The sequence below is a fragment of the Crinia signifera genome, chromosome 12 (assembly GCF_055691185.1).
Source record: "Crinia signifera chromosome 12, ASM5569118v1, whole genome shotgun sequence".
NCBI classification, from domain to species: domain Eukaryota; kingdom Metazoa; phylum Chordata; class Amphibia; order Anura; family Myobatrachidae; genus Crinia; species Crinia signifera.
The window spans coordinates 90,799,431-90,871,519 of NC_139228.1; the positions used below are offsets into that span (position 1 = coordinate 90,799,431).

At 42.2% G+C, this 72,089-nt stretch overlaps 2 protein-coding genes, 1 long non-coding RNA gene and 1 pseudogene across 4 annotated transcripts; all 4 read left to right on the plus strand.

Moving 5' to 3' along the window:
* Positions 1 to 22,030: 22,030 nt before the first annotated feature.
* LOC146050814 (5S ribosomal RNA) lies at positions 22,031 to 22,149 on the plus strand (annotated as a pseudogene).
* Positions 22,150 to 28,027: 5,878 nt separating this feature from the next.
* Positions 28,028 to 29,774, plus strand: LOC146049591 (uncharacterized). Its single transcript, XM_083166112.1, has 6 exons — positions 28,028 to 28,256; positions 28,964 to 29,012; positions 29,125 to 29,215; positions 29,308 to 29,453; positions 29,545 to 29,646; positions 29,760 to 29,774. Exons 2-6 carry the CDS (start codon positions 29,007 to 29,009, stop codon positions 29,772 to 29,774), a joined length of 360 nt encoding a protein of 119 aa, XP_083022238.1. The 5' UTR covers positions 28,028 to 28,256; positions 28,964 to 29,006.
* Positions 29,441 to 45,622, plus strand: LOC146049940 (uncharacterized). 2 transcript variants are annotated; one of them, XM_083166640.1, is made up of 6 exons: positions 29,441 to 29,646; positions 29,760 to 30,242; positions 43,014 to 43,271; positions 43,827 to 43,898; positions 44,368 to 44,662; positions 45,167 to 45,622. In XM_083166640.1, exons 2-3 carry the CDS (start codon positions 29,783 to 29,785, stop codon positions 43,154 to 43,156), a joined length of 603 nt encoding a protein of 200 aa, XP_083022766.1. In that variant the 5' UTR covers positions 29,441 to 29,646; positions 29,760 to 29,782; the 3' UTR covers positions 43,157 to 43,271; positions 43,827 to 43,898; positions 44,368 to 44,662; positions 45,167 to 45,622. The 2 variants fall into 2 exon arrangements, with proteins under 2 accessions (XP_083022766.1, XP_083022765.1); XM_083166639.1 differs by lacking the exons at positions 43,014 to 43,271; positions 43,827 to 43,898; positions 44,368 to 44,662; positions 45,167 to 45,622 and having other exon boundaries at positions 29,760 to 31,466.
* Positions 45,623 to 45,720: 98 nt separating this feature from the next.
* On the plus strand, positions 45,721 to 53,665 carry LOC146049647 (uncharacterized). Its single transcript, XR_014466171.1, has 3 exons — positions 45,721 to 46,278; positions 49,876 to 50,214; positions 50,358 to 53,665. It is a non-coding gene; the product is annotated as an uncharacterized LOC146049647 (long non-coding RNA).
* The last annotated feature ends 18,424 nt before the right edge of the window (positions 53,666 to 72,089 follow it).

Below are 72,089 nucleotides of genomic sequence, written 5' to 3' on the forward strand. Positions count from 1 at the left end.
AGTGTGCAGAGGTTTGTCACATTACATTACAGCCACCAACCTGCTGCAAAACAACAAGGTCCTGTATGATTCTTTCGAACAATTGCTCAAAAGAACGAGGAACATTCAACGGATGATAAGCAAGCTCACGGGAGATTGTGGCAAAAAGGTAAGAGTCAAAAACTAATTTAAAAGGCAAACTTTTTTTAATCAGGTCTATAGATACTTTTTGCTCTCCTGACCAGGAAAAGGGCTGTGATTTTAATAACTGTGTGTGTGGGGGTAACTACCACAATGTATTGGTTGTCCTATATTATTGTATAATTATATGATAACTGGTGCATGTTTAATCATTTTGTATTTATTATTTACTGATTTGACATGCTCACTACCAATGTCAAAACCCCAGAAGACTGTCGTAAACTTCTGGTGGTGGCAAAACCTGGATTTGTTGACGCCATTCAAAGGGCGAAGGCAGATCAGGAGTTGAATGAAAAGGAGAGATTAATCATTCTCTATTATATCGGGTCTGTTGTCATTCTTAAGCACCTGTAACGACCTGGTGTCGTCCAAAATTTTACAGTAAGTAGTATTTTTTATAATCCCTGATCTCAGTTCCCTCCACACCCCAGCCAATCTCTAGAGTAGTAGAGTAACTATTTTTTGTTATCTGCAGGTGACTGAGTGGCTCCAAAGGATTCCTCACGAGTCACGTATTGGGGATAAATTGGTGACCACAGCTCTTGTTGGTGTGAAGACCCACAAAACATCAACACAGCAAGTTGCTTGCTTTCAACTTGGAGAGGATGAGGAAATGGTGAGTCTCAATTATTTAAAATATGTCTTGCTAGTGAAATTCATGCCAAAGATAAGATATATAGTTTCCACAAGGCCACTTTTTCAACTCTATCATTTCATTCAATCATTTAGCTTTAGTAATATTGTGTCCCATGACATCCAACTTCATCTTGTATTTCTTAAATATAATGCCTGTTGTTTTATATCCATTTTGTCTGCAAAGGTAACATTTATATCTCTTTCCTTTCAGTGGTTTGACACTTACTTCAAAAAAGTGTCAGGCCCACATTTTTTCGGACAAGCAATGAGGACAGTATATATTTTTTTTTTCATTTCAACGACTGGACAAAAAAAAATATATAATGTATCTAATGATGTCGTAAGATTTCATCAAAAGTAAGTGTAGATGACTTAAAGAACTATATTGATAACTTTTCCTTACGTGTATGAGCAAACCCTGAGGGATAAACCAAACTTTATTTATTTTTGCTAACTTTTTCATTGTTCTAATATATTGTATTTATTTTTCCTTTCTAGGTATGATCTGGAGCCGATCACAAGCCAAGAAGTTCGCCGTGTGATTGAAACATTCATTAACAGCAAAGTTTCCCATGGAGAGAAGAGTGTCATTTCCCATTATCTGGCCCACACACATGCAATGGCAGACAAGCATTATAGAATGAAAAATGTTGATGACCTTGTGATGGCGTCACAAATTGTCAGTAATTTGGGTTCTCTTCGTGTTTCCATAGATGCTGAAAGGACGTCAAGAGATGGTGAAGGGAGAAAGAGGCACCGGGAAGAGGTTGAAGAAGATCTACCACCACCACCTGTGAAGAGAACTAAAGAAGACATCTATTCAAGATTCAAGTCAGACAGAGATTGCCCTCCGCTCAAAGAGTGTCAGAAACAAGAACATGGTCGTTATTGCTATGACAAGTGGCGGAAGGAGCAGAATAAGATGCGTATGGATGATATAATTGGTAAGACATGCTACATTCTTATATCTCTAAGGCTAAGGGGAATCCCCAAATAAGTCATTTTATTGATTGCTTTAAATAATAATAAATAAAACCAAGAATTAGTTTGTTCATGAAATATATATATATATATATATATATATATATATATATATATATATATATATATATATATATATATATGCTTTACAGCAAGTCTAATTCATTTTTAAAACTTTTTTCTATAGGACAATTCCGTGCAAGGTATCTCCCCTTGTGACACTTGTTCTATGAATTTCCCACTTTGGGGACCCCAAATAGGTGTACACCAAGCACCACTTAATACCGCACAAGGTATCCGCCTACTGGTAGATTTTTCGCCTTTGCAATAGATACATTATATATTTTTATAAATAAATTAATTCCTATATTCTCCAACCTGTTTTCTCTTTCAATCATTTACACTGGCACCAGTAGGCACCTCTCAAACACCAATAGGGTAGCGCTCACTCCACCTACCACATATTCTATAGATTACCAGAAGGGACTGGGATACCCTTAAGAGTGAGCAGCACCTACGTTCTATTTAATATTCACGAGGTGAGCGCAGTACGCCTCCAACAACTGATATTTCTGTTTTCCCAAACTGCACTGCAGCAAACCAACCACGAAAGCCTTAACACATGGGCTTAGTCACGCTTACAACCAGCTGCATAGACAGGGCAAAAGACACATTCACAGCATTTGACAAAACATCAGCAGCTTTAGGTAAAGGACAAGATTTCCTACAACAGCTTACCAAATTAGAAATATTACTGAAACAGGAGACCAAGGTATGGTGGGACACATTCGCCCTCCAGTGGTACATAGACCAAGACACAACACCTAAAGGCTTATCCATCAAAAAAACAACAACTCACAATCAGGACAATCCAGAGTTCATGACCAAATGGAACAATGCTCTTAAAGAATGTTCCATGAGACTCATACAAATCATAGTAGATCAACGCGAACAGGACTTGGTCATCCTTGACAACAAAATTACAGACCTTTACAACAATTTAGAAACCTTTGGGGAGGAAGAGGGCTATAAAGAAATAGAAGTACTGACAAAACAAAGACTCCTAAAAGGGGAAGAACACATAATTGAGACTAAGAAACGAAAGTTTCTTAGAGACAAGTGGAGGTTGGCACCACAAAAAAAGACACCAAAAAGAACACAACGCCACACACAAAGAAACCCCAAAAAAAACACAAAACGCACAACATCACATAAAATAGGTAACACAACCAAAAACACAAAGAATAGCTTAACCAACATTCCAAGACCAAAAAACATATATAGGCATCCAAACACAAACCAAGAACTCACATACCAACAGTATATGACACAAACACGAGAGACAGACTTCCCTCATCAGACTCAGATTGCAGTACAGTAAGTTCAGACCAGATATGCTCAGAAAAGGACACCTCATCGTTCTCAATCTACGACAGAGGACGTAGATTTCACAGAGACAGCAAGGCAGTCCCTAGAAGCAGGGCATGTCACTTTCAGGACAGATCTTTCAGCACAAAAAGAAAACACAAACCAACAACAACAGGAAAAATGGGACATAGTTTTTTTAGACCTAGAGGCAGGCATCAGAGCCTGCCAAGCACATCCGAGCACACCCCTTGCACAAAAGAGAAAAGCAAGAAACGATTCAGAGGATGCAGGGGAGGCCAAAAAAAAACAAAACAGGACAACCAACAACAGGAAGAGAACTAGGCATATTCAACCTCAGCAGTGTCACCCTCTCAGACACCCACAAAGGTTTAACATTTGCCCTGACAAAGAAACTAAAACACATTTGAGACATACCTGGGCATAAGGGCTTTTACAAGGAAATTAACACTTAACAGATTCTTCGCACAAAACCCATTAGGAAAACCCACATCAGTACCAGACGGAGACTTGGGTGGCCTATGTCAACATCGGAGAGGGGGGTCAGGTGCCATCAGCGGCGTTTATAGGCCGGGACAGGATACAATGTTTCTATCCAGGGCAGCCGAGGTTGGGCCACCGGTGTGGAGACGTTAGGCACTACAGCCTGGATTGTCCCAAGCAAAAATGCGCTAAATGTAACAAACTGGGCCACGTTGCAAGCGAGTGTGACAAAATCATCTGTAACCTCTGTGGGGTGGTGGGGCACGCCTTTGGTGCTTGCCCGGAGGCCTTCCACAACACAGCCCTGGACAGAAAGATGGAGAGTGTGGCGGAAGGGGTAGAGAAGGGCGTAGCCGGTCTAGCGAGGGCGATAGTCGAAGAGGCGAGGGAGGAGCCTTTTGTGTTTGTGGGGAAGGGGAAAGGAAAGGGGAAGGGGAGTGCAGGGGGTAAAGAAGAATTACAGATTACCAACAGATTGTTTTGTCTTTTGAGTGAAGAGGAGGAGGAGGGGGACATTATTAGGAAGGAGAAAGGGGAGCTGGTATTGTGGCCAAAAAGACAGAGGAAAAGAAGGAGGAGGGAAGGTATGCCTTATGTCAAAGAGAAGGGGAAGGTTGGTAGGGCAGAAAATTATCCTTTTACTTTGGGGCATTTTCTGAGGGATGACTTTGTGAGTGCTGGTAGCACAGGTGTGACACTGGAGGAACTGGCCCCACAGCTGGATGGTGGAGCGGCTGATCTCGGGGGAAGATTGCTCCTCCGAAGATGAGCTTGTTTATATAAGCAACATAAGCGAGGAGGAGGAGGTCTCCTCTGGCATAAGAGTCAAGTGTTGGGGTTCGGTGGTGGATCTGGCAGATAGGCAGGCAAAGAAGAAGTGATCTGGTTCCCCACTCTCGTGACCTTGAAGGATGGCCCCCAGCCCATAAGATTGGCCACAATTACTGTGGCATTGATCTTGTCTGTACGTGCTCGGCAGTTAGCTTATGATTTTTTTTAATGCGTTAGATGTAGATTTTGTTTTTTTGCAGGAGACCAGATTGGGGTGGCTCGCAGATATCCACAAGGCAAAAGCTGAGTGGAGGCGCTGGCCGTCCTTCTGGTCCCTGGCTGCCGAGCCGTACGGAGGGTTATTAGACAAAGAACTGATTCTGCTTATACCAACTAATGTTCCCCATCTACTGTCCTTTCTCCACAAAATGAACAGGCCTAGATGGACGGTGATGGTGAGGAAGAGAATGCTGGAAGCTGGGATGTATCATAAGCATTCATTACTCACACCGCTGCTCCGTGGCTTCAGGGAATATTTGCCGACTACATTAGGAGTACACAACATTAACCAAGAGGTGATGTCTTATTTTATGTGTCTTTATGATATTTCCATGATAAAATAGCTGAGATGGGAAGTAATATCCCCCCTTTATGTATACACAGGTGGAGAATGTTGCACGCTTTCTTTACTTCATGAACCCAGATATTGTGTCCTTGGATTTTGTGTATGACATCTGCAAGACGCAGGAGTTTTTTACAAAATTGGGAGAACTTGGTTTCTGCAATCAAACCATGTTTAATTATCTAAAAAATCTAAGGAGGTTTGTTGTGTACAACACAACAGCCACAAATCTGGGATTATTAAACCCACCACTTCTCCAAGCCTGCACCCACTTTCTCCAGGTCACTGATGCTATTCAGAAAAAATAAGTAAAGGCGTATCAAAGGAAACGGTCATTAAAAGGTGAGGGCCATACACATGGCTGACACATGACAGTTACTGTGATCTTTCTGGTTTAGACATTACATCTATTCTTCTTACAATCATTTGTGAGTTTTCAATAGTCTTTCATCAATTTTTTCCATTTTTTATTATATGATCTGCAGGTACAAAACACTGACGACAGGATATTGCACCCAGCGGATTGCCGTCGCGTGCTGGAGGTTGCAAAAAAACATTTTCTGAAGAGCTTTGCTATGGCTGCTGTTGGTGACACAGTAGAGTATAAAGATAAACTTAATATATTATACTACCTGGAGGCTTTGCTTGTCCTGAAACACCTACAAAGACCTGGAGTTGTTTGCAGTATGACTAAGTACTATCTTTCATTAATATCTCATTATACTGACAGAGTATCAGTGATTGTTAACCCCTTCATGACAGAGCCAGTTTGTGCCTTCATGACAGAGCCCTTTTTTTCAAATCTGACATGTCTCACTTAAGTGGGGATAACTTTTTTTTGCTTTTACTTATCCCAGTGATTTTGAGATTGTTTTCTCGTGACACATTGTACTTCAAGTTAGTGGTAAATTTTGGTCGATACAGTCTGTGGTTTTTTGTGAAAAATACCAAAATATCGTGAAAAAATGGAAAATTTAGCAATTTGCAAAATGTTAAATTTTCTGCTTGTGAGACAAATAATCATACCACTCAAAATAGTTAATAACTAACAAAGACCATATGTCTACTTTATGTTTCCATCATTATTTCAACTTCCTTTTAATTTTTTTGGACACTAGGAGGCTTACAATATGAATAGCAAATTCTCAAATTTTCAAGAAAATTTCAAACACTGATTTTTTTAGGGACCAGTTCAGTTCTGATGTGACTTTGAGGGACTTGTATGTGAGACACCCCCATAAATGATGCCATTTCAAAAACTGCACCCCTCACAGTATTCAAAACAGCATTTTGGAAGTTTGTTAACCCTTTAGGTGTTTCACAGGAATTAAAACAAAGTGTAGGTGAAATTTCAAAATTTCTTTTTTTTTTGCAGAGTTTCAATTTTAATACATTTTTCTAACAAATACAATAGATTTTACTAGAGAAATGTGACTAAAAATTGATTCCCCCAATTCTTGTGTTTTCAAAAATATCCTATATGTGGCCCTAGTGTGCACGTTGACCAAACCACAGGCTTCATAATAGAAGGAGCACCTACTTGATTTTGGAGCCTCCTTTTTATGAGATTTTTTTTTAGGCACCATGTAGGTTTCTAGGCACCATAAGTGCTAAAAGTTAGGAACCTTCCCCACAAGTCACCCCATTTTGCAATCTACACCCCTCAGGGAATTCATCTAGGGGTATAGTGTACATTTCAAACCCCCAGGGGTTTCACCAATTTTGGTACAACTGGGATGTGAAAATGGAAAATTACATTTTTTTACACAAACATGCAGTTCTGGCTCAAAATTTTTCATTTTCACAAGGAATGAAGGAGACAAAGCACCCCAAAATCTGTGCCCCAATTTCTCCCGAGTACGGCAATGCCTCACATGTGACCAAAAAATACCAGTGGGGCGCATAGCAGGACTCAGAAGGGAAGGAGTGATTTTTGGATTTGGCAGCACAGATTTTGGTGGAATGAATGGTGGGTGCCATGTTGCATTAGCAAGACTCCCAAAGCACCAATACAGTGGAACCCCCCCACAAGTCACCACATTTTGCAAAGTACACCCCTCAGGGAATTCATCTAGGGGTATAGTGTATATTTCAAACCCCCAGGGGTTTCACCAATTTTGATACAACTGGGATGTGAAAATGGAAAATTACATTTTTTTACACAAACATGCAGTTATGGCTCAAAATTTTTCATTTTCACAAGGAATGAAGGAGACAAAGCACCCCAAAATCTGTGCCCCAATTTCTCCCGAGTACGGCAATGCCTCACATGTGACCAAAAAATACCAGTTGGGTGCATGGCAGGACTCAGAAGGGAAGGAGTGATTTTTGGATTTTGCAGCACAGATTTTGGTGGAATGAATGGTGGGTGCTATGTTGCACCAATACAGTGGAACCCCCCCACAAGTCACCCCATTTTGCAAAGTACACCCCTCAGGGAATTCATCTAGGGGTATAGTGTACATTTCAAACCCCCAGGGGTTTCACCAATTTTGGTACAACTGGGATGTGAAAATGGAAAATTAAATTTTTTTACACAAACATGCAGTTCTGGCTCAAAATTTTTCATTTTCACAAGGAATGAAGGAGACAAAGCACCCCAAAATCTGTGCCCCAATTTCTCCCGAGTACGGCAATGCCTCACATGTGACCAAAAAATACCAGTGGGGCGCATCGCAGGACTCAGAAGGGAAGGAGTGATTTTTGGATTTGGCAGCACAGATTTTGGTGGAATGAATGGTGGGTGCCATGTTGCATTAGCAAGACTCCCAAAGCACCAATACAGTGGAACCCCCCCACAAGTCACCCCATTTTGCAAAGTACACCCCTCAGGGAATTCATCTAGGGGTATAGTGTACATTTCAAACCCCCAGGGGTTTCACCAATTTTGGTACAACTGGGATGTGAAAATGGAAAATTAAATTTTTTTACACAAACATGCAGTTCTGGCTCAAAATTTTTCATTTTCACAAGGAATGAAGGAGACAAAGCACCCCAAAATCTGTGCCCCAATTTCTCCCGAGTACGGCAATGCCTCACATGTGACCAAAAAATACCAGTGGGGCGCATGGCAGGACTCAGAAGGGAAGGAGTGATTTTTGGATTTGGCAGCACAGATTTTGGTGGAATGAATGGTGGGTGCCATGTTGCATTAGCAAGACTCCCAAAGCACCAATACAGTGGAACCCCCCCACAAGTCACCCCATTTTGCAAAGTACACCCCTCAGGGAATTCATCTAGGGGTATAGTGTACATTTCAAACCCCCAGGGGTTTCACCAATTTTGGTACAACTGGGATGTGAAAATGGAAAATTAAATTTTTTTACACAAACATGCAGTTCTGGCTCAAAATTTTTCATTTTCACAAGGAATGAAGGAGACAAAGCACCCCAAAATCTGTGCCCCAATTTCTCCCGAGTACGGCAATGCCTCACATGTGACCAAAAAATACCAGTGGGGCGCATGGCAGGACTCAGAAGGGAAGGAGTGATTTTTGGATTTGGCAGCACAGATTTTGGTGGAATGAATGGTGGGTGCCATGTTGCATTAGCAAGACTCCCAAAGCACCAATACAGTGGAACCCCCCCACAAGTCACCCCATTTTGCAAAGTACACCCCTCAGGGAATTCATCTAGGGGTATAGTGTACATTTCAAACCCCCAGGGGTTTCACCAATTTTGATACAACTGGGCAGTGAAAATGAAAAATTACATTTTTTTACACAAAAATGCAGTTCTGGCTCAAAATTTTTCATTTTCACAAGGAATGAAGGAGACAAAGCACCCCAAAATCTGTGCCCCAATTTCTCCCGAGTACGGCAATGCCTCACATGTGACCAAAAAATACCAGTTGGGCGCATGGCAGGACTCAGAAGGGAAGGAGTGATTTTTGGATTTGGCAGCACAGATTTTGGTGGAATGAATGGTGGGTGCCATGTTGCATTAGCAAGACTCCCAAAGCACCAATAGAGTGGAACCCCCCCACAAGTCACCCCATTTTGCAAAGTACACCCCTCAGGGAATTCATCTAGGGGTATAGTGTACATTTCAAACCCCCAGGGGTTTCACCAATTTTGATACAACTGGGCAGTGAAAATGAAAAATTACATTTTTTTACACAAAAATGCAGTTCTGGCTCAAAATTTTTCATTTTCACAAGGAATGAAGGAGACAAAGCACCCCAAAATCTGTGCCCCAATTTCTCCCGAGTACGGCAATGCCTCACATGTGACCAAAAAATACCAGTTGGGCGCATGGCAGGACTCAGAAGGGAAGGAGTGATTTTTGGATTTGGCAGCACAGATTTTGGTGGAATGAATGGTGGGTGCCATGTTGCATTAGCAAGACTCCCAAAGCACCAATAGAGTGGAACCCCCCCACAAGTCACCCCATTTTGCAAAGTACACCCCTCAGGGAATTCATCTAGGGGTATAGTGTACATTTCAAACCCCCAGGGGTTTCACCAATTTTGATACAACTGGGCAGTGAAAATGAAAAATTACATTTTTTTACACAAAAATGCAGTTCTGGCTCAAAATTTTTCATTTTCACAAGGAATGAAGGAGACAAAGCACCCCAAAATCTGTGCCCCAATTTCTCCCGAGTACGGCAATGCCTCACATGTGACCAAAAAATACCAGTTGGGCGCATGGCAGGACTCAGAAGGGAAGGAGTGATTTTTGGATTTGGCAGCACAGATTTTAGTGGAATGAATGGTGGGTGCTATGTTGCATTACCAATACAGTGGAACCCCCCCACAAGTGACCCCATTTTGCAAACTACACCCCTCAGGGAATTCATCTAGGGGTATAGTGTACATTTCAAACCCCCAGGGGTTTCTCCAATTTTGGTACAACTGGGCTGTGAAAATGAAAAATTACATTTTTTTACACAAAAATGCAGTTCTGGCTCAAAATTTTTCATTTTCACAAGGAATGAAGGAGACAAAGCACCCCAAAATCTGTGCCCCAATTTCTCCCGAGTACGGCAATGCCTCACATGTGACCAAAAAATACCAGTTGGGTGCATGGCAGGACTCAGAAGGGAAGGAGTGATTTTTGGATTTGGCAGCACAGATTTTGGTGGAATGAATGGTGGGTGCTATGTTGCATTACCAATACAGTGGAACCCCCCCACAAGTGACCCCATTTTGCAAACTACACCCCTCAGGGAATTCATCTAGGGGTATAGTGTACATTTCAAACCCCCAGGGGTTTCACCAATTTTGGTACAACTGGGCTGTGACAATGAAAAATTACATTTTTTTACACAAAAATGCAGTTCTGGCTCAAAATTTTTCATTTTCACAAGGAATGAAGGAGACAAAGCACCCCAAAATCTGTGCCCCCATTTCTCCAGAGTACGGCAATGCCTCACATGTGACCAAAAAATACCAGTTGGGTGCATGGCAGGACTCAGAAGGGAAGGAGTGATTTTTGGATTTTGCAGCTCAGATTCTGGTGGAATGAATGGTGGGTGCTATGTGGCATTAGCAAGACCCCCGATGCACGGTGAAATGATGAACCTAGTAATCCATCGATGTGTGGTATATTTTGAAACACTCCTTTATACATAGGCCGGGTTTGTCGGGGCAAGTTTCACAGTGGAAAATAGTTTCCTTTCTTATTCCCTTTTTATAGCAAACTTTGCACCTTTTTTGTGTCCTGCCCTTTCTTGCAGTGGAGGGGATTTCGTTGGGAAAATGCTGCCCTGGTACAATACGGGGGCCAGTACTAGAAGTACTGGGGCCCTCTGCCTGCTGGTTCCCAAATATTAGGCCCTTTATGACTTCCTCTTGAAAGTGCATAAATGTCCCCCTCTGGCCGGTAGAACGGAATAGCACGTAAGCGTTATACAGTGCCATCTGGATGATATACACGGCCAGCTTCTTGTACCAGATATTTGTTTTCCGCAGGGCACTGTACGGCTTCAGTACCTGATCTGAAAGATCCACTCCGCCCATGTACTTATTGTAATCTAGGATACAATTTGGTTTTGAGGTGTGGGTACTGGTACCTCGTACAGGGATGGAGGTGGTACTGTCTCCATGAATTGTTGTCAGTATAAGGACATCCCTCTTGTCCTTATATTTGACCAACAACATATTTTCGGTGCATATTCCCCTGCTTTCACCCCTTCTCATTACTTGGGCAATGTGCGTTTTGGGGAGGCCTCTTTGGTTCTTGTGCACAGTACCGCAAGCTGCTGTACCTCTTGAACCAAGGGCCTTAAACAGGGGGATGCTGGTGTAAAAGTTATCCACATAGAGGTGATAACCCTTATCCAGGAAGGGGTGCACTAAATCCCAGACAATTTTGCCACTAACACCTACGAGGGAGGGGGGGCATTCTGGCGGTTCAATTCTTGAATCCTTCCCTTCATATACCCTAAACTTGTGGGTGTACCCTGTGGTGCTTTCACACAGCTTATACATTTTTATGCCATACCTTGCCCTCTTACTGGGAAGGTACTGGCGGAATTTAACCCTTCCTTTAAAATGTATAAGGGACTCGTCAATACAAAAAATTTTTTCAGGGATGTATAGCTCTGCAAATTTGGCACTGAAATGATCAATGACCGGCCTGACTTTGAATAGCCGGTCAAAGGTGGGATCATCTCTGGGTGGGCACTGTGCATTATCGGTGTAATGTATAAATTTATGGATTGCCTCAAAACGAGTCCGAGTCATGGCCATACGGTAAAATGGGGTGCTGTACAGAACATCTGTACTCCAATATTGCCTAATTTGTGGCTTTTTTACTATGCCCATATGAAACACCAGACCCCAAAACGTCATCATCTCTACTGCATCTACAGGGGTCCACCTAGCAAATGATGACGTGGGGTTTTGAGCAATAAACTGCTGGGCATATAAATTAGTTTGGTCCACCATTAAATTTATAAAATCATCAGAGAAAAATAATTTGAAAAAGTCAATTTCTCTGAGACCTGTGGAATCAAATTGGATTCCTGGCATGGCCAAAAACTCAGGAACCTGGGGCTCAAAATTGTCTGGTGGTGGGGTCCATACGAGATCAATTATTGGGGGGGGGTCTCAGCTGCTCTACGGGGGCGTCTTTGAGGGGGTCCCTCATCACCAGAGGAGGAAGAGGAGCTTAAGACGAATCCTTCAAATTCCCCGCTTGCCTCACTGGCTGTGTCAGAATCAGAGGCAAGCATGGCATATGCCTCCTCCACTGAATACATTCTTCTGGATGACTGGGATGACATTTGGGATGACATTTTTATTTTTGTGTTACTGGTAGTGAAATGTTTCAACACGTGTATAGTGTAGGGGGGGGTACAAACTTTATTTCAACCCGGGGGGTATGTAGTGTGTTGTGTGTATGTAGTGCAGAACAAAAAAAATACTTTATACAAAAAAAAAAAATGAAGGGGTTAAAAAAAAAAAAAATTGAAGGGGTTAAAAAAAAAAAAATTGAAGGGGTTAAAAAAAAAAAAAAAAAAGGTCCTGCGCCAAAAATTGAGCACAGATGTTGGTCAGTAACGTCTGTCACTGAACAGCGCTCAAAGGCAACAGGAATTTGATCAAAAAAAAAAAAATAGATCAACCCTGTGCCGAAAAAAGCTGATCAGTGATGTACGTCACTGATCAGCGCACAGTGGCCACAGGACACCCACAAAATCACAGTGTGTGTAAAAAAAAAATTAAAAAAAGACCACACAGCACCCACAAAAAAAAAAAAAAAAGGTGATCAGTGATGCGACACTGATTACCAGTGAGGGGCAGCAGGTGCACAACCTTTGGTGCAACTGGCAGCAACTGACAGGTATATATAAAAAAAAAAAAACTCTGCACCCCCAAAAAGTTGCTGATCACCTCAGATATAGTGATCAGCACAAAAGGCGGGGGTAGCAGACACAAAATATACACTCTCTATCACTCTCTGTCACTATCTCTCTCTATCTCTCTCTATCTCTCACTATCTATCACTATCTATCACTATCTATCACTATCTATCACTATCTATAACACTGCAGCAGCAGCACTGACAGTTATATGTATAAAAAAAAACCTGCACCCCCAAAAAGGGGGGGTAGCAGACACAAAATATACACTCTCTATCACTCTCTGTCACTATCTCTCTCTATCTCTCTATCTCTCACTATCTATCACTATCTATCACTATGACACTGCAGCAGCAGCACTGACAGTTATATATATAAAAAAAAAACCTGCACCCCCAAAGGGGGGTAGCAGACACAAATCTCTCTATCTCTTACTATCTATTACTATCTATCACTATCTCTCACTATCTATCACTATCTATCACTATGACACTGCAGCAGCAGCAGCGACAGTTATTTATATATAAAAAACCCCTGCACCCCCAAAAAGGGGGGGTAGCAGACACAAAATATAGCTCTCTCTGTCACTATCTCTCTATCTCTCTCTATCTCTCTCTCTCTATCTCTCTATCTCTCTATCACACTGCAGCAGCAGCAGGAAGTCTCAGGAAGTCAGATCCAGGAAGCGTCCAGCACGCTACAAGCAGTGATCAAGTGATCAGGTAAGGTATTTGCAAGGATCAGGTAAGTATGAGCAAGGATCAGGTCAGTATAACGGCAGATAGGCACGGTGACCGCTCTGCACGCTACTCCAGACCGGAATGGCGTCTGCAGCGCAGTCACCGGTAGTTTAAATGTCGCGCCTTGGCTGTGATTGGTCCGTGGGTCCCAGGGACCAATCACAGCCTTGGGGGCAGGTGGGGTGAGCGTGGGGTGAGGTGTCATCGTCACCGATGACCCCCTCATGCCCCCTGACGCCCGGCGGTGATTGACACCTGTGTTACCAAGCGTCTGATTCGCTGGTAACACAGGAAAACGCTGTGAATGGCTGTTCACACTGAACAGCCAATCACAGCGATCGCCGACGGGGGGGCGACATCGCAGCCCCCCCTGGGCATGCAGGGACATGTCTGCTGTCAGGGACAGCAGACATCGTCCCTCTGTCACTGCGTCTCGAGACGCAGTGACAGTTTAAAGTCATGACGTATATATACGTCATGTGTCGGGAAGTACATCCCGGCCATGACGTATATATACGTCAAATGTCGTGAAGGGGTTAATGATGATGTTATATTGTCATACTCAGGTGGACGAGTGGCATGAAAGGATTCCTTATCACTTTCAATCAGAGGAAACCTCAGAAAAGTTTTTTGTTATAGGAGTAAAGGAACACAAAACCGCTACCCATCAAGTGGCAGCAGTTGCCCTTACAGTAGAGGAAGAAGTGGTATGTTTTATATAGAAGTGATAGATTTATATGTAAGATCTAGATTTTAAAATTTACTGATTAACAATAGATATTTATTTTCCCCTAGTGGTTTGATAGGTATTATAAAACGATACATCCTTTGCTGGAAAAGGAAGGCGAGCCAAAGGAATATATTTTTATATCGATAACTGGAAAGAAGATTTACAATGTTTCAAATGACCTCAAACGTTTACATGCAAAGTAAGTGGCTTGCTGTATAATTATTAGATATTTACAATTAATACATGCTGTAACACACTCATTGCATAGTCAAGGCCTATCGGGCATCATTGTCTACACAAATATAAAGTTAGATTTCTCTTCTGTATTATCTGTGTACTGATGCCCCTATATCACTGCCAGTCCAGCATTATTTATGCTAGTAAACCTTTCTATATTATGTTCTTCACAGATATCAGTTGACCAATGTGAATAGCCAGATGGTTCGGCGGGCCTGTGAGACTCTGTCACTAATGGAGTACTCAGAAGCTGAGAAGGGTGTTTTCACCAAATACCTCGGGGACACGACCGTAACTGCAGATAAACCTTACGGAGAAAAGACGTTACAAAACATATGTTTTATATCCAGCCTGTGTTACAATATTGGAAAACGTGTAACATAGGAGGAGGAGAAACCGAGCACTTCCAGGTAACTTATTTGTGTTTTATTGCAACCATACCGTATCCAAGCCTGTGACTTTCTTCTCCATCTATTCTGAAGCCTCACTCACTATTTTTACATCATAGTCCTTAAACATCTCCATTCTGTTTCCAAACCGGGAAGGACTTCAAGGCTCTGTAGATGTACAGAGGGAAGCGGACTTCCAGAAGATGCTTCAAATGTTCCCTGTAAATGTCAGTACATGCAAACCAAGGAAAACAGCCCTCAGAGTCATCTCACCGTTACATTGGAATCATTGTGGCAAATGATGGGGAAAATGTGTGATCAGTAAGTATAGAACATGCAGGCCATTATCAGGTGTATAAGTGATCAGTGGCAACACTGATTTCCACATTTTCACTTTTGCATAATGTCCATTGTTTTTCTATATATTTATATATATGCATTGCTTGAGCTCTTATTATTTAGATGGTCGCTGATTGGTTGGCCATAGCAACATCCCATGTGAAATAGGACTCTCATCTTAGTAAATCCCCCCTTGTCTTAACCCTCTATATAAACTATTACAATTTCATGATTTGCTTGTTTCCTTGAACAGGAGCCTTCTCAGCTCGTAGACCATCAGTTCTAAAGTTAAAGAATTACATGGAAGAACAACAATGGCCGTATAAGGAGCCTGAGGCCGGACGTCTGATAGATGCATGGAAGCCTATACCAATCCATGAATGGAGAAACATCAAGCCTCTAAAGAGAAATATCCGCTTGTATAAGGAGCCTGAGGCCGGACGTCTGATAGATGCATGGAAGCCTATACCAATCAGTGAATGGAGAAACATCAAGCCTCTAAAGAGAAATTTCCGCTTGTATAAGTGGAAAGGACTCAAATCGTATAGAAAAAAAAGTGGTAGAACAAAAGTGATCGTCCTGAGAAATTTTTTGAAAGGCGAGGTTATCTGTGACTTCCACAGGACAAACATGACGGCAAATAAGGGAAGAAAACTTCAAAAATCTCCAGAGGCCTGTGGGGATTTATCTTTTACAAGGACTCTGAGGGCAAATCATGCTGCATCAATACATTATGTTCATGCCACAGTGAAACATTGTTACACAGAATGCGGACAAGCAGCGACACATATAATGCAATACCCACATACACGGGTACATTTGGTGTTCTCCTGCTGGCTGCAGAGGACATCTCTCCCAAACAGGAGATAATATATAGAAGAGAAGAGGATTGTAGCCTATGATGGGAAATCTGTGGTATGAGAGAAGACTGAACATTAAATTCCAAGGGAGGAGGAGAAGAAAGAAGTACTCTGGGTGGGGGCACCCTTTTATCACAGACAATGATAGTTGCTTATTTTTTAAAACATAGGTTTTTTATTTTGGAGATTATTAAAAACGGGGTATGGGTGGTAGGATTCCTTGTCACATAAATAAGCGCTCTTGCGAAGATATGAGTGGATAATATGGCTGGTAATAGCCTGGCAGCTAATTACACACTTATTGGTGTAATTTTGTGATCCTCATATATCCCCAATTGGTCATGCCAATAGACAGGTAAATTGTACTAGGGGATTGTAATCATAGGTCACACTGAGAGCACAGAGTGGTGGGGCAGCCCATAGCACGTTTGTAATGCAGTGTAGCTATCCCTATCTCACTGCTGTTTAACCTGCAGCAGATTGAAGTGTAGATCTGCTAGTGTGTATGGTACTCGTGGGGTGAGCGCAAAATTACTGCGTATAAGCGGGCTAGTACAGGTACAATTTATACCATGGATACAAATATCTACATATGTGAGGGGGTCCGCTGGACAAGTCCAGCGGTTACCTTATCCTGTTGTGTTGATATGTGCACGGAGTCTCTGGCCGCAACGCTGCTCGCTTCCGTCCCACTGTCTCTCAGCTGCGCGCCGGTCACATGTGTACACCACGTGGTCGGCGATCCCGACGTACGTTTCGCTGGTGGCGCTTGGTCACGGGAGGTGTGGCCATCTGCTGGGGGAACCCTGTTAGATATTGTCACTGACAGCCTATCAGCGGCTTCCTTGTGTGACTGACAGCGTAACAAGTCCTATTAGCTCATGGCTGTCCATTCCAATCGGATGTGGGGGCTTGGTTGCCTCAGCCTATCAGGTTTAGAGACAGTCTTTCTCCTTGTCATATTACGAAGGTCTGATCGGCGTTTTTCTGAAGATATTTAGATAATTCAATTAGCCGCTGATAGGCTGTCAGTGACAATATCTAACAGGGTTCCCCCAGCAGATGGCCACACCTCCCGTGACCAAGCGCCACCAGCGAAACGTACGTCGGGATCGCCGACCACGTGGTGTACACACGTGACCGGCGCGCAGCTGAGAGACAGTGGGACGGAAGCGAGCAGCGTTGCGGCCAGAGACTCCCTGCACATATCAACACAATAGGATAAGGTAACCGCTGGACTTGTCCAGCGGACCCCCTCACATATGTAGATATTTGTATCCATGGTGTAAATTGTACCTGTACTAGCCCGCTTATACTCAGTAATTTTGCGCTCACCCCACGAGTACCATACACACTAGCAGATCTACACTTCAATCTGCTGCAGGTTAAACAGCAGTGAGATAGGGATAGCTACACTGCATTACAAACGTGCTATGGGCTGCCCCACCACTCTGTGCTCTCAGTGTGACCTATGATTACAATCCCCTAGTACAATTTACCTGTCTATTGGCATGACCAATTGGGGATATATGAGGATCACAAAATTACACCACTAAGTGTGTAATTAGCTGCCAGGCTATTACCAGCCATATTATCCACTCATATCTTCGCAAGAGCGCTTATTTATGTGACAAGGAATCCTACCACCCATACCCCGTTTTTAATAATCTCCAAAATAAAAAACCTATGTTTTAAAAAATAAGCAACTATCATTGTCTGTGATAAAAGGGTGCCCCCACCCAGAGTACTTCTTTCTTCTCCTCCTCCCTTGGAATTTAATGTTCAGCTAATACATTATATACTCAGGGGAGCACCACTGGCGGTCCAATACAAAGAACACCACACAACTGAATTATTGGTGTTCTGGACCCATTTGTCCACTACAGGACGTGTCGCCAGTTTTTCACAGACCTTATATCACACCTGAACAAACCTTCAGTTGCTGATTACCACTGACCAGTGCGGATCCCAAACCTCTCTAAACTCCCTCACCCCCATATTTCCCTTCTTTTGTTCTGATACGTAAATGATTGGACAAATCCAGTCTTCCAGAGAGTTCCAGCACGGCATAACCCTCATATAAAAAACGGCACAACTTTCCCTGTCCTCACAAACAAAACAGGGGTGAAGAATATCAATAACCATGAATTTTAATTTAAAAGAGGAACTTTCTACAAGACGCAAGAACCAGGAGAATTTGGAAGAAATCTTCCCAAGTCGAGCAATCAGCAATGAACCCCATACCAACTGGGAAGAAGATTTCACCAAATTAAAAAACACTCTATATAAACATACAAGAGTCAACTGGGACCTCATCACTACGGAAAACTACATCAAAAATAAAGGGGCAGATGTATTAAGCCTGGAGAAGAGAAAATCTGGAGATAAAGTGGAGATAACATGGAAGAGATAACACACCAGCCAATCAGCTGTGTTTGAAATATGACAGTTGGGATCCGATTGGCTGGTGTGTTATCTCCTTCCACTTTATCTCCAGTTTATCTCTTCACCAGGCTTAATACATCTGCCCCAAAATGTCACCTAGAGGGCTAAGATCACGAGTATTTCCCACCTTTGACCTAGCAAGTGAAAATCTAAAAAAAAGAATGGGAAGACGTTCTTCTTAAATGCGCCACTGACCTCATGCATATTCTAAACAAACACAACAACTTAGTATTGGAAGAATGCGAGAGAGACATGGAGGATCTAGGTAAAACACTAGAGAAATGGGAAAAAGATCAACAGTTTCAAAAATGCTTCGAGAAAACCAAAGAGGATCTCAAAACCTATGAGCAAGGTATAATCGACCGAAAGAAAAACAAATTTGCCAGAGACAGAAATGACTTAGCCTCTGGTCAAATCTTCCGATGGCAAAGGACAACAAGGAGACAAAGAACTCCCAGAAACCCAGACAACTACTTCTCATCTGAAACTGAAAACTCAGGAACAGAAGAGGAGGAGAAACCCAACCAACCGGCAGAATACCGCTGGTAGAGACACAACTCCACCAACCAGAATTGCCTCTTTTTTAAAGGTAGCGCACAGAGGACAGAGGACGGAAGAAAAAAACAGGAGCAGGCGCACGAGGAGGGGGGGCAAGAAACACAAGAAAAGGAAGATGGGAGATGCCCCCACAGATACTCGGCCCAGGGAAGAGCACACGCAGGAGACAATATGTACCCCTTTAGACGAAGATCATACCTGCCCACAAAGAGACAATGATAATGAGAACCAACTCAAAATCATAAATCTCTCTCAACACCAACTTACTAAGGAACAAATATCCGTCTTAGGAAAAGGACTATCTTTTTCACCTACAGAACACTTCTCACGTTTTGGTTGGGAGTGTGACCTCAAACTCTTCTGTAGGAAACTTCTACTAACAAAAATGTATGACGGGAATAGGGAAACCCCCCCCCAGAAACTTCTATCTCAACCAACAGAGAACCCTTGCTTGAATCAGGAACATTAGCACATCTGGAGCAGGAAGCATTACAAGCGTTGGGAGACCTCATGCTCGAATCCAATCCCCAGGAAATACAACAATGGGAAGTGTCGAAACGCCCACAAGTGAAAAAGAAGTCAACCTTTTTTCCAAATGAACAAATCAGCCCTGAAATTCAAGTATTCATGCCAAAATCCACACAACTAAAAAAACATCTAGTTATGGAAAAGACAACATAAATCGACAAGAAAGAGCGGCCCTGAAAGAAATGAAGACATGGACGGATGTAATAATTAAACCCTCTGACAAAGGGGGAAATGTGGTCCTTTGGGCACAAGAGGACTACCTCAAGGAGGCCCATCGCCAATTACATGACACCAGCTGCTACAAACAACTCATGTTTAACCCCACAGAGAACTACAAATCACAATATCATGGCATCATTGATGCAGCTCTCCAAGCAGGAACCATCACTACTAGAGAACACAAATACCTACAGAACGACAACCCAAAAGTTCCTACATTCTACTTATTGCCCAAGGTGCATAAGAACATGGAAAAGCCCCCTGGACGCCCAATAGTCTCCGGAATTGGGGGACTCACGGAGAGAGCTAGCACCTTTTTGGATTTACACTTAAGACACCACGCCATCCAACTCCCATAATTTATACAAGATACAGCAGACGTCCTCCGCCGCCTGAATGATATCAAATTGGAACCCAACCAATACTTGGTGACTCTCGATGTCGAGTCACTCTACACATCCATAAACCATGATCAAGGTGTAGAGGCAACTGAGTACTTTATAAAAACAGAAGGAATGGAGGACTTTCACAAACTCCTCAGTAAACTCCTGAAATTTGTACTCCAACACAACTTCTTCACCTTCAATGACCAATTTTTCCTATAAAAACGCGGAACGGCAATGGGGGCAGCATGCGCCCCCACCTATGCCAATATCTTTTTGGGGTGGTGGGAGGAAGTCCACGTATTCAACGATGAAAACGAAAACCTTACCTCACATGTGGCAATGTGGGTAAGGTAGATATTTTTCTGATATGGGAAGGCGAACAAGACCTTTTGATGGAATTTATCAAACATATCAACCAGAACAATCTGAACATCCAATTGACCCACAACATCAGTCAAAAACAGCTACCCTTCCTGGACCTAATGATCTATAAAAACCATGAGAACATGATATCAACAAGATTATATAGGAAGGAAACAGCAACAAACACATTACTACACCAAACCAGCGCCCATTTCTTACCAACAATTGAAAATATTCCTAAAGGTGAGTTCCTCAGACTCAGGAGGAATTGCTCAGATGAGGAAGAATTCAGAACCTTGAGCCAGGATCTATCCATAAGACTCCAGGACAGAGGCTATAGCAAGACATCTATAAAAAAAGCTATTAGAAACTCTGCAACAAGGAAAAGGGAAGACCTCATTTATAAAAAGACCCAAAAACCAAAAGATGACACCATAAGATTTGTGGGCAATTACTGCACCGAATGGAGGCTACTCAAAAATGCAATACAAAAACATTGGGCAGTTCTACACTTAGACGCCACACTCAACAAAAAATTGAGCCCACGGGTACAAATGAGTTGGAGGAGGTCAAGGAATCTTCGTGACCAACTGGTATCTAGCCACTTCCAAAGACGGAGGAAACCCACAAGTATAACAACGGGTACGTACCCATGTGGCAACTGCAAAATCTGCCCACACATACAAGGCCCACAAACAATTCAAGACAGATTCGGAACAAATGTAAAATTACATCATTACATCAATTGCAATACCAAAGGAGTCATTTACTGTATTTCCTGCCCATGTGAACAAAGATATGTCGAAATGACGACCAGACCGCTGAAGCAGCGAATATTGGAGCACATTGGGACAATCAGAAATGCCAAATCTGCTCTCACAAAAAATGAAAAAATTAACTACTGTTGCCCGCCACTTCCATACCGCACACAAGGATAATTACAAAGAACTGAAAATACTTGGCCTGGACAAAATTAACCTGGGAATACGAGGTGGAGACCTAACCAACACCCTAGCCAGGAAGGAAAGTGAGTGGATTTTTAAACTCAACACAATCAACCCATTTGGGATGAATGAAAACATAAACTATGGTGTTTTCCTGTAAAATGACTATAAAAGGTACCAGTGACTATCACTCTTTCTCCCAAAACCAGTAATCCTATTGCTCAAAAGCACATATAGTTTCACTATATATCTAACCACAACAATATTATTCTGAATAGGGTATCTTCAATTTCACCTTGCACGGATTTTCACAAAAAATTTTAAGTGTTATAGCACTCTTTATTTTTTGCACCTTTTTACTACCCTACCACCAACCCACCAGGACAAAACATCTTGGATCTCACAAACCAGATGGAAACCAAAAATAATACGATCAAACCAGTGCTGGATCGCCCAAACCCTGCCGATCTTGGAAGCTAAGCAGCAAAGGGCCAGGCTAGTACTAGGATGGGAGACCACCTAGGAACACCCGGTATCGTATTCCAAATCAAAATCTCTGGCTACACCACACAACCTATGTATATGTAATCACGGTATAATAAAGAAATGCACCATTACCCATTGTAGCATATTTTTATTAGTTTCTATTATTATCATCCAAATCACACCACATTATCACATCACCCAGTTTGGTCTTAAAACCATAATACCCATAATCCTTCACGATAGAGGCACCACACACTGTGGTCCCTCACACTAAATTCACCTCCACCATCACCATAGCATTAATTAATAGCATATGAGTATAAAGGACTGGGTGCCGTACAAAACTACCCGAGGAAGTGACACACTCCAACCATGCTCTTGTAAATAGAACCCTCTATAAATATAAGTGAAAGTTTCTTTACCCCTTTCTAAATCATATTTTTAATGTAACTGATTTTAAATAAAAATTAAAAAAAAAAAACACAGATATCCGTATCTGATAACGAGTGGCCAACCGCACTAAGGAACCCCAATATAGAAAGATCAGATCCCTATAACAATCATGGCCACCTATAGGCGTTAATTGAATTATCTAAATATCTTCAGAAAAATGCCGATCATACAGCTCAATCAGACCTTCGTAATATGACAAGGAGAAAGACTGTCTCTAAACCTGATAGGCTGAGGCAACCAAGCCCCCACATCCGATTGGAATGGACAGCCATGAGCTAATAGGACTTGTTACGCTGTCAGTCACACAAGGAAGCCGCTGATAGGCTGTCAGTGACAATATCTAACAGGGTTCCCCCAGCAGATGGCCACACCTCCCGTGACCAAGCGCCACCAGCGAAACGTACGTCGGGATCGCCGACCACGTGGTGTACACACGTGACCGGCGCGCAGCTGAGAGACAGTGGGACGGAAGCGAGCAGCGTTGCGGCCAGAGACTCCGTGGACATATCAACACAACAGGATAAGGTAACCGCTGGACTTGTCCAGCGGACCCCCTCACATATGTAGATATTTGTATCCATGGTATAAATTGTACCTGTACTAGCCCGCTTATACGCAGTAATTTTGCGCTCACCCCATGAGTACCATACACACTAGCAGATCTACACTTCAATCTGCTGCAGGTTAAACAGCATTTTAGATAGGGATAGCTACACTGCATTACAAACGTGCTATGGGCTGCCCCACCACTCTGTGCTCTCAGTGTGACCTATGATTACAATCCCCCAGTACAATTTACCTGTCTATTGGCATGACCAATTGGGGATATATGAGGATCACAAAATTACACCAATAAGTGTGTAATTAGCTGCCAGGCTATTACCAGCCATATTATCCACTCATATCTTCGCAAGAGCGCTTATTTATGTGACAAGGAATCCTACCACCCATACCCCGTTTTTAATAATCTCCAAAATAAAAAACCTATGTTTTAAAAAATAAGCAACTATCATTGTCTGTGATAAAAGGGTGCCCCCACCCAGAGTACTTCTTTCTTCTCCTCCTCCCTTGGAATTTAATGTTCAGCTAATACATTATATACTCAGGGGAGCACCACTGGCGGTCCAATACAAAGAACACCACACAACTGAATTATTGGTGTTCTGGACCCATTTGTCCACTACAGGACGTGTCGCCAGTTTTTCACAGACCTTATATCACACCTGAACAAACCTTCAGTTGCTGATTACCACTGACCAGTGCGGATCCCAAACCTCTCTAAACTCCCTCACCCCCATATTTCCCTCATTTTGGTATGAGAGAAGACCTCAGCGTGTGATCGGTAAGTATAGAAACTGTAGGACATTATCAGATGTATGCGTGGTCAGCTCTAATACTGATTTCCACAACCATCCATACTCACTAACTACATTTATATATTACTGTATGTAAGACAAGCATGTTTGTTTTATATCCATTGTGTCTGAAAATGATGTACTGTATCTCTCCTTTCAATGGTTTCAGTCTTGACCACCATCATCCTTGGCACCCAGAGGCCTCCGACACTATGGACTCATCCAGCACCACCAAGGTTGCCATCACCACAGGATCTGGAGCAGTAGGAATAGGACATGGATACCGGCAACTGGACACGGTTGTATATTTTCATTATTAATTTAGAATTGATTTCTTAATTATACAGTAAAATTATTATTCTCCCCCCATCCTTGGTTTGTTATGAACAAAGGAGTTGGGCCTATGTAATTTGTGTAATTTGTGCGTGGGAAATGATGAAGCTCCTTTGATATGGTTACAGCTGAAATTTGCCAAAATTAGTAATTTTGATCCCACTTAAATTTTTCTTAAACGTATTTTATTGTAGCCAAGTGTGATTATTTATCTGTCACCTGTCACTTTATTTTCTTCATAGTGATGGCGTATTCTAGAGGGCATTATATACAAGGAATAAAATATATACTTTGGAGACCTTAGAAGGGTGAGTGGCCGAATCTCGCACCAACACTGTAGTCACACAGTAACAGACAGACAGGTCAGGGAATGTTTAATAGTCATTAGGAGTAAAAGTGTATTCTGTATTGTATAAGAAATCCAGGGTTTGTATGCCCAATACACATTGTATCTAATTAGTGAGCTTGGCATCACCCATTATAATCGGATGTCCATAGAGACAACAGATTGTAATTATAATGGTTTATAATTAGCTGGTGCACCAGTGTCTGCCATATTATGCATAGAGGTGTGAGGTAGATGTGTGACTGTAATTGGTCAGATTTACATAATGGTTTATAATTAGCCATTGCAATACACACCAGGGTCTGCCATATTATGCATAGAGGTGTGAGGTAGATGTGTGACTGTAATTGGCCAGATTTACATAATGGATTATAATTAGCCATTGCAATACACACCAGTGTCTGCCATATTATACATAGAGGTGTGAGGTAGATGTGTGACTGTAATTGGTCAGATTTACATAATGGATTATAATTAGCCATTGCAATACACACCAGGGTCTGCCATATTATGCATAGAGGTGTGAGGTAGATGTGTGACTGTAATTGGCCAGATTTACATAATGGATTATAATTAGCCATTGCAATACACACCAGTGTCTGCCATATTATACATAGAGGTGTGAGGAAGACGTGTGACTGCAATTGGTCAGATTTACATAATGGATTATAATTAGCCATTGCAATACACACCAGTGTCTGCCATATTATACATAGAGGTGTGAGGTAGACGTGTGACTGCAATTGGTCAGATTTACATAATGGATTATAATTAGCCATTGCAATACACACCAGTGTCTGCCATATTATGCATAGTGGTGTGAGGTAGATGTGTGACTGGAATTGGTCAGATTTACATAATTTTCTTACTGGTGCAGCTCAGACTGTCAGCCCCTCTATTGTTACAGTCTCACTGCTAAACTATTATTCAAAAGTGTGAATAGAATGACTCACATACATCACACCTGGCCGCTCTCTCTGATTGGTTCCTTTTACAACACCAACCATATAAAGGCCTCCCTCTCCCAGCACAAGTTACAATCTGATCTAAGCTTGGCATTGCTATACTAGCTCTGTAAGATGCTGACTTATTGTTCTTCTGCTGGATTTTATCTCATCTTTTCATTTCATTATGGAAAACATGAAGAATAAGTAATAATACTGTATTGTTTTATCCATCTCTAATGCCTGGTATCTCTGTCTAGTTTTTACCCATCTTTTCCCTGTTATCTCAGGGGGGATTTTTTCCAAAATGGGAGTTTTATTTCACCTGGGATGTTGCTATAAGCAAACCGATACTGTATAGTATCTTCTAGAAGGTGCTAAATACTTAAGTAGATTCTGATTGGTTGCCCATAGCAACATCATGTGAAATGGAACTCCCAGTAAATCCCCCACTTCCTATACCCACTTCCACTGCCTAATGTGTCACTATTCCATGTTTGCCTTTCTTGTCACTAGACAATATAGTGTTGCTAGAAGTGGGAGTGGGACCTGCACTAATTCATCAAGGAGAGAAACTATTTATAAAAAATTGATGTAAGGGGACTGATAATAATTAGACACTTATCCTGTATTTCTAATTAACATCACCTAGTAGCTTTCACCTTCTTGGGTTTTATGCTCTATCTGTGATGCTCAGGGGTGCACGCCCGAGTTATAACAAGTATATATGGAGGACGGGGGGGGGGGGGGGGGAAACTCGGGGGGGGGGGAAGAAACTCGGGGAGGGAGAAAGAAACTCGGGGAGGGAGAAAGAAACTCGGGTGGGGTGCACTCCAAGTCCCCTATTTAAGTTATTCTGTTGGAATTAGTATTTTTTTTCTGCTTGTGCCAAATTCTGTTTGTGAATACTATACAACATTCAGGAGAGAAAACAATTCTATAATTTACCACATTTCTGGGTGCTGTTGATATTATAATTTCCTGCGAATATATTCTAAACAGTACATATTGGTATAATTAGCATCCCGCCTGTTTGGTAAATTTCTCAAGAGAAATGATGACCATCAATATCCCCATCAATCACGCACCATTGATGATATAGGTGTCACTTATCATTGGTCAAAATAATATAAACAGACATAAGAAATATTTACACCAATCTATATTTACATATGTACAGTACCTGCCTCTAACCAAAGTAGATAATGAACCCCTTTTTATCAAACAAACAAAAAGTGACAGGTGCCCCACCCCCAAAACATGCCCCTTTCCACGCCCCCTGACACTCCTACTATACGCCCCCTTTTAATAGTGTTTTATATCAAATAATATGTGTTTTAATCATTGAATATCTATCTGTGAGATGATTTAGATGTTCCAGCAAGAGTAAAATGCTGCCAATGAAATAAATGCTAGATCCGATAGCTTTTAATAAGCCTACAAGATATGAATTTTATTTATTTGATTCATGCGTGATATAATATATAAACTGTCTGTGAGCAAAAGCTCTGTAGTGTTACACAGATATTTTGCTAACTCATATTTTACATTCACATCCATACCCCCCAAACACGCCCCCAAACACACCCCCTGACACTCCTATCATACGCCTCCTTTTAATAGTGTTTTATATCAAATAATATGTGTTTTAATCATTGAATAAATTATCTGTGAAATGTTTTAGCTGTACCAGCAACAGTAAAATGCTGCCAATAAAATAAATGTTAGAGCTAATTGTTTTTAATAAGCCTACAAGAAATGAATTTTATTTATTTGATTCATGCGTGATATAATATATAAACTATGGCTGCAAACAAAAGCATCTCTCATGTTACACAGAAATTTTTGCTTTCTCATACACCAAGCACTTTAAAATGCATGACACAGAGCTTATGTTAAACTGCCGGAGAACAGGGTCTGTATAAGATCTGTTCTATAACCATCACCATTGTTGCTCTCAGCACGGGCTGATGATTATGTTCTGTCTTTTCAAGTCCCTCCCTGTATTTCATTGCCTCATAACCTGCTTTTTATTCCCCATGTATTTCAGACAAGTCTGCTGCTTTGCACCATATTATTCATTCACAGTATTTTCTATGTTGTCACACAGGCTCTTCAACCAAGTAACACATGCATCTCTAAGGGGTTCCGGCCGTCAGCACTACAAAGGACAGCTGATAATCTGCGCCGCTTAGAACGGGGATGCACGTACTGTATCGTGAGTATACAACAGCCGGCGCCATGGTTACTAGAAGCCTCGGTGTAGCCGCGCCCCCCGGGGAGGTACCCATTCGTCACTGTAGTTGCACACAGATGACGTCACCGGACCCCGGTCGGAGGCGAGGCTGGTGGAGGGCGCACGCAACTGTAAGTTTTGTCTGGTCTATATATATGTTTGTTTCACATGTCATTTTCAAGTCTTGATAAAAGGGCCCCAATATATATATATATTCATAATCTCGCTTGTAAATATGCGTCATGTTTACAGGTTAAATAAAGGTTTTTAATAAGGAATATGAATTTTGTAGCATTTTTCAGAGAAAAAATATTTGGATATTAATAATTCGATGAATTTTGAAAAATATGTTGTTACACAAGCCCCTTTAACTCCACCCATCTAGGGGATTGTGCTTTGCAAGCGTCAGCATATTTCAACTATATAAGGTATGCAGGCCTTAACTGAATCCACTGCAGATGCAAATCACCCACAGAGATTGTATTGCACCAGAATTATGTAAGTAGTATTTTAAAAATATTGACTTTCTTTTTTTTATTATGTCTTTCTGAAGTTAATATACTGCTGTTGTTGTCTTACTGCTGCTAATATACTAATATTATTGTCTATCTGTTGTTAATATACTAATGTTGTCGATGTCTTACCGACGCTTGATGCTAATATAATGTTGTCGTTGTCTTACCGATGCTTGATGTTAATATATATAATAATGTCGTTGTCTTACCGATGCTTGATGCGGATATATACTAATGTCATTGACAAAACTTCACTACGGGGCCTAAACTTTTCTAGTTACGGTCCTGACCCTAAGTAATTACTTTTCTACTATGCTAACTCATTTAATGTCAACATTAAACAGTCTTCTTTAATTAATCTATTGCTAATCTTTCTGAGTAGTAAAATATATTTTGTATTTATGAATTGTGTATAAATTCAATCCGTTCTATATGTATTTATTAGTTTAAACATAGAAACATAGAATTACCATATTGTGATCATCCCCTAAGTAATCATTGTACTTATGCGCTAAATTATTTAATCCCGACATTTCTGTAGAACTATTTTTCCTAAATGTTGATTTGTAGCACATTTTATGTCTTCATTTGTAAAATGTTACTGTATTTAAAATAGTTATTTATGGTTCATAAGTGCTATGTGAATTAACTATGTACATTTAAAATAAATGTATTATTTCCATCATTCAGCATTAAGGTTATTTCAAGACATAGCTTCGGAAACGAATAAATAATGGAGGTATGTGTTTCTAGTGTATTTGATTGTCGTGTCATTAAAATAGGATTACACGAACATATTATGTAAAAAAGTTATTTTATATTTATACTTTTATTATATCTTGTTTTAACAGTCAACAAGCCAGAATGTCTTTGATATCTCAGATGATGATATGATTACAGGAATTTTGCAAGCTGATGTGCCGCTTTATCAGCCGCTAGCACGTAAGTAGTCACATGTTGTTTAATGTTCATATATATATATTTGTTTTAAAATGTTTATGATCACATAATTAACATTCCATTATTTTACGCAGGGCCGGACGGTCAGAGCCTGATAAGTCCTGCACCATTTTATGTAGAATACGCATTTGGGAACGATGCTGAAATGTTTCAGGCGCCTTATCCAACATACGCAGAGTCACCACAGTCGCAAAGTAGCTGTAAGAATATGAATGATCGAGTAATGTAAATTTATCTTTCTAAAATTGATGTGCAAAAGATACCTGAAAGATGTATGAAATGATTTTAAATGGCGTCTTTGTAATTTGCAGACAACCCTACAGGACCATGCGTGGAAACAGATGTTAAAGACTTTATACACGCTGTGTCATCGTGCCCACCCCCATCGCCTGAATCACAGTTTTCTATTGATAGTAAGTTAATTAAACAATGCTATACGCTTGTTACACATGTTTAAAATGATAATTTTTCCGCAGTGTAAAAATATATATGTATAGCTAACTGTTTTTGTTTTTTTCTCTTTTAGACTTCAATGAAGTAATAAATAACATGTCAATATATAGCAATATTAATACAGCGGATGATGAAATTATGGAAGAACAAGCGCCCCGTACAAGCACACCGGTGATAACAATGCCACATTCGCACGAAGATGACAAAGAGACTCAACACACGACGATGTACCCAATCAGACATTATCGTCTAGATGGTTCTACGCCGTTGATAATGAATCAGTTGCACAGTGAAATTAAACCAGGCAGACGTATGAGAGGTATGTCACGCGCGACACATACGGCTGATGAAGCACCTAAACAACGGGGTGTGAAGAGGAAATTGGATTATACAGACAAAACCGAGCCTAAAAGAAAGCGATTGACACCTTTACAAGATGTGCCAAATGTGCAAACTAGGTGTAACAGCAACAAATTTAAGGAGTTGCCCGATCGGGACGATGATGATGAACAATCGTCCTGCATTAGTGTTAAAACTGGCGCAGAGTGTGCAAAAGGTAAGAGGGTCAATAGGCTCTCAAAAAAGTATAAACTCGGTGGTGCGATTGAAAATAGGATTATAATATCACCACGTACACAGGATGAGCCCATTATAATCCCAGATACCCAGGATGCCCCTATTATACTTCAAGAAACACAACCTGGGCTCATATTAATTCCAGAAACTCAGGCGGTACCCATTATAAATTCATGTGTTGATTATGATTTATGTGAAAATTCCCAGTTGTTGTATGCATCCGTCATAGAATCTAATGACGTCCCTGCGGGACATGGTGTTTCAGGGCCTACAAACAAAGGGGTTAGTGCATCTGTGCATTTTGCCGCAAAGGACGTGGTTGGTGCCGGTCCATCAGACGTAGGTTCATCAGGTGCATGTGTTAGAAGACAATCACGTCCATCGCGACTGACTGTTGCAGGTCCATCAGGTGCTGGTTCAAAGGGTGGAAGTTCTAGAAAACAACATCATCCATCGCATCTCAACACGCTGGATGATGTTGTTGCCGGGCCATCAGGCGTAGGTTCAAAAGGTGGTAGTGCTAGAAAACAACAACATCATCCATCGCATCACAACACGCTGGATGATGTTGTTGCCGGGCCATCAGGCGTAGGTTCAAAAGGTGGTAGTGCTAGAAAACAACAACATCATCCATCGCATCACAACACGATGGATGATGTTGTTGCCGGGCCATCAGGCGTAGGTTTATCAGGTGTTGGTAGGAAAAACACTACAAGTGAATCAGCAAAGTCAGAGCGCGCAAGAAAAGCAGCAGAATTAAAATATAATGCGTTGTTAGGATCAGTTTGGAGGGAAACCGCTTACACAAATCACATTTCTACAGGAATGCTGATGCAACTCACAGAAATAATGCATAGCGGTAAATGTAGCCAGAGCGCGCTTAATACATTTATTAAGCGGTATATGGAACTCGCGATAGAAAGGATAAGTCTAGTTAGGGAGACAAGTGAATTCCTAGCGGCCAACGCATTTGGTAAAAAAAAGAAATGACTAGTCATGACAGGGCGCGGTTTGAACCGCATTGCAATGCGTAGATCACAGCGCCATAAAAATACAAACAGAAATGTAAAATTAAAACAGGCTATAAGGACATTAATAAACTTAAGAAAAAAGAAGCAACTTAGACTGACACGACAAGGTACACATAGGTTTAGTGATCAGGATGGCAACACGCAGCCAAGATGCATAGATAGAGGACCATCACAGATAGATAGCATCGAACATGTAGCATCACCCATACCAGTGTCGACCCTAATGATCGTGTTCAGTTAAGGTTGGAGGGTGGCGGGTTACACAATGCCATCTATTCACATCGTAAGCCACATGGGGTATTAGACGCCATCAGTTTTTTTAATCAGATAACAAACACGCTGCAAAGTAATGCTGAGATTTTATTTGACACAGAGCTGAAATTTGTGATCTCTGTTTTCTAGAATCGTGTAGGTGGTGCCCTGACAGGCAGGCGCCTGCGGAGGATACCTCACAGTCTCATTATATAGAAGCGCAGACGTTTGTTATAGGATTTCAATAATGAAAATGGCAATCTGTGCCTAGCTGCCAGTATCTGTAAACTTCTGGACAAAGATAACGCCACAGACCATGTGATACAAGAACGGGCACTCGAACTTCATAAAGCTTTGAATTTGCCCCTTGATAAAATGATCAGTTTTAGCGACATTGTTTATTTTGAAAACCATTTGAAAGTAACAATTAAAATATTATATTTCAGCAAAGGTGACTGGCGCTACTTTTACACAGGTTGTCCGTACAAAGATGACATACTGTTCGTCTTATGGCACGATAATCATTACTATGGACTCTTAGATGTGAGAGGTTTTGTTGGCGGGCGCAATTTCTGCAAATTTTGCGCAGCAGTTTTCCATCATAGAAATAACCACGACTGTCTTTTTTTTTTTTGTAAGGCCTGTCTTAGACAGGATTGTGTTGATACAGGCAAGGTACAGCTAAGGTGTACACTGTGTAGAGTATTTTGTAGGTCAACAGACTGCTTAGAGACTCACAAGTCTCTAGCGCTGGATCTGAAAATACCATGTCTTCAAAAAATGTATTGTGATCGCTGCGGACAGTATACTATACCCACCCACAAGTGTCGTGGTATGACATGCCCCATTTGCAAAGTTAATGTTGACAATTTTGCAGGGCATATGTGTTTTATTCAAAACATTAAACCATCAGATCCTAATTCAAAATACATTTTTTATGATTTTGAATGCATGCAAGAAACCGGGTTACACATACCAAATTACTGTTATGCATTAACGCTGACAGGTGAGAAATCCTGGGAGTTTCAGGGCTCTGCTTGTATAGATGATTTTGTAAAAACATTCATGAAACCAAAATTTGCGGGGTACACATTCATAGCCCATAATGATCTGATGTGTACTTGTGTGATAATGCGACAACTTATAAAAGAAAAATTGAGAACCGCTGTGTTGGCACAGGGCGGAAAGTTGTTGTGCATAACGGTGAGTGATTTAAAGATTTGATTTATCGACTCCCTAAATTTTATGCCAATGTGCCTTAGCCGCTTACCAAAAGCAATGGGTATTGAGGGCTCAAAAGGCCATTTCCCGCATTTTTTTTAAAACAGCCGCTAACCAAAATTATATAGGGCCCATGCCTGATATTCAATATTGTGGTGTGCAATACATGATGGAATCAGAAAAGGCGGAATTCATAGAGTGGTATGAGAAATACAAGCATGAGTCATTTAACTTCCAGGATGAACTTAAACACTATTGCAAGGATGATGTGATAATATTACAGAGGGCTTGTAAGGTGTTCAGAGACACCGTTATATCCATGACTGAACAGGAAGATATTGTATTTAAGAAAAATAAACCGATCGTTGTTAAGAGACATGTTGACCCTTTTCAACTGACTACTTTAGCATCGGTTTGCATGGCTATGTACCGATGTAGGTTTTTAAAGGAAAACACATTGGCGCTTGTACAGGGTGATAACTATCATAAAACTCAGAAGCGATACTCAACACCAGCTACACAGTGGTTAATGTACATAGCGCATACAGAAGGTATAGACATAAGACACGCATTACAAGGAGGTGAAAAGAAAGTTGGTAGCTACTACCTGGATAGGTATTCAGTGATTGATGGGGTACAAACAGCGTTTGAGTTCCAAGTTTGTTTTTATCATGGTTGTATGGCTTGTTACAATCCTGATGATGTAAACAAAGTGACTGAAATGACCTAAGGTCAATTGCGTCACAAGACATTGGTGAGAATGAACTTTCTTTAGCACTGTGGCTTTCATTTGCGTGTTATTTGGGAATGCGAATGGAAAAAGATGTTACAGGATGATACCGTCTACAGGATTTTCTTAAGGGCCAAGGTTTGCCTGAACCTTTGGATCCGCGAGATTCGCTTTACGGCGGCCGCACAAACGTCATAAAGCTTTATCATAAAACAGAGCAGGACGAGCAGATACACTACTATGATTTTACCAGTCTGTACCCATTTGTCAACAAAACCAAATCATATCCTGTAAAAAATCCCAGAATCATTTATAAAGATGTCAGTGATATTGCATCATATTTTGGCATCGCTAAAGTAAAAGTGTACCCACCACGTGGTATTTTCTTTCCGGTTCTACCAGTTAAAATGCTTGGTAAATTAATGTTTCCTTTATGTCGCACATGCACCGAGTCTGGACAGACAGAGTCATGCAAGCATACTGATGAGGAACGACACTCGTCGGTACGTGGTGTACCGTAGAGTTAAATTTAGCGGTTGACAAGGGGTACAAAGTGTGGAAAATCTATGAGGTGTGGCAATTTGATGAGCAATCCAACACATTGTTTTCAGAGTACATTAAATTACATCTCAGGGACAAACAAGAGGCATCAGGTTATCCCGACTGGTGTACAGACTCTGAGAAATGTCCAGAGTATATAGACGCCTATCAAAAAAATGAAGAGGTGACATTACGTCCTGGTCATATTTATCACAACCCAGCCAAGAGACAGTTATCAAAACTGTTTCTGAATTCGTTGTGGGGTAAATTTGGCCAGAGATGTAACTTACCCAATACAGAGATCGTGTCAGATCCTGACAAGCTTTTTGAATATGCGTTTTTACCGCAGTATGAGGTGTCTGCTTTAGACTTCATAGATGATGATGCGGTTATGATAAATTGGAAATACGCCAAAGATCATTACACCAGATCAAGTAATTGTAATATATTTATAGCTGCAATAACTACAGCATATGCCCGTATTGAACTGTACAATCTACTGGATAGATTGCAAGAGCGTTGTTTTTACCATGATACAGACTCTGTTATTTTTGTCAGCAGGCCCGGTGATTGGAATCCACCATTGGGTGATTATCTAGGTGAGCTGACTAGCGAAATCCCAACTGGTTCGCATATAACAGAATTTGTTTCAGCGGGCCCCAAATCATATGGATATCGATTAAATAATGGAAAGACCAGTTTAAAAATTAAAGGTATCACACTGAACATTGATAATGCTCAACATGTCAACTTTGACAGCCTGAAAGAAATGGTCTTAGATTATCCTTTAAACCCCAAAGGCGAAAATCAGAAAAAAATTGTGATACGGCAACCTGGCATAGTTCGATTTAAAAAGTATTGGCAGATTGAAACGCGCGTGCTTCAGAAAACCCAAAAGTATGTTTACACTAAACGGAGACTTACAGATAACTTCACAACGCTTCCGTTTGGGTATTAATATGGATATCAGACTGCAACCCCCCTTTTCGTGTATTTTAGCAGGACCCTCTAATTCGGGTAAAAGTTATTTTGTAAAAATGTTGCTGCAAAATTCTGCTACACACCTATCACACAATCCCGATAACATTGTTTGGTTTTATGCATGTTGGCAATCTATGTATGACCATCTGTTGCGTGATTTCCCCAGTATGCGTTTTATAGAAGGTCTGCCTGAAAATTTTAATGATGACCAACTTTTAACCCCTGATAAGGTTAATTTAGCGGTGGTTGATGATCTGATGGAATCGGCTAGTAATAATTCAGAGATTGAGAAAGCTTTCACAAAGTATGTACACCATAGAAATCTCAGTATCATGTACCTCGTGCAAAATGTGTTTGTCAGGGTAAAAAGAGCAGAACTATACATTTAAATACAAAATATATGGTTCTTTTCAAAAACCCTAGGAATAAATTTCAAGTGAGTGCACTGGCTAGGCAGATGTATCCTGGTAAATCAAGATTCTTTTTAGAGTCTTTTGAAGATGCAACCAGCACGCCTTATGGGTATTTACTGGTTGATTTAAGAAACAATACACTTGATGAGTATTGTTTACGAAGCGGTTTATTTCCACCAGATAAGCCAGTAGTGTATGTCCTTAAAAAGCAGGCTTCTAAAAAGCGGTAATTCTACAACTTTTAGTCATTTGCCACAGCATCACCAAGAGCAAGCATGTCGGAACGTTTACGCCGTAATTGGGCGCTTTTAAAAGCGTTAATAAAGGCAACCCCGACTCAAAGAAACACTATTTTATCTACTGCTTCAAACGATTTGGTGACAGCCATTTGTTAGATTGCACTTAACACACTAAAAGGTAAAATACCGTTGTCATGACAGTTTAATTACCTTAAAAAGAAGCGCAACCTTATAAAATCGCTTTGTAATAAGAAATGCACCATTGGTAAAAATAAGCGGTTGGTGAAACAGTCTGGCGGATTTATTGGCTCCTTGCTTGGTTTTGCTATACCGTTAATAACGGGGCTCCTGACTAATCGCTGATGGAGTATGCTGAGAAAATGTATCTGGTGCCTCAACATCAGATAGAACGTTTACACAACAAACCGGTTAATGATGATATGCGTAAAACAGTCACGCAAGGTCTGGATGTAGATATCACAAACATACTACAGAATAATAATTTATCGGAATATGATAAAGCAAAACGTTACACAGCCGCTTTACAGAAATATCTGGTGTTGAGTAAGCAGTCTGATAGAGAATTGTCAACTTTAACTCTTTTAACACCCGAAACGCCAATTACTACTCAAACAAACAAGCCTGGTCAGTCAGAAGAATCTGACTCTGTTTATCATGAAGTTGTGGGTGGCGTAAATGCCCGGTACAGGAAGAACTCTGAAATTCTTTTGAGTAAAATGGCCGGTTCTAAACACATTACAAGCTGGAATGATAAAGGCGAATTTCTGTATAAAGGTAACGCTGTACAGGGTTCCAACATGCTGGATTTAATAAGACACATCACGCAAAGCCACAGCGTGTTGAGTCATAAAATGCCAATTGGTTGGACTGAAATTATGCATGCTATGGCTGAATTAAATATACCATCCACCGTAGTCGGCAATGCATCAAATAGAATGTACCTAGACCGTTTAAAAGCAGGAACAAACCCCACTGTTGGTGACTTTTTATTAAATCCACCACTACAATCACATAAAAAAAGGCGCTTAAATGTTTTAAGCAGCCCCGGGTTAACAACGACTCACAGTTACTTAATGCCTAGGAAAAGAACTGTAGAATTGGGTACTTACAGTATGTACTATCTGGGCGCCCGATTTTTTGATTGTATGCCTTAACTTAAGGCATACAATCAACGCGATGCGATAATCGCATGCGACCAAATCGTGTGCGATGCGATGGACCCGATTTTTCACCTAGTGCACCCAATTTTTAATCCATTCATTGGCACAGCTGCCAAAAATTGTGGAAAGGGGAATTTAAGAAGGTTTGGAAGGTGTAAAATCTGAGGGTGTTTTGAGAGGAGAAAGCAACTGGTTGTGAGAGGTGTTTTTGGAGTAATATTGGATTGTGAGATGGCTACGGCTTGAACATCATCAGCTTCATTGTCTGCGACACTACTTACTATTCCACAAACTGAAGAGGCTGCTGTGGTTTTTTTTGCAAGAACATGGGCCGCTTGCGACAACAGCCACATGTGTTAACGGTCATCCTATGAGACTGAACATGACAGATCAGAAGTGGCGGTGCTATGTCAAAGCATGTAGTAAAAAGAAAAGTTTGCGTGCTGCACTGTTTAATCCTGGTTGCCGGCTCCCTTTTGTGACCATTATCCGCTTTATTTACTGCTGGAGCCAGGAGATGACATCTGTCAGTTTCTGTGAAAAGGAGCTGAAATTATCCATTAAGACAACAGTGGCATATAACGGTTTTATGCGTGAGGCCTGTGAGCGCGATCTGCAGTCTCAGCCACAACGGTGGATTGGAGGCCCAGGGAAAGTAGTTGAAATTGATGAGACTATGTTTGTTCGTCGCCAGGTCAATGTGGGTCGACTGCTTCCCCAACAGTGGGTCTTTGGTGGGGTCTGCAGGGAAACTGGGCAATGTTTTATGTCATTAATGTGTCAGATGCAAGTGATATTAAGTGAGATATGACTTTTTCATACCCCTACTATCCAAGTAGGCGAGGGGACGGTATTCTGTGTCCGCTCGCCACACTTCGGGCTCGGTGGCTCGATACGCTCGCCGAAGGTTTATATCCAACTCCATGCCCACTTGGATAGTAGGGGTATGAAAAGGACCCCTTTTTCCCATTGAATTCCATGTTAAAATGGACTCAGTCCATTTTAACATTGATTCCTATGGAAAAATCGGGTCATCGCATTCGATGGTCGCATGCGATGCGATGTGCCCGATCCGACCCGATTTCTAAATAGGGCGCCCAAATACTACATAAGTACCTAGAATTGTTACAGGACGCCCCGTGGTTGAGCCTATAATCTATTTCTATTGTATATTGTTGTAAAGCAATGTTATTGTGATAAAATTTTAAAAGTTTGTTTATTATATTGATGAAACTGCATATAAAATGCTTAAAATATTGTTATAATAATCCAAAGCTGATGTATCTGTGAATTTATGTTTCAATAAAATATACTTATGATTTCGAATGGTGTGTTTTGTTCTTTGTTTCTAATCAATGTTTTTAGAAGAAACTCAGATCGCACAGCATCATAAAGTTTAAAACAATTGTTTATTATAATTATAAAACATTGTACATAAAATGTTTCAATCGCAGGGATGGTTACAAGTTACACATTTCTGTATACATTTAGAGGTATAGCGGTTCAAACAATGACTTTTCGGCATGCGCCTTACAAACATTGCAACTGAACGGTCATTACATTTTGTATCGGTACTAAATCGGGACAGAATCTCGTCATATTTGTAGTTTTTACACATCATAAATATAAAGTAAATACAATATTGACCGCATACAGTGCTTGAAAAACCTTGTAATCGCCGGTTTTGATGGCAAATGTTTTTTGAATTAAAATGTAAAAACTTTATGATATTCTTTGGGAAAATGTCACTGTCCGGAGGTAGTCCGTAGGAATCAAAGAAATAGCATAGCCCCCCTTCATTAAAATAAACAGCCAACCAATGCTCGCCCGGCTGTTCGCTGCTGTGCGTGTTGATTACAAACGCACAGGGATAATGCGTCAGTTTATCGGTAGGTAACATATCACAAGCGTAGGTTCCTTTATAATAGCGGCGTGTACATGGTTCTGTGTACAGAATACAATTTATCTGTAGCGTGTTCATTTTTAAGATTTCTTATAGGGTAATGATAGTTGTTAAAATATACGATAAAACATTAAAATAGTTTATTTCACTTATAGATAATCATACATCACGCCTTTGATTTATTTCAATGATATTATCAAATATTGCATAAATGATTATGTTTGCTGATCCAGCGCTTCTGCAAAGCAAAATTCGGCGCGTAGGTTACCAGTCCTTATCAAGGAAAGATGTTCGCCACATTCCTGCTCCGGTGACAGATCAAAAGCAAATAGCGTGTATCCGTTGAGATACTCTTCACGGTCAATCAGTATTCCGCCATCACATTTCTGTTTATTTGTGATCTGTATGAGCGACATATACTCTCTTACAGCATTACCATGTCCAAAATCTGGTTGAAATGGCTTTGCCGGATGCGGCATTCCATCCAGATAAAGGGATGCAAAGCTCACATTTTTATGTTCAAAACAAAGGGGATTCCGATCAAGGGCTCCTGAAAATGCTTCATTGTCCACAAACCCGGCTATGACTGTTTTCGGAACTTGACCTAAAAATAGAAACCCGGCTATGACTGTTTTCGGAACTTGACCTAAAAATAGATTTTCTAGATTAAATACACAGCTACCGGCTGGTACGCTGTAGATTTTCATGCCAACGCGGTCGACTGCATATTTGGCATTGCCATTTAGAAGTGCCTGTGCGTGACCAATCCGCACGGCGGGTGACACCTGCACTCTTTTCCCAAACAGGGATGCTGCGACGATCTGTATTTTAAAGGCATCAGCTTCAGCCGACATTAAGCAGAAGGAGTCTTTGTTTCTGGTGAGTTTAATCTTCAGCTCAACACCTTTCAAGATTAGTTTATGTTGATGGAAAAGGTCGCAATGCAGCGGTCCTAGCAATTCAACTGTGCGACTCCGCGCCGTTGCTGCTGCACGTTTTCTGAATCCCACATTCATGCCATCCAGCGCCCTGCTGTTATGTTCTCCAGCCACATCTTTGTAAAATAAACCTGTGGTGTGCTTTGTTGACAAAGCATCTGAGCTATAATTCAATATAGTCTCAATGTACGCGCGGTAAGCATAAAGGTTGTTGGATTGTGATATGAGCCTGTCGCCCAAAGTTACGTCCACCTGACTGAATAGAGTCGCTATGGGGTAATTAATAAGGGCGACCCGAGCCCCTTGGGTCATCTGTGTGTTATCGGTTCGTACGATCTTGCATGTCACGTACAGCAGTGTGTTGTTCAGATCGTAGTAATGTTCACCGCTGGCCGCTATATAAAATTCAAGAGGCACTGTGTCGGATAACGCTGCTAAAGGTTGAACTTCAACATATAGGCTTTTTTCTATGCTAGTTTGTGTCAGGGGCACGTCAAAAAGATCCAGTTCTGTTTTTACGCATTCAGCGGACTCGGAGTGTATGAAAGACATATTGTTTAAAAAATATCACCAACAGAGTGCTTCGGCTTTCTCTTCTTCTTTGAGTTGCGTTTTCTCTGGTTTTTATTTAAAAAGGGTATGCCCCAAGGCGGAAGCGCTATCATTTGCTTCCGTTTTCTTTTAGACATGCCTTTTCTTGTATATATCAGTCCTGCACCATCTTGTTTTGATTGATTTGCCTCATGTATTTTATTCACCACAGCCGCTGTGGCTTGCCTGATAACATCTTTTGCGATATTCCGTGCGGTGGTCTTCACATGTGGTTTAGCTAACTCTAAACCTCTCCGGAAAAGAGGCACTGCTTTTCTGAAAAGGCTGCGAAAAATACCACCTAAACTACATCCATACATGTACACGCTGCCATGAATACCGGGTAAACCATTACCGGCTTGCAACTTATAATATTGCGCGTAGAGAGCTGGATCACCATAATTTTTAACAACGACCATTCTGTTTAGTTAATAAATATCGTTTTTGCAGCGTCTTAAGTGTAGTTTCATGATCGCTTTCCCAAACTTAAATGCAATGTTCTCGTTCTGGTCGTTCTTTATCTCTATGGATATGGTGTCAAAATGCGATTTGCATAATATTACGTAATCGGGCTTCTCGTACCGTAAAGTGACCATTTCATTGTTACGACCCTTTATTTCAACAGTCGGCAGCAATGGTACATAACTGTCGCCGACCCTGTGGTGTTCGATAATGTCTGTATACACATACAATGACCGCCATTGATGTCTGTTCACGGTTTTAAAAAATTAGTTTTAGGGTATAACCCCAGTATTCTTGACAGTTTAGGCCCGGCTGAGATATGGTACATCATCTTATTGTCAATGAATACGGATCGTTCAAGCTGATCATGCCTTAGTTTTAAACCGCCATCCAGGTTATGCCGATCAATTTCATCATTAAATGCTTTGACTAACGCTTCAATATTTTCATAAAATCCTGGTTTAACACAAACCCTCATGACTAAGCCGGTCGTGTCACCCAACCACGTACATCAATTGTATGCCATGTGTGGGGGTATTGTATTTCTGTAAGAGCTACTTCCCATTCCCCATTTAAGTCTATTGGCTTTGCCAGTTTTGTTGTATAGTCAGAAATCTTATATTGTGGGAATGTACTGGCTGATGCGTTACTCGGGAGCGTTATGTAGAACGGTTTGTCATCCATCTCCCTCTTTGTTTATATATCTTTTATCTCCGAAGCGTCGATCCAGCTGTTAAATTTTGCGGGGTATCCACACCACTTAACTAACACGTATTTCCTCCCTCTCACCGTCTTGTTTTTTAAAATCTTTTCCACTTTGTAAATCCTATTATATTTTTTTGGTATGCTTTGAAGTTCTTCGGGATAAAAACTACCTGTTATAGCCTCCCCGTAGAGGTCCTCCAACGCGTAAAGCGGTTTAAGTCCTTTAGTGTTCACACCGGGTATTACAAATATTTCCTCAGAAAAACTCTGTTCGTAACCTTTCTGAAATATATCCTTATATTTGGATATACGGACATGATCACCAACCGCTAAACAAGGCTTTGTTTTCTTACTTCTAAAGTAATCGCCGTACACCGTCTTGAAGACGCTCAGTGCGTTAGCATCATTCACCTCACATGGCGTACACTTAATCGTTCTATGATAAGTGTTATTATAACTGATAATAAAATCTTGTAACACGTCTATATATCTGTATGTATTCTTTGCCGTGAAATATCGCCACATTCGTGTTTTTAAAGTCCTATTAAATCGATCTATGACCGCTGCCTTTACATCGTTATTGGTCGTAAAATGATGTATATCGTATTTTTCTAACAGTTTTTTTTTAAGGTTTTGTTTAGAAACTCTTTACCGCAATCGGTTTGCAACTTCTTTGGTACGCTCCCCTGCTGAAATATTTTTTCAAAAGCATTAGTGACGGACGTTGCATTTTTAGTCACTAGGCTTTCTGCCCACGCCCTCTTACTGAAAACATCAATAATGGTTAGTATGTACTTAAAAGCATCTTTGTACTTTGCAAAATCTATGAGCGACACCAAATCGCATTGCCATTGCTGATTTATATCCGATACGCAGATCATGTTCCTTTTATAATTTTTCCTGTCTGGCTTATGTAATGTATATGTATCTTGATTTTGTAGCCATTCTTTAATATCCCGTCTTTTATACACGCCTTTATTCGACGCATAAAATGCATCAACACCGCTATAACTGCCTGGATTTAATACGGTGTAATACGCGTTCTTCATCCGCTTTTTTCGTTTATCCATGCTTGAATCAAATAAATAAAATTCATATCTTGTAGGCTTATTAAAAGCTATCGGATCTAACACTTATTTCATTGGCAGCATTTTACTGTTGATGGAACATCTAAATCATCTCACAGATAGATATTCAATGATTAAAACACATATTATTTGATATAAAACACTATTAAAAGGGGGCGTATAGTAGGAGTGTCAGAGGGGGGGGGGCGTGGAAAGGGGCGTGTTTTGGGCGTGTTTGGGGGCAGGGCACCTGTCACTTAGTTTGATAAAAAGGGGTTCATTATCTACTAACCAACTCTCCTTATGTAAAGAAGCTACTAACACCCTTATTTAGCTTTATTAGATTTACCTGCATTGTATCAATCTAACAATCTGCAATTTGCTCTAGGCATACACAAGTTGTATCAATGTTTCTGAATATGATGCTTCTACAATAGCTCAATATAGTATTGCTTGCTGTGCTGCATAATCACTGATATGTTATTCTTATTTTGCAGGACCCACAGAACCCCACTGGATACAAACCTGTCTGTGTATCTCCAACGGGTATGTCAGAAGAAGGCGGACCCTGCACAGATCCCGCTATTGGTGGAGGAAGCGCGTTCCAACTCTAGGAAGGTGTTACAGAACCTCAGCATAGTGGATTATAATGACCCCAGCTTCAGACATCACACTCCTGTTCAAATGGAGGAGCTGGTGTTATTCTGAGAGAGGTCTGGAGCTTTAGTTACAGGGAAACCCTCAGCCACAGCACGGTATGTAAATGATGCATGCTGTATCTCTAATGATATTCTCTGTTTTCATAGCTTTACCTAACTTTATACAATATAAATCTGTTTAGTAGTAGTAGTAGAAATATTATATAGTATAATATTATTATAGTAAAAATAAAATATTAGTAAAAGTTGTATTATTATTTATTAGTCGTGGTAGCAGCTTTTGTTAGTAGTAGAAATATTAAATAGTATAATATTGTAGTAGAAATAATAATTGTACTACTTGTACTACTACTACTTGTACTACTACTACTACTTGTACTACTACTACTACTACTTGTACTACTACTACTACTACTACTACTACTTGTACTACTACTACTACTTGTACTACTACTACTACTACTTGTACTACTACTACTTGTACTACTACTACTACTTGTACTACTACTACTACATTATATATAGTAGATTATTTATTTTTTAAATGTCATTCCCTGCCTACCCATCAGTATATTCATATATAATATGACATTGCAGTGCACTGTATGTTATATGCTCAGTCTTCCATATACCCAAATCCTTTATCCATAGGCCTCTGCGAACAGAAGAGAACAGGCATGTGTCAGAGGGCGCAGATACTGCTAATATGGAAAATCAAGCTTGGTAAGTCAAGAGGATGATTGATTTGTCATCAATTCTAGCTTTTCCCATATCTGTTGTCTACCTCTCCACGCACCTCATCCCTTGTTCCTCATTATCTCTATCTCTTGCTTTTTAATAATTTTTGTCATTTATGAAAATAGATCTGATTTTTGTTCTTATTGTATAACATTGCTAATTTACTCTTGTTTTCCAATAACCGTCCCTTTCCTATAAGAAAGGTTTAGTTGTTGTTATTAGAAATTCCCCTACATCCCACTATACTTGATATCAGGATGACAGATGTATCCCATTCCCAGTCGGCATATTTTAAATGGCATTATGCTTGCAGTCTGGATGCCATGGTCAGCAATCTCATCATTGGCATCCCAATAATGGGCACATTAAATGTATACCATTGTTAGAATGTATTTTATATCAGCTTTTGTATTTTAGAAAATGTAATCTTATTTTTGTCTCTTTTTGTTCTTAGGTGGAAATGTTGCAAGATACCTGTACTTCATGGACAACACAAAAGTATCTTTGGATATTGTACTAGATGTTGAGAAAACGATCCAGTACTTCAACAAACTCAGAGCAATGAGTTTGACAAATCAGAGAGCCTCAAACTACCTGAAGAGTGTGCAGAGGTTTTTTCACATTACATTACAGCTACGAACCTGCTGCAAAACAACAAGGTCCTGTATGATTCTTTCGAACAATCGCTCAAAGGAACGAGGGACATTCAATGGATGATAAGCAAGCTCACGGGAGATTGTGGCAAAAAGGTAAGATTAAAAAACTAATGTAAAAGGCAAACTTATTTTAATCAGGTCTATAGATACTTTTTGCCCTCCTGACCAGGAAAAGGGCTGTGATTTTAATCTGTGTGGGTGGGGGTAACTACAACAATTTATTGGTTGTCCTATATTATTGTATAATTTTATGATAACTGGAGAATGTTTAATCATTTTGTATTTATTATTTACTGATTTGACATGCTCACTACCAATGTCAAAACCCCAGAAGACTGTCGTAAACTTCTGGTGGTTGCAAAACCTGGATTTGTTGACGCCATTCAAAAGGCGAAGGCAGATCAGGAGTTGAATAAAAAGGAGAGATTAATCATTCTCTATTATCTCGGGTCAGTTGTCATTCTTAAGCACCTGTAACGACATGGTGTCGTCCAAAATTTTACAGTAAGTAGTATTTTTATAATCCCTGATCTCAGTTCCCTCCACACCCCAGCCAATCTCTAGAGTAGTAGAGTAACTATTTTTTGTTATCTGCAGGTGACCGAGTGGCTCCAAAGGATTCCTCACAAGTCACGTATTGGGGATAAATTGGTGACCACAACTGTTGTTGGTGTGAAGACCCACAAAACATCAACGCAGCAAGTTGCTTGTTTTCAACTTGGAGAGGATGAGGAAATGGTGAGTCTCAAATATTTCAAATATGTCTTGCTAGTGAAATTCATGCCACAAGTAAGATATATAGTTACCACAAGGCCACTTTTTCAACTCTATCATTTCAATCAATCATTTAGCTTTAGTAATATTGTGTCCCATGACATCCAACTTTATCTTGTATTTCTTAAATATAATGCCTGTTGTTTAATATCCATTTTGTCTGCAAAGGTAACATTTATATCTCTTTCCTTTCAGTGGTTTGACACTTCAAAAAAAGTGTCAGGCCCACATTTTTTCGGACAAGCAATGAGGACAGTATATTTTTTTTTTTTTCATTTCAACGACTGGACAAAAAAATATATAATTTATCTAATGATGTCGTAAGATTTCATCAAAAATAAGTGTAGATGACTTAAAGAACTATATTGATAATTTTTCCTTACGTGTATGAGCAAACCCTGAGGGATAAACCAAACTTTATTTATTTTTGCAAACTTTTTCATTGTTCTAATATATTGTATTTATTTTCCCCTTCTAGGAATGATCTGGAGCCGATCACAAGCCAGGAAGTTTGCCGTGTGATCGAAACATTCATTAACAGCAAAGTTTCCCATGGAGAGAAGAGTGTCATTTCCCATTATCTGGCCCACACACATGCAATGGCAGACAAGCATTATAGAATGAAAAATGTTGATGACCTTGTGATGGCGTCACAAATTGTCAGTAATTTGGGTTCTCTTCGTGTTTCCATAGATGCTGAAAGGACGTCAAGAGATGGTGAAGGGAGAAAGAGGCAGCGGGAAGAGGTTGAAGAAGAAGATCTACCACCACCACCTGTGAAGAGAACTAAAGAAGACATCTATTCAAGATTCAAGTCAGAATATCCCGTTCAAATGGACAAAGATTGCCCTCCGCTCAAAGTGTGTCAGAAACGAGAACATGGTCGTTATTGCTATGACAATTAGCGGAAGGAGCAGAATAAGATGATATAATTGGTAAGACATGCTACATTCTTATATCTCTAAGGCTAAGGGGAATCCCCAAATAAGTAGTTTTATTGATTGCTTCAAATAATAATAAAAAAAACCTAGAAGATTAACTAGTTTGTTCATGAACTAACTATATATATATATATATATATATATATATATATATATATATATATATATATACATATATATACATATATATATACATATATATACATACATACATACATACATACATACATACACACATACACTATATATGTTTTACAGCAATTCTAATTCATTTTTTAAACTTTTTTTCTATAGGACAATTCCGTGCAAGGTATCTCCCCTTGTGACACTTGTTCTAGGAATTTCCCACTTTGGGGACCCCAAATAGGTGTACACCAAGCACCACTTAATACCGCACAAGGTATCCGCCTACTGGTAGATTTTTCGCCTTTGCAATAGATACATTATATATTTTTATAAATAAATTCCTATATTCTCCAACCTGTTTTCTCTTTCAATCATTTACACTGGCACCAGTCACACCTCTCAAACACCAATAGGGTAGCGCTCACTCCACCTACAACATATTCTATAGATTACAAGAAAGGACTGGGATACCCTTAAGAGTGAGCAGCACCTACGTTCTATTTAATATTCACGAGGTGAGCGCAGTGAACCTCCAACAACTGATATTTCTGTTTTCCCAAACTGCACTGCAGCACACCAACCACGAAAGCCTTAACACATGGGCTTAGTCACTCTTAGAACCAGCCGCATAGACAGGGCAAAAGACACATTCACAGCATTTGACAAAACATCAGCAGATTTAGGTAAAGGACAAGATTTCCTACAACAGCTTACTAAATTAGAAAAATTACTGAAACAGGAGACCAAGGTATGGTGGGACACATTCGCCCTCCAGTGGTACATAGACCAAGACACAACACCTAAAGGCTTAACCATCAAAAAAACAACAACTCACAATCAGGACAATCCAGAGTGCATGTCCAAATGGAACAATGCTCTTAAAGAATGTTCCATGAGACTCATACAAATCATAATAGATCAACATGAACAGGACTTGGTCATCCTTGACAACTAAATTACAGACCTTTACAACAATTTAGAAGCCTTTGTGGAGGAAGAGGGCTATAAAGAAATAGAAGTACTGACAAAACAAAGACTCCAAAAAGGGGAAGAACACATAATTGAGACTAAGAAACGAAAGTTTTAGAGACAAGTGGAGGTTGGCACCACAAAAAAAGACACCAACAAGAACACAATGTCACACACAAAGAAACCCCGAAAAAACACAAAACGTGCAACATCACATAAAATAGGTAACACAACCAAAAACACAAAGAATAGCTTAACCAACATTCCAAGACCAAAAAACATATATAGGCATACAAACACAAACCAAGAACTCACATACCAACAGTATATGACACAAACACGAGAGACAGACTTCCCTCATCAGACTCAGAATGTAGTACAGTAAGTTCAGACCAGACATGCTCAGAAAAGGACACCTCATCGTTTTCAATCTACAACATAGAGGACGTAGATTTCACAGAGACAGCAAGGCAGTCCTTAGAAGCAGGACATGTCTCTTTCAGGACAGCTCTTTCAGCACAAAAATAAAACACAAGCCAACAACAACAGGAAAAATGGGACATAGATTTTTTAGACCTAGAGGCAAGCATCAGAGCCTGCCAAGCACATCCGAGCACACCCGTTGCACAAAAGAGAAAAGCAAGAAATGATTCAGAGGATGCAGGGGAGGCCAAAAAAACAAAACAGGACAACCAACAACAGGAAGAGAACTAGGCATATTCAACCTCAGCACAGTCACCCTCTCAGACACCCACAAAGGTTTAACATTTGCCCTGACAAAGAAACTGAAATACATTTGAGACATACCTGGACATAAGGGCTTTTACAAGGAAATTAACACTTAAGAGATTCTTCGCACAAAACCCATTAGGAAAAACCACATCATTACCAGACGGAGACTTGGGTGGCCTATGTCAACATCGGAGAGGGGGGTCAGGTGCCATCAGCGGCGTTTATAGGCCGGGACAGGATACAATGTTTCTATCCAGGGCAGCCGAGGTTGTGCCACCGGTGTGGAGACTTTAGGCACTACAGCCTGGATTGCCCTGAGCAGAAATGCTCTAAATGTAACAAACTGGGCCACGTTGCAAGGGAGTGTGACAAAATAGTCTGTAACCTCTGTGGGGTGGTGGGGCAACAACACAGCCCTGGACAGAGAGATAGAGAGTGTGGTGGAAGGGGTAGAAAAGGGCGTAGCCGGTCTAGCGAGGGCGATAGTCAAAGAGGCGAGGGAGGAGCCTTTTGTGTTTGTGGGGAAGGGGAAAGGAAAGGGGAAGGGGAGTTCAGGGAGTAAAGAAGAAGTACAGATTACCAACAGATTTTTTTGTCTTTCGAGTGAAGAGGAGGAGGGGGACATTATTAGGAAGGAGAAAGGAGAGCTGGTATTGTGGCCATAAAGACAGAGGAAAAGAAGGAGGAGGGAAGGTATGCCTTACGTCAACGAGAAGGGGAAGGTTGGTAGGGCAGAAAAGGATCCTGTTACTTTGGGGCATTTTCTGAGGGATGACTTTGTGAGTGCTGGTAGCACAGGTGTGACACTGGAGGAACTGGCCCCGCAGCTGGATGGTGGAGCGGCTGACAATCTGCTGGATGATGAGTCTGGGTCAGGTATTGACCCTGTGGCAGAGACCCAGCTGGATACTGGGGTGCAGGACGGGTCTGCTATGGTGGTCACTGGCCCTGATTCAAACTTAGGCGTGCCCCCTGACTCCTCCTCCACTTTGGATCCTGAGCCAGTCCCTCCGGATGGAGGAGGGGAATCTCAGGTGATGGTCCCGGAGTTTTCGCTGGCCCAGGTGTCTGGGAGTGAGATCTCGGGGGAAGATTGCTCCTCCGAAGATGAGCTTGTGGACATAAGCGAGGAGGAGGAGGTCTCCTCTGGCATAAGAGTCAAGCGTTGGGGTTTGGTGGTGGATCTGGCAGATAGGCAGGCAAATAAGAAGTGATCTGGTTCCCACTCTCGTGACCTTGAAGGATGGCCCCCCCAAGCCCATAAGATTTGCCACAATTACTGTGGCATCGATCTTGTCTGTACGTGCTCGGCAGTTAGCTTACGATTTTTTGAATGCGTTAGATTTTTTTTTTTTTTTTGCAGGAGACCAGATTGGGCTGGCTCGCAGATATCCACAAGGTAAAAGCTGAGTGGAGGTGCGGGCCGTCCTTCTGGTCCCTGGCTGCCGAGCCGTATGGAGGGTTATTAGACAAAGAACTGATTCTACTTATACCAACTAATGTTCCCCATCTACTGTCCTTTCTCCACAAAATGAACCGGCCTAGATGGACGGTGATGGTGAGGAAGAGAATGCTGGAAGCTGGGATGTATCATAAGCATTCATTACTCACACCGCTGCTCCGTGGCTTCAGAGAATATTTGGCGACTACATTAGGAGTACACAACATTAACCAAGAAGTGATATCTTATTTTATGTCTTAATGATATTTCCATGATAACATGGCTGAGATGGGAAGTAATATCCCCCTTTTATGTATACACAGGTGGAGAATGTTGTATACACAGGTGGAGTTTATGTATACACAGGTGGAGAATGTTGCACGCTTTCTTTACTTCATGAACCCAGATATTGTGTCCTTGGATTTTGTGTATGGCATCTGCAAGACGCAGGAGATTTTTTACAAAATTGGGAGAACTTGGTCTCTGCAATCAAACCATGTTTAATTATCTAAAAAATCTAAGGAGGTTTGTTGTGTACAACACAACAGCCACAAATCTGGAATTATTAAACCCACCACTTCTCCAAGCCTGCACCCACTTTCTCCAGGTCACTGATGCTATTCAGAAAAAATAAGTAAAGTCGTATCAACGGTCATCAAAAGGTGAGAGTCATACACGTGGCTGACATATGACAGTTACTGGGATCTTTCTGGTTTAGACATTACATCTATTCTTCTTACAATCATTTGTGAGTTTTCAATAGTCTTTCATCAATTTTTTCCATTTTTTATTGTATGATCTGCAGGTACAAAACACTGACGACAGGATATTGCACCCAGCGGATTGCCGTCGCGTGCTGGAGGTTGCAAAAGAACATTTTCTGAAGAGCATTGCTATTGGTGACACAGTAGAGTATAACTGAAATATATAGTCAAAAAAATAATGGGAGTACCTATTCAAAATTGAAAAGTGATCCAACTTTTAAGATAGAAAAGACATTAAACATCTTTTTTACAAAAGCTTTGGAAGATGGTATAATTACAAAAAAGGAATTTGATGTCTTAACCATCAAAAATCCATCTATACCCACAATATACGTACTGCCAAAAGTACATAAAAATCCTGTACAACCTCCTGGGCGCCCGATTGTATCGGGCTGCAACAGTCTGACCTCGAACCTATCAGCCTTGATTGACTTCTATTTACAGCCCCTCGTACAAAAAACACGAGCATTTCTTAAGGACACAGGGGATGTCTTAAGAAAATTGAACAGTCAAAGATGGGAAATGGGCATGTATATCTGTAGTGCAGATGTAAGCACCTTATATACGATAATTGAGATGGAGCAAGGTCTGAGAGCAGTGTCGTACTTTTTGGAAAAAAGTGATCTCCAGATAACCTTACAGAAATTTATTTTAGATGGTATCAAAATTATTTAAACTAACAATTATTTTTTTTTTGATGGCGCCTTCTATGTACAGGTCGTTGGGACCGCTATGGGTACCAGGTTCGCTCCCAGTTACGCCAACCTCTTTATGGCCTATTGGGAAGAACATCAAATATGGCAAGGTGGCGTGCTGGGGGCGGGCTTGGTATCCTGACAAAGGTTTATAGACGACATTCTATTTGTTTGGGATAAAGATTCCACAGCACTAGACACTTTCTGCGAAGAACTTAACCAAAATGACATGTCAATAAAACTGACTTTTTGTAAGAGTCAAAAAGAAATTTCCTTTCTAGATCTCCTTATTTATGTGGACAATGGGAATCTAGAGACTAAAATGTTTAGAAAGGAAACAGATTCCAACAGTTTTATTGAACGCACAAGCATGCATCATCATAACTGGCTGGAGGGTATACCCTTCAGTCAGTTCACTCGCATTAAAAGGAACTGCAGCACTGTGTCGATATGTGAGAAACAGATTGAGGAGGTATCTTCAAGATTAGAAACTAAAGGTTATAAAAAGGTCAATTTAAACAATGCAAAAGTCAGTTTGAATACCATAAGTAGAAATGAACTTCTTGAATTGAAAGAAGCAAAGACTCCAAATGAAAAAACTCAGTGGTCGTTCATTTCACGGTACAGCTCCAATTTTAGAGACATTGAAAAAGTTTTTAAATCGAATTGGAAGATTTAATTACAAGACCCTATTTTATCCACAGTTTTACCTCCACGTCCTTAATTTATATATAGGAAAGCGCCATCACTTAGGGACAAATTAGTTCACAGCGGTGTGGAGCCAGAAAGCCGACAAAGTATTCGTAATAAGGGTTTCCACCGCTGTGGTGCTTGTTTAATTTGTAAAACGGTGAAGAGTACTTCAAGTAAAATGAATAATTTTACAAAAAAGGGGAGTACATACCCCATTAATGAATTCATCACTTGCAATTCCAGGAACATTATTTATTATCTTGAATGCTATTGCCATTTAGTATATATTGGTAAAACAACTAGGAATGCCAAAACTAGATGGGCAGAGCACATTTATAATATTAGGAAAGGTGTCGACACACACTCAGTGTCGGCACACTTTAAAGCTGTGCACAATAAAAATGAGTGCTCAATTATTAGCTTCGCAGGAATTCAGCAAATACTGCCAAAAGTGAGAAGCCGGGATTTAGAGAAACGCCTATCCCAGGCCGAAATGAAATGGATCTATGAATTAAAAACTTTGATCCCAAACGGCCTTAACAATAATTTTGAGCTGAAATGCTTTTTAACTTAATTTATTCGGTTCCTTGGTTTTACTCTTCAACGTTAACAAACAAGTCTTTTATGGTGTCCTTATTTGTATTTTTATCTTATTATTATGTATTACTATTTACTGCTGTATTTTTGCACATCTTTTTAGAAATATATACCTCTGATGCTTTGCACTAAGAATGACTAACATCCACGATAAAGACTTCCTGGTGGATGTTGTGGAAGTCGAGTTACACTCACGCCATTTTAGGATAGTATGGTCGCCATTTTGGTTCGCAGAGTTGCGCAAATAAAGTTTCCATACCCGAGTATGTGTGACAAAGTGGACCAGAAGAGTAGCCATACTATCACACATAAATTCATAAAGACATACTGATACTAAGTAAAATATAGTTAAAGGTTTAGAACGCCACACATAGCCTAGTTAGCCCTGCACACATCTGTCTGTATCATGTTTAGTACCGTTCCGTTCCGTTCATTATGCGCAGTATTCCGGTCATTGCGAATATTTCGCAATATACACGGCCCGATAGTTATGGACATAATCCATATTCCAGAGACAGTTTCTGTTGAAAGTATGTAACAAAGGAATCTAGATGAAACCGGTTCTTATCACTGCTGACGCCGAAACCATCAAACAAAGGACTCTTAAAGTTCACTCCCCTGCACCTATTCAAACCAGGTGCAGCGTCTTACCCCCAATCACAGTGGACCTGACATATGATCTCTGACCAATGAGAATGGCCTTTGACCTCCCCTTTCTGACCCTATAAGATAGGCGACCCAGAGCAGCCTCAGTCACTTCGGCACATCTACCTTTCCCTGACTTTCTACCGGGCTATAGTTCATCCCTGAACGATAGCGAGCTCTGACCGGACTGCGCTTCGCATAGTTGATGAGACGGTAACGGTTGCATTCACGGTATTTATTCTTATTGTATTGTTGGCTGATTGTGTCTTGTATCTGTTTTCTTTCCCCCTAGCTGAGCCTGTTTAGTATTCATTGTTAGTATATTGTATCACTTGTTATATACCTGTATTTTCTTATTTCTGTAACCCCCTTTTGTCCATTAGGGACTTAAATACAACTTTTTGCGGAGTTCTTATCTCCTTATTTCTATACAGTGGTCGTGTCTGTTTATTCGCATAATAGCGATAAGGTACATTACGGACACTGTCCTTTAAGGTATATTCGCAGATTAGAGACAAAGTACTGCGAAGGGATCTCTTATTAAGGTATTGGTTCTTGGTGTATAATATACAATAAAAGGTACGCTACGCTGCGCTACGTTTTGTTCGCACGTAGTTAGGTATAAAGGGTACGCAGGTTGCGGACATACTACGTAACCTGCGCTTTTCACTTATTGTCACTTTGGTCATATTTAATCGCCATTAACAATTGGGGGCATCGTCCGGCCGCTCCACATTCCAGAACTCAGTACCAGGCGTGGGACCCGACCTATACCAGCAAAAGGGTGGAAGTATTATCCATTGCTGGATAGGCCAGGTCCGCGGCGGGGGTTTGGGAAGTGCTAGCGTTGAACCCGGAGTACAATAAGTGAAAGCCACGTGTTTAAAACATATATTAAGTGTTTAGTAAACTGTACTTCTGCCTGCCACAAGTAGTTTAACGGGGTATAGTGTCTTGAGTTGCTTGTTCATTACAGTATACGTACCACATGCGATAAGGTTCGCACACGTGGAGTCTGTGTTTATTATAGTACATAGAGGATCCCCTCTGTGCAAAACTATAACTGTTTATTGTTAGTTACTGCAAAAACAGGGACTCCGCCACGTGGCGACAAGTCCTGGGCCTTTTGCAGTAACGTAAAGCGTCTATTGTGTATTACGCAAGGTGCGCGCGCCCACATCGGGAAAGTTTCGCATCTTTGTACGTGATTTACGGATTAAGTGCGGGATTTATTTCGCATCTTGATACGTAACTTTCGGACGGAGTTAAGGGATTTATTCCACATTTAGGCGCAATTACTGCGTACAGCGAAACCCGAGCGCAACCTTGCAAATACACTATAGAACACGTGGGTGGCCGATTCATCGGCGGCCTGTGAACAACGCACGTACACACGTGGCTGTTCATTGGTACTGCACATGCAGCACACATAGGAACTCAAAGGTGAACAGTATTAAACCATCAGCTTTATTTAAAACAGTATAGCAATATACTGTGGGTAAGGCGGTGATTAATAAAGAGAAAATAAGTTTTTTTTTTTCTTTTTGTTCATTTTCTCATAAGCAAGCAACTCAAGCATTATTTTAATAGATTCCTATAGTGTATTATAAGGGATTTATACCTGCATAAGTATCTAGTGAAAAGCTACCAGCCTGGGAAGATTTTCTGTACAGAAATATTTCAAAAATAAGCATAAGACCAAGGTGTAACTAGCGCCCAGTGTGAAACATAACTGAGGCAAACGGGTGTGTGATGGCACGACTCAAGCGCAGTGTAGTCCAGTGTAGGACAGTCCAGTTAGGACAGGATGTACGTGGCGACGTGCACATAGGAACTGCCCCTTCAGTGGAAATTGATCCGCTAGGAGGGTACAAGAAGATACATCGGAACGCAGTTGTTTCCAATTAGCTACTTTAGAAATCCAGTTTCTGGGGGCACAGGAAAACAAGTTTGTTGTGCCCTGGAGAAATTAGGCCGCACCTTGTAGGTCAACTAGACGTGCGCGGCTAGTTGAGAGCATTGGTGATTGAGTAACATTACCTTGCATATTGGGCTTCACGCTTAGGTGCGGAATAGTGCCAGTGTGTGGAGAAGTGAGTGGTTGGGGAGCTCTCAGACAAGTAATAACCCACCGGTATCTATTAGGCTGTGAACGTTTATTCCTGTAATTATGGGTAATAACGGGTCACGCTGTGATAACGTGCAAGTTAGGGAGGAAGCAAGCCGGCCAAAAGGATCGGCTGCTTTTATTATGTGCAGGAAGCACGGTGAACGGGCAGTTGTTTACCAAAATAAATGGAGAAAAATGACACAAGGCAGCAAGTTAGAATTTCCCAGTGTTGGTAGCTTCGATCCAGAAATCTTATCGGCAGTAAAAGATGAAATATGCCTACTCTCCAGTCGTAAGGAGAGAGTGAAGCATATAGATATTCTTAAATTGTGGCAGAAGGAAGGACAGGAACAATGGGGAATCAGAGGTCTGGCAATACCAGATGCAATCAGCCACAATAAAAATGCAACCGCTGCCACAATAGAATCAGCTCCCCCACCCCCATATGTGCCGAAGGGGTTAATGACTCATAAGAAAGACATAAGTAATAATGTATCCGTTACTAACTTTTACCCTGTTTTATCCCCTTATAAGGAAACAGATACCCGAGAGGAAAACGAGCAGCTGTTGGCACTGGCCGTCTCCCATGCACTTAACATGCTTGAGGGAAAAGCTCAACCCGCTGCTGGGGCTTCAGCACAGGAGGAGGAGGCAACTGGTGCCAACAGCATAGTATTGGACTCAGGTAAGGATGCACTACACAGCACAGACACAGACGACTCCCAAGCAGGTCCCAGTAATGCGGATGTGGTACAAACATACCCTGTACGCACACTGGAGGTTCCCTATGGTAAGGCAGACAGAGAGGGTGTGATACCTACCAGAAAGATGACCATGCTAAACCCATGGACAAGGTTAGAGCTGCGGTCCATCATTACAGATTTCCCTGATCCTAGGAAAGATCTGGCATTGTGCCGGAAATTTGTAAGGGATCTGGGAAACTCTGATGAGCCCACCAACAAGGATTGGAGAATTATGTTGAGGGCCTGTCTCCCCACTCACATTGACATCCCGAAATTCATTCAGGATAGTGGATTGAAAGTGGACAAGGACATAAATGATGAGATCAACCAGGAAAATATACGCCTAATCAACTTACAGTTGGGAGTGTATTTTCCTGCAGCAGTGGAATATAGCAAGATATTCACTATCAAACAAAAAGATGGTGAAGTAGCTAGCGAATATTTGAACCGGGGTTTGATGGCGGTATCAAAATACACTGGTGTCTCCGAGCCTAAGGACGACCCCCACCTGAGGGAGCTGATTGTCTCTGTGCTGGTGGAAGGGCTTAGCGAAAACCTGAGAGCCAGAATCCAAACTTCTTTCCCAAATTGGCGTGGAATGACAGTGGATGCCCTACGAGAATCTGCTGTGGACCACGACCGCAACATTAAGAAGCACAGGGAACTGCAAACTGACAAACTGATGATGGTTAGCATCCAAGCCCTTTCAAATGCCCCAAATAAGGCTGCATATCAACGAAACACCAGGGACACAGGCAGAAAGCCCATTATTTGCTACAACTGCAATAAGGAGGGACATATGGCAGTTCATTGTAGGTCAGGAAACCCCAGGAGTTACCAAACACATAAGCGAGAATGGGAATCTCACCAAGGTGAGACACGGAGATACCCAGCCCCTAGACAATGGGAGGAGACAGACAGGTCACGCAACATGCCTCCTCCACATCTGATGGCTGACACTGTACTAAGGGCAACCCAGGTAAGACCATAGGAAACAGGTCATACCTGTATCCTACAGCCAGTTAGACTAACACAACACCTTAGAGAGGAACCTCAGGTGAAGGTTGATATAGCTGGAGTAAGGCAAACCTTTTTGGTTGATACAGGGGCGGCCAGATCTGTTCTCAATACTCCTCTTCACTTGGGTTTCACTAACCAATCAGTAGCAGCAATTGGGGTAACAGGAAAAATACAACATTACCCACTGACGAAACCAGCGGAGGTTACAATCGGGCCTTTGCATACCAAACATTCTTTCCTGTTGGCTGCAGCGGCCCCGATTAACCTCCTGGGTAGAGATTTACTATGCAAAATGGGATGTGTCATCTATTGCACCCCGATGGGGTATTTCTGGACACTCCTAGAAATCTTACACAAGAAGTGCAAGATATGCTGGACAGTCCTCAGAGGCTAATGTTGTATTCCACTGTTGTAGAATCAAATCCATCTAGGGTAGCTGAAATTACAGCACAAATACCGAGTTCCCTTTGGACTAAAGATGGACAGGATGCTGGGCTGATGGCAAATGTAGCTCCAGTAGAAATCCGCTTAAAAGAAGGCAGGATAGCCCCAAAAATACCGCAATACCCTTTAAAAACTGAAGTTGAGCTAGGAGTACATCCAGTGATCCAAAGATTACTCCAACAGAAAATCCTAGTTAGAACTTCCAGCACGGCCAATAGTCCCATCTTTCCTGTGAAAAAGAGCGGGGGGAGGGGCTACAGACTAGTGCAGGATTTAAGAGGGGTAAACAAAGTAGTTGAGAGCCAATTCCCCGTAGTGCCAAACCCAGCTGTCATCCTAATGCAAATCCCACCTCACTGTACTCATTTCACAGTCATTGATTTGTGTTTAGCGTTCTTCTCCGTCCCTTTGCACCCTGACAGCCAGTATCTGTTCGCCTTTACTTACAGAGGAGTACAGTATACCTGGACACGACTCCCCCAGGGATTCATAGACAGCCCCAGCATCTTCTCCCAGGCCTTGCATGATTGTTTACAATCCTTTCAACCCATGAGTGGTTCGATACTGATACAATATTTCGATGACTTATTGTTATGTTCTGAGTCACTGGAGTCATCAGTGGATGACACTAGACAACTACTGATGCATCTCTCAGAGACAGGACATAAAGTATCAAAGGATAAGCTGCAGTTATGCCAGACCAGGGTTAAGTATCTGGGCCACTGCCTTACCCAAGGGCTGAGACACCTCACCGACGACAGAATCCAAGCGATTCAAAACATGGTACTGCCACAGACCCAGCATCAGATCCGTATGTTCCTAGGCATGTGTGGATACTGTCGCAATTGGATCCCAGGATTCTCTATTCTGGCATTACCACTACAAGAGATGGTTTCCTCAACTAAGCCAGATCGGGTCTCTCATACTGAGGAATCTGAGCTGGCTTTCGAGGAACTAAAGGTGAGCCTAACAAAGGCCCCAGCACTGGGAATGCCAGATTATGGGAAACCCTTTGAACTGTACGGAACTGAATCAGCTGGGTGTGCGGCAGGAGTACTTGTACAAAAACATGGTGATGCCAACCGACCAATAGCGTACTACAGTGGCCAGCTGGACACAGTAGCACGCTCACTCCCAACTTGCTTACGAAGTGTGGCCGCAATAGCACAACTAGTAAGTAAGAGTGAGGACGTAGTGTTGGGACACGATTTAACTGTTCATGCTCCCCATGCTGTCTCTGCCCTCCTAAATTCTGCCCAAACACGTCATGTGTCCTCAGCACGGTTCACCAAGTGGGAACTGGCGCTGATGGCCCCAGTAAATATTACCATCAAAAGATGCAACACACTAAACCCAGCCACATTCCTTCCTCATGTGCCCTCCAAGGCACAAAGGGTGGAGGGTGATGGGAATGTTGCTGAATATGGTAAAGCAGAGTTTAGGGAGAGTGAGGACAAACATGATTGCATGACCTACCTGAATCAGACCTTCACAGCACGTCCTGACATAAGCGACAGCCCATTAAGTGAGGTAGACATAACCTTATTCACAGATGGTAGCTGTCATAGACAGACGGACACGGGAGAGCTGTGCACAGGCTACGCAGTAGTAGATGGAGAAGGTATTGTGGAAGCTGAACCCTTGGGACCACCTCACTCAGCACAAGTAGCGGAACTGGTGGCACTGACCAGAGCATGTGAACTGGCCCAAGGAAAATCAGTTAACATATATACCGACTCCAGATATGCTTTCGGAGTAGTGCATGATTTTGGAGCCCTATGGCGCCTCCGAAATTTCATGACGGCGGCTGGCACACCAGTGGTGCATGCGACATATATTAGGAGAATTCTGGGAGCTATTCAGCTTCCAGACAGAGTGGCTGTTATCAAGTGCAAAGCTCACACATCAGAGAAAGACCCGGTGTCACTTGGTAACAGCCGCGCTGATGAGGCACCAAAAAGGGCCGCATGCCCTGTAAATATTTTCACCCATCCTACCAACCTTTGTACACTGAACATGGTATCCACATCCAAACTGATAGACATGCAGAATTTGTGTTCCCCACAGGAAAGAGCAGTATGGAAGTCGAAGGGATGTGGCCAAGAGTCCACCGGACTTTGGAGAGACGGACACGGGAAACCAGTGGCCCCCAGAGCATACCTTCCTAGTCTAGCCGAGGCGGCCCATGGGCTGACACATCTTGGGAAGGAAGGTATGTGCAAGCTGGTAAAGGCCTACTGGTGTGCACCAGGGTTCGCTTCTCAAGCAGGTAGAGTGGCAATGTCATGCCTCACCTGTTTGAGGAAGAACATTGGAAAAGCCATCCCAACAGAGCCATCCCACATCCCTCCTACAGAAGGCCCTTTCCAGGTAATACAAATCGACTTCATACAGTTACCACCCTGTAGAAATTTGAAATATGTATTGGTTTGTGTTGACATGTTTTCCAGCTGGGTGGAGGCTTTCCCCGCTGCCTCCAACACTGCTACCTTTACAGCAAAGAAAATATGTCAGGAGTTTTTCTGTAGATATGGTATCCCAAAGGTCATTGAGAGTGACAGAGGCACTCATTTCACAGGAGAGGTCTTCCAAATCATGTGTAAACTCCTGGGGATTAATAGTAAACTTCATACTCCATATCGTCCCCAGGCGAGCGCCAAAGTTGAGAGAATGAATGGTACTATTAAGAACAAATTGGGTAAAGTTATGGCTGAAACAGGGTTGTTATGGCCAGAGGCACTGCCTATTGTGTTGTATAGCATTAGGACCACTCCCAGGACTCCGCTCAACTTGTCCCCCTTCGAGATACTGTTTGGTCGGCAGCCACACGTCATGATAGACCCACAGGATGATCTCAAATGTAACAATGAGCTAACTGTACAGTATATCCTAAAACTAAACAAACAGCTAAGGAAGCAACAAAAGGAGCTAAATTTACTGAACCCTGATATGCCTACCGAGAATTGTCATAATCTTAAACCAGGAGACTTTGTTATGATCCGAAATTTTTTACGCTCAGGTTGTTTGATAGACCGTTGGGAAGGACCGTACCAAGTTTTGTTGACCAGCACTACATCGATTAAAGTCGCAGAGAGAGAGACTTGGATACATTCGTCCCACTGCAAGAAAGCCAGTAACCCAGAGTCCCAGTGTGCAGAGAGCGAAAGAGAAGTGTCGCTAGAAGCATTGTTCCGGGAAGACTGAAAGGCAGCCAAGGTCGAGCAACCTGAGCAAACAAAGGTCTAAGAGCAGAGCAAAATAAAAGTTCCCTGGTAGAGATGATGGAAGGACTCCAAGCAACAGGTTCACAGTTATGCATATATGTCTTTGTTTTCTTTCTGTGTTCTTTTCTTCATCCAAAGATACTCGGTGGCTGCCACATTCTAGAGCGATCGGAGCGGAGTTCTGACAGTGTAATAATGAACCCAGATATGGGTGAGGTAGAATCCCTAAACCAGCTTGACACTTTGCCCATGACAGGAGAAGGTAAAAGGTATGAGGAAAACGTAGTTCAAGGGCTATGTGATGAGTTATTGTCTGGTGAGTACTGTGTCTGTAGATATTGTCAACCTAAAATGGAAGAAGAATGCATCCAGCGATGTCAGTCGACAAGTAAGGCAACTACCGGCCGACATCCCTTGAGTGATTACCACTCGTTAGTGGGTAAGGTCTTAAACCAAACAGAATGCTGGGTGTGTTCACAAGTATTACATAAAAGGAGTAGTGTAGGCCTAGTCCCATACCCGCTTAATATTTCAGAGATAAGCGTATTAAATAAGGGGAGGCCATTGGATAAGAGATACCTGTATACCAGGTCCCCTAGTCTTAGATTACACCCATACCAAGTGGATAAATCCCTGGTATGTATGAACTTCTCAAGTTCCAGAACAATTGGTACTTGGGAAGTGACATGGCAAAACCAGACAATAACTTACTCCCAGCGTCCAGATGGAGAGCCCATTGATAAAGAATTATTGTTAAAGATCCGAACCAGTGGGAGACACTATAAATATGTTTACACGGTGAAGAAAAGTAAAATTATGGCCGGCAGAGTATCAGCCGGCTACTGTAATATGACCCTACAGCCAGAAACATGTGAGGAACGAGTCAGGGAGCAGGGGACGGGGATGTTCTTATGGATAATGTGTGACAAGATCATGAAATACTCTGTCCCTTATTTTCTCCCTGACGATGTTTATTATATTTGTGGTAGAAGGGCGTACAAATGGCTCTCCATGAACTACGTTGGTATTTGTTATTTAGGCAGAGTGTTACCTGAAGTGATGGCCCTCACACATGAGGAAATGGTAAACATACACAGAGGTATACCTCCTCCTTACACTCATACCCATTATGATCAAATCCACAAAAGGGATTTGACAATCAAGAAAGAACCCCTAGCTTCTGAAATGATACACGAGTCATTCAGTATCCAACTCCTCATTGCATTAGATATCACCCATACCGCCAGAGGAGTCATAAATTTTAAATATATACAAGCATTAGCCAGCTTGGTAGATAACATCACTGAGATTTATGATGACACCTTTAGATACACTGGGAAGGAGTTACAAGCATATAAAAGAGAGCTAGTCCAACATCGGATGGTGTTGAACTATATAACAGCTATGACAGGAGGATATTGTGTCACCCTCTCTACACAGTTTGGGGTGAAATGTTGTACATATATCACCAACAATACTGAAGACCCAGAAGAAATCATCGATCATCGGATGGATGAAATCCTTCAGCTTAAATGGGAATTTAGAAGGGAACATAATATCAGCCTGGCAGAAATAGGTAACAAAGTTAGTGAATGGACCTCCTGGTTGAATCCAATGCACTGGTTCTCTGGTTTAGGAGAATGGGCGCAGGGGATCATAGCTAGCATAGGAAAACTCCTTCTCTGTATCGGTGGTGCCATCATAGTCTTTGTGCTATTGTTCAAATGTTTAAAGGTGGTGACCCGGGGAAAGGCAAAACGTACCGAAATCTTGAGTGTAAGAACGAGAGATACAGAGGAAGACCAGGGTTTGGTATATGACCCTAGAATCGAAACCACCTCCCTTTAAAGAAACCATATTTGTGAACGTGTATATGTTGTAACCACCCCTGTTTTTATTTTTATCCCAAAATTGTACATTATCCTTCGTGACCCTGAGTAGATTGTTCGATAAATGCGGCCCATCGTTTATCCGTGATCCTGGATCGGCCAAGAGCAGATGGTTTACTCCCCTTATATGTTTATTTCATGGATCCCAATTTCTTTGTTAGGATTATGAATTTCTGTATTGTCGTGTAAAATGTTTTGTATTGTAACAGTTTTATATTTACTGTTAAAGGGTGGACTGTGGAAGTCGAGTTACACTCACGCCATTTTAGGATAGTATGGTCGCCATTTTGGTTCGCAGAGTTGCGCAAATAAAGTTTCCATACCCGAGTATGTGTGACAAAGTGGACCAGAAGAGTAGCCATACTATCACACATAAATTCATAAAGACATACTGATACTAAGCCTAGTTAGCCCTGCACACATCTGTCTGTATCATGTTTAGTACCGTTCCGTTCCGTTCATTATGCGCAGTATTCCGGTCATTGCGAATATTTCGCAATATACACGGCCCGATAGTTATGGACATAATCCATATTCCAGAGACAGTTTCTGTTGAAAGTATGTAACAAAGGAATCTAGATGAAACCGGTTCTTATCACTGCTGACGCCGAAACCATCAAACAAAGGACTCTTAAAGTTCACTCCCCTGCACCTATTCAAACCAGGTGCAGCGTCTTACCCCCAATCACAGTGGACCTGACATATGATCTCTGACCAATGAGAATGGCCTTTGACCTCCCCTTTCTGACCCTATAAGATAGGCGACCCAGAGCAGCCTCAGTCACTTCGGCACATCTACCTTTCCCTGACTTTCTACCGGGCTATAGTTCATCCCTGAACGATAGCGAGCTCTGACCGGACTGCGCTTCGCATAGTTGATGAGATGGTAACGGTTGCATTCACAGTATTTATTCTTATTGTATTGTTGGCTGATTGTGTCTTGTATCTGTTTTCTTTCCCCCTAGCTGAGCCTGTTTAGTATTCATTGTTAGTATATTGTATCACTTGTTATACCTGTATTTTCTTATTTCTGTAACCCCCTTTTGTCCATTAGGGACTTAAATACAACTTTTTGCGGAGTTCTTATCTCCTTATTTCTATACAGTGGTCGTGTCTGTTTATTCGCATAATAGCGATAAGGTACATTACGGACACTGTCCTTTAAGGTATATTCGCAGATTAGAGACAAAGTACTGCGAAAGGATCTCTTATTAAGGTATTGGTTCTTGGTGTATAGTATACAATAAAAGGTACGCTACGCTGCGCTACGTTTTGTTCGCACGTAGTTAGGTATAAAGGGTACGCAGGTTGCGGACATACTACGTAACCTGCGCTTTTCACTTATTGTCACTTTGGTCATATTTAATCGCCATTAACAATGTGTGCAACTGAATAACATGTATCACGTCTATGGAACGCATCTGACCCGCAGAACGGAACTTCCGGAAATGACGTCATTGGCATCCGTCTGTCGGATAATGCCGTCTCTATGTTTAATTCAATCGCGGGAAACTGCGGCTGTTAAGTGCACACAGGTGGACATGAATGGGGAGGTATATATGTGCCTAAGAAGCAACTGGACACACACTTCTGACGAAGGACGCAAGTCCAAAACGCGTTAAGTGTGTGTGTGTGTGGACCACCCGCTTGGAACTGACTGCTTTGCTGCCCGACTCGCCATCCTGTGGACTCCTTGTGCCGGCGCCTGGTATCCTACAACCTTTGTGACATCTAGGGGTGAGAGAATGTGCGGGGAGGACGGTTTTCAGTTTACCTTGTGGATTGGTTCATGTATTGCCTTTTATCATTTTATCCTTGTGAGTGTATCCATAAAATAAATCCTTTTTTTTATCTGTTTGACATACTGCACCAATTGTGTTGCTTTGTCTCTGCTCTGACACATCCATTGGAAACATTTGGGTGTTGTGGAGAGCCTTTTTTCAGATCAGCGATATATGTATGGATTGACAAAACACCAAGGAATAGCCCAGCAGTATATGCCATAAGGAGTGTTTGATGAGCCTATAATCCTCAGCACACTTGTGAGTGTATCATACTACTAAACACCACTCCAATTGTTTAAACATACTACACCAATTTGTTGTGTTTTTTCTCCAATATACCCCATTGTGGGAAATTTGGAGATGTCTTTCAGAGTGTGGGATACATTTCACCCGCATCTGGAACCTTTGAGACTACACGTCCCTCTAAAAACACCAAGTTATGTATTAAATTCCATCCCAAAAATTGAATGTTTTTTATGTGTCTATAGATAGCGCTAAATGTGACCGTATGATCTTTTCTTCTATTGTATTTCTTTGTTGGTGATTGACTAACACCCACCACATTTGGTTCTTAGCTGCACAGTCTAGAAGATAAGCGCCAAGGTTCCCGAATACTTTTTTGTATATATTGCGTGTAATCTATAGGCAAGCCGAGAGCTTCCCTCTTGTCAATGGTTGGGTAGGTCCAGCCTTTTCAGTGGATTCGGGTGTCCGGCAGGGCTGCCCTCTAAGCCCCCTCCTGTATGTGTTTTCCATTGATCCCTTCATTAGAAGGCTGGAGGGTGGCATTGTGAGGGGAGTCCTGCTGGGACCGGGATTTTCACTGGAGGCAGTGGCATATGCAGACGATGTCATGGTTATCGTGTCAGATCCATCAGAGGCAGATGCTGTGGTGTCGGCTGTCCAGGATTACTTGGTGGCGTCGGGTTCCCTGGTCAACCAAGGTAAGAGTGATGTTTTATGGATGGGGGAGGAGGGTCAGGAATTTGACCTTCTGGATGGTCTCCCCAGGGTGAGCCAAGAGCTCAAAGTATTAGAAATCAAGTTTGGTCCAGGCGATTATGCCACTCGAAACTGGGATTCTAGACTGGAAGAGGCCAGCCAGAAGGTTGAGCGCTGGAAGAGATGGAGGCTGTCTCTTAGGGAAAGGGTGGACCTGATCAAGACCTACCTGATCCCGGTGTTTTTGTACATTAGCTATGTGTGCCTTCTGCCAGAATGTAGATGGGCCAAGATTTATGCTCTGTTTTTCCAGATGCTCTGGGGGAACAGGCTAAATCTAATCAAGAGAAACGTCACCTACAGATCGAGGAAGGAAGGAGGCCTGGGAATGGTCAACCCAGTGTTGTTCTTTTTGATGACCTTTCTTAAATTTTATCTGGCAAGCCTCCAGTTAGAGGCTTCTCCTCGATGGGTAGAGGGCTTCAGAGTCTGGGTGTCTCCCTTCCTCAATGCATGGTTAGAAGGAGGGCACGTAAAAAGCTTGCGAGTCAGACATGGGTACCTCCCGGACCACGTGGCTCCTGTCTTGAAAGTGACAAGGCGGTGGGGCCTGGAAGCGGGAACAGCCAAAAGTTCTTCTAGATGGGAACTGGAGAGGAAGGTTTTGCAGTCCGGGAACAGCTGTCACTGAAGAACTGCCCGGGTAATTTGTTGTCAGAGGGGCTTGCTCTGGTTAACTCCCAGAAAATCCCTCTGAAATTTCAGGACATTACCTGGCTCTCCTTCCATGGCAGACTCTACGTGAGGGGAAACCTGAAGTATAGAAATGCCGATGATCGTGGTTGCCCACGGGAGGAGTGTCTAGGGGAGGAAGAGACAATGGACAATTTCTTGCTTAGGTGTCCTTTCAAAGTGGAGGTTTACAAAGGTGTTTCCAGAGCCTTGGGATTCCCGTGCCTTTTGGGGCCAAGTTACCCAGAGTGAGCCTATTTGGCGTTCAAGAGGCAGGGTCACTTTGATTTGTCCACGTTATTCTTAGTCAGTGTAGTGGTTAGGTACTTCACTTGGAATGCACAGTGTCAGGTATCCATTAGGCAGAAAGTCCTCTCCTGTGATGTGGTGGTTACTGACATTCTGCACGAGGTGTGGAAGTTGCGGGATCTGGAGAAGCGTCGATTAGAGGCCGGGAGGTGGGCTAGGCTGTGGCGCCACCTTCGACCCCCTTGAGTGGGAGGCTGACTTTCGGTTGCTTCTCCGGCTTATGGCTTTTTCTATCCTTCACCCCCTTAGTTGAATCATTACAACCATATGCGGCTTTATGTACACCTGTAGTGCTGGATCACTTCCTCTTTGCCTGCAGTTGTAAATATGTAAATAGTGTCGGTGTGTTGTTGTATATTGTATAGTTTATTATGTTATGTTTCAGTTATTGTAACGTTGTATGATTTATGTGGGAGGCCCACTTTTCATTTATTTTAATTATGAGGCCAGTATAGGTGTACTTTATACGGCCTTTCATAGACAATGATTTTATTTGTGATAAGTGGCCAATATTAAGTTGTATATATTTTTCTTGTTTGAGCTGTTTTTGATTTTCATTGCAAGTTTAAAAATAAAACAATTTCCAGCTCCAATAGCGTTTATTAAAGTTGCTGCAGTTAAAAAGCTCATAGTTGGATCTTGGGATCGAGCTGGCGGTCCACCGCAAGGCGAGCTACCACCTGTCCCAGCCCCTGCCTCTCGGCGCCTCCCCGATGCTGAGTGTCTCGGGGGCCCGAAGCGTTTACTTTGAAAAAATTAGAGTGTTCAAAGCAGGCCCAGTCGCCTGGATACTTCAGCTAGGAATAACGGAATAGGACTCCGGTCTCCTATTTTGTTGGTTTTCGGAACTGGGGCCATGAATGAGAGGGAAGGCCGTGGGCATCCGTATATTGACGCTAGAGGTGAAATTCTTGGAACAAGACGAACCAGATCGAAAGCATTTGCCAAGAATGTTTTCATTAATCAAGAACGAAAGTCGGAGGTTCGAAGACAGGGCTTTTCTTTGAAGGACACCCGGCCACAATTATTGGCTTTCTCAATGCTCTCCAGAAAGTCACATTTTGCCACATCCAGTAGGTGGTGACATTCCTCTGGTTTCAGCGATGTTGTCATCAGAGCTTTGTACCTTTTGACGATGGTTTCTCTGGACACACCCTTACTCAAGTTCTTCTGGATGACTTCAATAGCAGAGAGAACGCGTCTGCAGTCATGATATAAGTCTGGTTGTTCTACTACCATATTGGTGGCCATTCTCTGGTAGGACACAAATCTTCTGATAGGTTTCAGATAATTGCAAAGTGTTTGCCTCTTCATGCCGATGTGTTTCAGTTTAGTGAAGAACAAATTGGTTTTGGCCAGGGCCAGATTAACAATGGGCCTCATGGAGCTAAAGGCCCACTCTTAAATAATCCCATTTTGTAGACGAGGACAGGGAATTTCCAACGAGCCCAGACCCGCATCAATATCCCGTCAGGAACTGGAGATAACACAAGGCAAACCTGGAACGTTTTCCGCATAGGATAACATGGGACCTACTAATTCCGACCCCTACCCAATTCCTATGGCTGCCAGTCCCCCCCCCCCCATGGCATCACAGTAGCTTGAGGTTCACCTCATTTGAACCCAAATCGCTGGGCCTTCAATCTAATCTGATACCATGCTGGTTCATATGGGTTAATTGGTTCCAGAGATTTTGCGGACAAACTGATTTTTCTCCCTGAAATGTAATTTCATGGCTGTCCATGTTCTTTGAGGGCAGATTTCTCTGAAACCAAATGGCCCAGTTTCATGGGACCAAAATCATTTGAAGCCCACTTAAAATTTCTTCAATATGAGTCAGTTGGTTTCGAAGATATACAGTAGCCGGATAAATGATATAGCCGGTTGGGTGGGGTGCAGGGGGTAGTTTTCTCTCCCCTTTACACCAGAAAATGCAGGGACTAGCCTGGTCTAAAATGGGCCAGCCTGGGAATGTCCCTGAATGATCCTGGGACCATATTTTCACGTAAGTCCCTGCATTTTCTGGTGTGAAAGGGGTATTTGTCAGATCCCCTGCGCTCAGCTCCGACGCTGGCGCAGGGAAGTCGCGGCAGGACGTCCCGGCTGTTGCTAAGCGGCCGAGACACCGCCGCGTCACGAGACGCCGCCGCGTCACTGGTCAGCGCCGCATCACCAGACGCGGGTGCGTCAGCAGCGCGCATCCCGCGTCTGATGTCACGGACGGCCTGGGATCAGGCTCCCGGCCGCTTCCGCAACGCCCGCCCCGGTTGCCTAGGCGACGGGGACGCCAGGTGGCCGGGCGGGAGGTTGGAACCAATCAGCAGGCTGCTTCCTCTTCTTAAACCCTGGCGCCGGTTCACTCAGTGCCGGTTATAGTTCTGACATCCGTGTCCTGAGTGTTCCTGGTCCCTGGAGCTGCTTGCCGGTCATCGGCCGTTGGTATCCTGCTTGTTCCTGTGGGTTCCAGTCTGCCTATTTCCAGCCTTGCCCGCTGCTGTCCGACTTCCAGCTAAGTTGTATTCCTTTATATGGTTCTGCTGGATTGTTTTGTGCGGGTCATCTTGTGTGTACTGTTACACTTGTTACATAGTGGGTCATCTTGTGTGTATTGTTACACTTGTTACATAGTGGGTCATCTTGTGTGTATTGTTACACTTGTTACATAGTGAGTCATCTTGTGTGTATTGTTACGCCCCTGGCCCCGCGCCAGATAGGTGTCGTCTCGCACCTTCCACGGTGCCTCACCTATTCAGGAGCTGTGTTAGGGTCCTCGCCAGGGGGGGTTCTTAAGTTAGCATTTCCCCTTGTCTATCTCTGACCTTGACGTGCGAGTTGTCAACCCATAAGACCAGGTGGCATCGAGGTGGGAGCCTGACTAACGGGCTCCCACGAACGCGGCTATTAATGGGGAAGCTTAGCCTCGCACACTCACGTCAACTACAGTCGATAGCAACGGAGTCAGGTCGGCGAGGTTACCCAACTCCTAACATTATAACCGGCCATATACTCACACAGCCGCGGTCCTCGGTCAGTCATGGATCCCTCTCAGCAGGCCACAGGACATGCTCTAGTGGGTCAGATTCACACCCTTACACAAAAACTCCAGGAGCTCACACTTAGGGTCAATTCACAGGAGGATCAGGTCCATGGGGTCCTCTCATCCTCCAGACGCCCAGAACCTAAGCTTAATCTCCCAGATCGTTTTTCTGGCGATCGTTCCCAATTTTACAACTTCAGGGAATCCTGTAAACTTTATTTTAAGTTACGCCCCATCTCCTCTGGTTCAGACTCTCAGCGGGTAGGAATAATTATTTCCCTGTTACAGGGAGATCCTCAGACCTGGGCTTTCGGTCTTCCCACGGGAGACGAAGCCCTCACCTCCGTAAATTCCTTCTTCACGGCCATGGGATTATTGTATGATGATCCCGATAGGTCTGCCTCGGCAGAGGCTAATCTCCGGGCCCTTAGGCAGGGTCAGGGTACCGCAGAGGGATATTGCACTCAATTTAGGAGGTGGGCCAATGACTCTGGGTGGAATGACCCCGCATTGCGCAGCCAGTTTAGAATTGGTCTGTCAGACAGTCTCAAGGACGCTCTGGTCCACTACCCGTCTCCCACATCTCTCGATGACATTATGCAGTTAACTATCAAGGTTGATCGACGTTTTCGGGAACGCCAGAGAGAGAGGGAATCTGGGGTCTTTCCCTCATCTTCTCCGGGAGAGTCTCCAGATTATTCAGGGGAGGAACCCATGCAGGTTGGGGCCACTCGTCTTTCCGCTTCTGAAAAGAACCGGAGAAGACTGAAGGGCTTGTGTCTGTATTGCGGTGGTTCTGGACATCGCGCCTTGGTTTGCCCTCTCAAGGCGGGAAAAGACAGGGCCTAAGTAACTCCGGGGGAGTTCACTTGGGCCTTACTCATTTTTCCCCCATTGACTCAGTATATATTAAGACCACTGTCTCCTTTGGAAGGCAGTTCCAGGAGGTCTCTGCCTTTTTGGACTGTGGTGCAGCTGGCAATTTTATTGACGCCACGCTGGCAGACTCACTCGGGTTCAAGCCGGTGCCCCTCGAGGGCTCATTGTCAGTCTGTGGCTTAGATGGCTTACCACTTTCCAACGGCAGTATCGCTTTCTGTACTCCTTCCCTAGGGTTGACTATAGGAGCTTTACATTCGGAAGAGATATCCTTTTTGATTTTTCATTGTCCTTTTTCACCTCTTGTCTTGGGTCTTCCTTGGTTAAAGAAACATAATCCCGATATCAACTGGGTTACAGGGGAGATCATCCGGTGGGGCTCATTTTGTCTTGATAACTGTTTGTCCTTACCCCTTCGGGCAGTGTCTTCTGTTCCTTCTTCATTGCCCTTACCCTATCACAGCTACGCTGATGTTTTTTTCCAAAAAAGAGGCAGAGACACTGCCACCTCATCGGTCATTTGATTGTACCATTGATCTGGTTCCCGACGCTAGGTTACCTAAAGGGCGTCTGTATGCTTTGTCTGCCCCTGAATCTCGTGCCATGGACAATTATATTAAGGAAAGCCTAGAAAGAGGCTTCATTCGGCCTTCCAAGTCTCCGGTGGGGGCGGGTTTTTTCTTTGTTGAGAAAAAGGATGGGTCCTTGCGGCCCTGTATTGACTACCGTGCTTTAAACCAGATTACCATTAAAAACTCCTACCCGTTGCCTCTTATCTCGGTCTTATTCGATCAGATCCGAGAGGCCGTCATCTTCTCTAAGATTGATTTAAGAGGAGCATATAATCTCATTAGGATCAGACAGGGAGATGAGTGGAAGACCGCCTTCAACACCCATTCCGGCCACTATGAATATCTAGTGATGCCTTTTGGCCTTGCCAATGCTCCTGCAGTCTTCCAGGATTTCATTAATGAGGTACTCCGGCCTTTTCTTGGGGTTTTCGTTGTGGTCTATCTAGACGATATTTTGATTTTTTCCCAGACGCTATCTGAGCATAGACAACATGTCTGCATGGTCCTCCAAAAACTTCGTGAAAACCACCTGTATGCTAAATTAGAGAAATGCGAGTTCGAGGTACCTCAAGTCTCGTTCCTTGGTTACATCATTACCCCTAAAGGATTCTCCATGGACCCCAGTGAAGTTCAAGCCATCTTGTCATGGGCCCGTCCCACTAACCTCAAGGCAGTCCAGAGGTTCCTTGGATTTGCGAATTATTATCGCAAATTTATCCGGTCCTTCTCTGACATCGTTGCCCCTATTGTGGAACTCACTCGCAAGGGAGCTGATCCACAAAACTGGTCCCTTCAGGCCATCACATCCTTCGAACGGTTGAAGAAAGCCTTTTGTTCTGCCCCCATTCTTCACCATCCGGATCCCAGGATTCCCTTCTTGATAGAAGTGGATGCCTCCGATGTCGGAGCTGGAGCTGTACTCTCCCAGACTCACAACCTAGATAATAAGCTACATCCTTGTGCCTATTTCTCACAAAATTCTCCTCAGCTGAAAGAAATTACGATGTCGGAAATAGAGAGCTGCTAGCTATAAAATGGGCCTTCGAGGAGTGGCGTCAATGGCTTGAGGGAGCGGAGCATCGAATAACCGTTATCACGGATCACAAAAATCTGGCATATATTCAATCGGCCAAACGACTCAACCCACGTCAAGCCAGGTGGGCTCTATTCTTCACCAGATTTCAATTTATCATCACCTTTAGGCCCGGTCCTAAGAACACCAAGGCCGATGCTCTTTCTCGAAGTTTCCAATCCTCTCAAGACTCGGAAGCAAGGGATGAACCCATTATTTCACCTGACATCATTTTGGCTGGGGTAACCCAAGATCTGGCTTCCCGGGTACTCGCCTCACAATCCTCTGCGCCTCAGTTGACCCCTCAAGATCGGCTCTTTGTCCCCCGGACTTTACAAGATTTAGTCCTCAAAGATTTCCATTCCAGTAGGATAGCGGGACATCCT

Bases quoted from the DNA above. Each gene is read 5' to 3' on its own strand.
- LOC146049591 (XM_083166112.1), top strand. The intron at 29,216-29,307 runs GTAAGTAGTCAC...TATTTTACGCAG, and splicing joins GCTTTATCAGCCGCTAGCAC to GGCCGGACGGTCAGAGCCTG. The intron at 29,454-29,544 runs GTAATGTAAATT...TGTAATTTGCAG, and splicing joins GTAAGAATATGAATGATCGA to ACAACCCTACAGGACCATGC.
- LOC146049940 (XM_083166639.1), top strand. From the start codon at position 29,783: ATGTCAATATATAGCAATATTAATACAGCGGATGATGAAATTATGGAA.